This window comes from Lactuca sativa, chromosome 4 (genome assembly GCF_002870075.4).
Source record: "Lactuca sativa cultivar Salinas chromosome 4, Lsat_Salinas_v11, whole genome shotgun sequence".
NCBI classification, from domain to species: Eukaryota; Viridiplantae; Streptophyta; class Magnoliopsida; order Asterales; family Asteraceae; genus Lactuca; species Lactuca sativa.
Window position 1 is genome coordinate 315828862 of NC_056626.2, and position 72089 is coordinate 315900950.

At 36.6% G+C, this 72089-nt stretch overlaps 1 protein-coding gene across 1 annotated transcript; it reads right to left on the reverse strand.

Moving 5' to 3' along the window:
• Positions 1 to 25365: 25365 nt before the first annotated feature.
• LOC111913716 (DUF21 domain-containing protein At4g14240) lies at positions 25366 to 30133 on the reverse strand. Its single transcript, XM_023909423.3, has 13 exons — positions 29733 to 30133; positions 29267 to 29343; positions 29068 to 29151; positions 28849 to 28962; positions 28407 to 28490; positions 28228 to 28299; positions 27919 to 27986; positions 27712 to 27799; positions 27370 to 27443; positions 26877 to 27159; positions 26387 to 26433; positions 26242 to 26317; positions 25366 to 25752 (listed from the first exon to the last, which is right to left on the reverse strand). Exons 1-13 carry the CDS (start codon positions 29971 to 29973, stop codon positions 25642 to 25644), a joined length of 1419 nt encoding a protein of 472 aa, XP_023765191.1. The 5' UTR covers positions 29974 to 30133; the 3' UTR covers positions 25366 to 25641.
• Positions 30134 to 72089: the final 41956 nt, after the last annotated feature.

The following is a 72089-nucleotide window of genomic DNA, read 5'->3' on the forward strand; positions in this document are numbered from 1 at the left end:
CAGGGCGATTGGATAACATGATTAATACGGACGACGCCTCCGGGATCGTTAGTATAGCTATAAACTGGTCGTTTGTGTAATGCGTGTTTGTAGCAAATAATCATGCTCAAAAATAATCCAACGTCGCCTGGGACTGACACTACACGCTATGCAATGGTTTCAATGTAACTTCATGGAATTCAAGAAATCAGGAAAACATCGGGTTTTCCTAGGGTTTTCAATACATACGGTTTCGAAATGCATACAATTTTAATGAACAATTTTTACAAGTATAGAAACAAACAAGCATACCTATGGATCTTCACAAACATTTTCAAAAGCTTTCCTTTTCAGAAAATATCGGATTTTCTGGTGGTTTTTCAAACGACACGAAACATTGTTTTTCTTCAAATACTACTTATGAACTCACCAACATTTCATATGTTGACGTTTTTCAAAATACTTGTATTCTCAGGAAACCCTTGAATCAAAGGAAATCATATTCAGTGATGGCTTGTTGTTCGTTTACGTACGAGTCGAACAATTTATTTTTGGGAATGTAATATTTAAACAGTGTATGTCATGTAAACGCTACTGGTTGTACTATATTAATGAATGGTGACGAATGTTGTTATGTTTCATATATATTCAATGTTATGGTATACAATTGAGTCACGACAGCCCCCGGACGTTTCCGCCGTCTGGTTCGGGGGTGTGACAGAAGGCTGCAGTCAAATGACTCAAATACAGCAAAGTACTTGGCATTTGGAGAAATTGGAATATCCCAGTATCCATCAGCAGGGGGTTCATCATATGTGAGGTGCGGGGAGTAGTCTTCATCCAAAAGCCTGCGGTGCGGATTGACCCATGAGTTAATCAAAGACTCGTCTATCATAGTGTCGAATCCGCATGCTCTCCAGATAATTCCAGCAAGCTTGGCCGCCTTCCATTCATGCTTTCTTTGGGCTGTGGCAGGGGAGTCTGTGGAGCTTGCGGATGACATGTTCTCCTCAATATTTTTGAAGTGAGTAGGAGTCTCAGGCTTTTTGAGAGTGTCTTTTGGAGTAGAAGAGCGGGGAGATGGAGTATGTTGTGATTGTTGCGGTGAGGGCTACGGTGTTGGAATTTTTTTAGTGGAGAGAGAGGGACTCTGACAGATAGATGTGTCAGAGTGGACTTATTCTTCTTCTTCACTTCCCCCTCTTGAGGAATGCATCACCGGTGCTTCCTCAAGCCATTTCTTAAGTCCATCCACCTTGGCATAGACTTCTTGAAATTGAGATCTGATAGTGTCGGCTAATTGGGAATTGTTTGGAGTGGAGGAGTTGAAGAGCAGCTTGTGTATGTCTTTGGTAAGCTGGAGGATCTCAAGGCCATTGAAATTGGAGGTAAGGGATTTCTGCATTCGGTTGATGGTTGCATGAAGAACAGAGATAGTGGACTCATAAGCACTATGAGTCTCATCTATCACTTTCTGAGATTGTGCTGCTTGATCCGTGATGGTTGCTTGAAGTTCCTTTTTGATTGCGGTCACCTCATTAATGAGGCGTTCCGCAGTAGCCATGAAGTCCTTATGGTCAGCCCTGTGGTTGTTGTTAAGGGACCAGATCCCCATCTCTAGTTTGAGAGAAATGCGCTCAGCAGCCATACGCTCCATTGTCTGCAGTCGTTCAATTCTCTTAATCAATGACTGTGTTCCTGGAGCGTCTTCTGATTGAGGTTGAGTTCGATTGCGGGCTCTTCGTCTTGTGATGGGTTGACTATAGGAGTGGGAGATGGAACAGGTGTTGGAGTAAGAGGAACTCTAGAGGTAACTGCGGCTGCGCCTGAAGCTTGAGCTTTCAACATAGTTTCTGCCATCTGATCCATCCAGTTTTGAACCTTTTGGATTGTGGCTACGGTATGGGCATTGCTGATGGCATTTGCTCAATACCTAGCTACGGACTGGATCTCTTGTTCTTTTTGTTGCTGCTGCTTGATCTATTGCTCCTTGCGGGCTTGGAAGGCCCTCTTGAATGCAACATATCTGCCTCGGTTACTGGATTGTAGTGTAACCAGGAGTCATTTGAGTTATTGCCGTCAAATCCTTCAAATCGCACCGAAGTGTACTTCGGGTCCACGTATCCTTGCACATTTGTGCTCATCATGCCTAAACCACATGTAAAAGATGAAAGTAGAGTAGGATTTCCTGGGCTTCCTCGGTCTCCTTAACCCGTGGTCAAGTCTGGCCTCGGCCCAGTTCTGGCATGGGCGAATGAAGTGCCCTGCGGGTGGGAAGGTGTTTGTAGTGTTTGGGTAATAGAAGAAGGATGGAGCACAACTCCTCTGGGGAAAAGACATGCAATCGGGAAGCCCTGGAGACCATAGGGCGTGAACTAGTGTCATCCTCTTGGGAGTTTATTGGGGGGAATCTCCACCTTCAGATGATGATGATGATGAAACAAGTTCACATGATGAGCTTGAGTGGTATTCGATTGTGGTATTGAATGGATGTGCGGCCATCCCAAGGACTACCGGAGCCTTTTGAGAGGCTACAGTATCTGTCCGGTCACGCATATGGCTAGAGGTTTCAGTTGTTTTTCTTTTCTTGAGGATAGATATTGGTTGTCTATCTTCCTCAGAATCACTGTTCGATACAGTTGTGGCTTTGCTTTTGCATTTCTTGGAGGGTGCGGTTCGTTTTGGAACATGCTTCTTAGGTGTGCTTTGTTTCTTCTTGGATGCCAACGACTTTCTTCTTTGAGAATGGTTGGATAGTGTAGTGGCAGAGGGGACTGCGGTACCCTCAGGGATAATGGATGCGGAAGGAAAAGGCGGGGTAGAAGGGTATGGGGCCATACCCTCCGTAGCCTCAATGTGGTCTGAGACATCAGCAGTCTCAAGACCAAGAAAAGTTAGAATGTGGGTGGGAAGCCAGCGGATCGGTCCAAATAAAGTTTGATCAGAAGAAGGTTCGTACCTTTTTAGATCCTTAGTGACAAAGAAGTTGATGTCACTGCCCATGTTAATGCCAGCATCCGCATGCAAATTTGAGATGCATAGTGACCAGAACCGAGCAAATGTGAGCTCTGTTGGGTTCTCCCTTGGGTGTTCTTTGGGGATATATTGAAGGAAATCGTCCCAAAGAATCTACCCATAGTTGACATCGTGGCCTGTGAAGCTGCTCCACACCAATTCTAGCAGCATCAATCCCATGTTGTCGATGCCTCCGGTTCTGCCGGATAGACAGCGGATGACGAAGTTGCACACAAACTGCCAAACCGCAGGCAGTTGGTTCTTCTTAAACTCACCAATCCCTCGGATTGGTTTCTGATACCCCATCTGGTAGACTGCGGTTGTGATGTCAGACCTTGACGGTGAGAAAATCTTGATAGAGGGATGAATCAGAAGATTAATGGTGGACAAGAACTTCTCTTTGGTCAAGATGACCAAAGAATCATTGATGAGGTTGAGATGCACTTCCTGGGGATTCTCCAATGGACGATATGCAGAAAAAGCACATTTGAAGAGTGTTGAAATAGGTACGACGTTTGTAATGAAGAGTGTTGATCATCAGCTTGGTTGGGGCATTGTATAAGGGGTGATCTTCAAAGATTGCTCTGAAATTGCTTGATGCTATTGTTGGAGAGTTAGAACCAGTTGGATTCATAGAACCTGAAGCCTTGGATTGCTTCTTAGATGCACCTGATTTCGCCATTAAGAGAAGGAAAATGGAGTTCTTGAGTGTTATGGGGGTTTTGAAGGTTGAAAGAGAAAAATCGATAATCAGAAAGCATAAAGGATTATTGCAGAAGAAGATGGGTTTATAAAGGGGGGTGAAAAGGTTTTAACCCTATGTAAATAGGTAGAAGAGGGTAAAATATCGATTGGGTTTTTTTTGGGCGGAATCTATGATTTAAGGATTTTGGGAGATTCCCAAAAAGGGTTTTGCATTTATTGTAAGATTAGATGCATGTCAATACGTCAGGTAAACGTGGGGGTGATGAGAGAGAAAGTTGTAATGGATGGGGCGTGGTAGGGAGAGGAAAGGACAAGTTTAGGACGAGTTTATTGGAAAATCATTCTTTTTTGTCATCATCACTAAAATAGGTATGATATTGGGTTTATACAGAAAGGGAATGTGAGTTTCTAAAGGGAATTTTTTATTTTATTTAGTGAAGGATCATTAAATAGAACAAAAAGATTCGAGAGTTGATGAAACCGTTGGGAAATTATCATGATGGTCGAGGATGGAAACGTCATTGCGGTTGAGAATCTTCATAGCGGATGAAAAAGTATTGCGGTTGAGAGTCATCATCTCGGATGAACAAAGGAAAGACTGTAGTGAGGAACTGTGAGGAAAACACTTCTACAAAAAATTAGTAATAACAAACCATTAGGACCTATGAGAGATACGTATGACATATGGTTTCGGTACCTAGATTGCGGTACCAAACCATCTATCATATGTAATTCTCAGTTAGAACCGCAACGGAGACCAAGAATGGTCTGCGGTAGCTAATAATTCAAAAAGAATAGCGGGTCTGGATTCATCATTCCCAACATTTGTAAGAATGCATTGAGTTTTGTAGAGTCAAGTGCTTTTGTAAAAACGTTAGCAATCTCTTCATGAGTAGGAACAAAGATGAGTTCAATATTACCTTTCAGAATATGATCTTTGATGAAATGATACCGTAACTCAATATGTTTTGTCTTGGAGTGCTGAATAGGATTATGAGAGATCACTATAGCACTTTCAGAGTCACAGTAAATTGGTATCCGCAACATTCTGTACCCGTAGTCTTGCAATTGTGTCTTCATCCAAAGGACTTGGGAACAGCAGCTGGCTGCGGCCACATACTCGACTTCTGCAGTAGATAGAGATACACAAGTTTGTTTTCTTGAGGACCAGCTAACAAGTATTCCTCCTAAAAATTGGCATCCACCAGATGTACTTTTTCGATCGAGTTTGCATCCAGCATGATCTGCATCTGTGAAGGCTTGAAGGCTGAAGTCATTGCCTGGGGGATACCATAGACCCATAGATTTGCTTCCTTTAAGATACCAAATAATTTGTTTGGCTGTGGTCATGTGTGACACTTTTGGATCAGCCTGGTATCTTGCACAGACACCTTTTGCGAAGACAATGTCAGGTCTGCTTGCGGTGAGGTACGTCAGCAAACCAATGATACCTCTATAAGTCTTGTGATCCACAGATTCACCGGAGGGATCAGCAAAGATCTTATAACCGAAGGCCATAGGGACCTTAGCAGATGAATATTTGTCCATTGAATATTTCTTCAGAAGTTCAGTAGTGTATTTCTCTTGATGAATAAATATTCCTTGCTGAATTTGTTTGACTTGGAGACCTAGAAAGAAGTTAATCTCTCTATTCATGCTCATTTTGAACTTGTTGGTCATCAGCTTAGCAAATTCATCGACCATGCCTTGATCAGTCAAACCGAAGATGATGTCATCCACATATATTTGTACCATCATAAGATGATCACCATTTGCTTTTCTGAATAGTGTGGGATTAATCACTCCTCTCTTGTACCCGAAAGAGACGAGGAATTCAGAGAGTGTCTCATCCCAAGCTCTTGGGGATTGCTTCAGACCGTAGACTGCTTTTTCAAGCTGGTAGCAGTGATCTGGGAATTCAACATTTTTCAAATCCTATAGGTTGTTGAAGAGATAAACCTCTTCTTTTAGTTCCCAATTGAGAAAGGAACTTTTAACGTCCATCTGGTGTACCTTGACGTTTTTGTGGGCTGCGTATGCTAGGAAGATCCGGATGGATTCCATGCGTGCTACCGGAGCATACGTTTCATCATAGTCAATGCCTTCCAATTGACTATAGCCCTTGGCAACAAGCCTTAACTTGTTTCTAATTACCGCACCAGATTCATCCAGTTTGTTTTTGAACAGCCATCTAGTGCCAACAATTGAGTGACCACGTGGCTTCGGAACGAGCTGCCATACATTGTTTCTTTGAAATTCTTCAAGCTCTTCTTGCATTGTGGCTATCCAGTCTGGTTCAAGCAGTGCTTCTTGATGGGTTTTAGCCATAAGAAGTTTCCTATGTGCGCATGCAAAACCCTAATGCTTGGATCTAGGCTTTCTAATAAACATGCTATGAATCCAAGACTTCTAATTACTAATTAGGTTTAAACAACAACATTGAAACAGATCTAGAATCATACCTTTGAGTTCCTTGTTGATCTTGAGGTCTTGGAGCTTCTAGAGTCACAAATGTCACTCCTCTAATGGCTTACAAACACCAATAGCAAGAAGAATGATTTAGGAGAGAGGAGAGGGAGGAATTTCGACAAGGGTTCTCTTACTTAATCAGAAGTGTCGAATTCCCTATGCTATAGGGTCTATTTATACTTGTAGACACCTTAAGGGTTACAACCTAAACCCTAATTGGATAATCTTCTCTTAAGGCTATCCAAATCCATTCCATAGATAAGCCTTTGGACGATTTTGGCTATCCTAATACTCTTAGAATTCGTCCAAAGCATATCCTAATGGATTTATAGTCTAAAGCTTAACTATCAAACAATTGACAGTTTATACCCCTTTATTTAATTAATCTCTTTAAGTCACCAAATTAATTCTAATTAATTCTATGACTTATATTAATCAAATAACAAATATATTATTCATTATATTATTCTCATAATATATTAATAATATTTACTCTCTCTTAATAAATCATCCTATCAAGTTGCTATGGTGAAGGCAACCCAAAAGGACCATGCACAACCGGGTCAATCACTTGTCTAATATAGTTGTAGCCTTAGACACTATTCCAACAGTCTCCCACTTGGATAAGTCTAGTAACTATATTTACAAGTACAATTCGGTTTGCAATCGTAGCTCTCAAAGACGCTGTCAACTCTGATCTAATCAATCTTGTCCTTTAGATAAGGGAACGTACAGTCCTCTGTTAGATATCATGCTGACAATCCTATGGAATGGTTAGTCAAGCATTTAGGTTTCTCGATCTCTGATTTATTTGACATAGAACTTAATCGAACACATCAATTCAGTTCTGACCGGGCCCGGCACATAAGTCAAATGAAATCATCGAGCGGCTGAGATATTGCTTTTACCTTCTTAGATAAAAGTTACAGATAAACTTCGACTTATATGCGTTTACTTATTCATTTACCAACTATACACAACAATACGTTTTATAACACCAAGTTACTGATGCGTTTTCGTATTATCGATGTACAATCAATTAACAAATAATAAACCATATATCTAGGTTTTAAGACTATATGATATTATCGTCTTGCGATCATCTTTTATATCGTATTCCATAAGGTGATTCCAGCAAGCGCGGGTTTATTCCAATGCTCAAAACTAGTTCATAAGCACTCATGAACGTTGCAGCAATCCTTTGCAATGTCTAACACCATTTAGACATTCTACACACCAATTCATGACAATCTTCATTCATATCTACACCCAACATATGAACGATTGTGGACCATTTGAATAATTCGATTATTCCTAATAAACTCAATTATTCTGGAAGTCAAAACATGCAAAGTGAAACAATAGGTAAATAATTAACATAATACAGTAACATTACTCATAAATAAAACTTCATTATTTAATCATCAAATGTCAATTACATTTATCTATTACACGTTTCTAATACTATCTAATCTATGCTAATATCATCCTTCAGCCCAATACTCCTAGCATGCTGCAAGTGCTTAACCCTACTCAGTCCCTTCGTAAGCGGATCTGCTGGGTTATCTTCTGATGATATCCTCTTTACTACAAGTTGTCCTTCTTCTACACGATGTCTGATGAAGTGATATTTTCTGTCGATATGTCTTGATCTACCATGATCCCTCGGTTCCTTGGTCAAGGCAACCGCTCCTTCGTTATCACAGAAAATCTCCATGGGCTCCTTTATGGCAGGTACGACTCCAAGATCACCGATGAAGTTCTTTAGCCATATTGCCTCCTTCGACGCTTCACTCGCTGCTATGTACTCTGATTCGCACATTGAATCAGCTACGGTTTCCTGCTTGGAACTCTTCCATGTCACTGCTCCTCCATTTAGGGTAAAGACCCAGCCCGACTGCGAACGGTAGTTGTCCCTATCGGTCTGAAAACTGGCGTCACTATACCCTCGCACCTTCAAGTCATCACTCCCTCCGAGGACTAAGAACCATTCCTTCGTCCTCCGAAGGTACTTAAGGATGTTTTTCACCGCAATCCAATGTGCTTTGCCAGGATTCCCTTGATATCTGCTAACCATGCTCAAAGCGAAGGCTACATCAGGGCGAGTACAAGTCATAGCGTACATGATTGAGCCAACTGCGGAAGCGTATGGTACTCGGCTCATTTCTGCTATCTCAGCTTCGGTACTCGGACTTTGAGTCTTACTCAATTTGGCATTACTTTGTATCGGTAGTTCTCCCTTCTTTGAGTTTTCCATACTAAAACGTTTTAGTACCTTCTCTAAGTAAGTATTCTGACTAAGTCCAATTAGTCTCTTACTTCTTTCTCTTACTATCCTTATTCCCAAAATGTAAGAAGCCTCTCCGAGGTCCTTCATGGCGAAGCACTTCCCGAGCCAGGACTTAACTTCCTGCAGAGTCGGGATGTCATTTCCTATGAGTAATATGTCATCGACATATAGAACGAGGAAGCTTACTATACTCCCACTGGCTTTGACATATACACAAGATTCGTCTTCGCTTCGTACAAATCCAAACTCTTTGACTTTCTCATCGAAGCAAAGATTCCATCTGCGAGACGCTTGCTTAAGTCCATAAATGGACTTCTCAAGCTTACACACTCTATCCGGAGGCTTCGGATCCACAAACCCCTCTGGCTGAGCCATGTAAACATCCTCAGCTAACTTTCCGTTAAGGAAAGCGGTCTTGACATCCATTTGCCAAATCTCATAATCATGAAATGCAGAAATTGCTAGCATCACTCTAATAGATTTAATCTTCGCAACTGGTGAGAAGGTCTCATCATAGTCAACTCCGGGAGTTTGAGTAAAGCCCTTCGCGACCAATCGCGCTTTATGTGTGTGTACGTTCCCATCCACGTCGGTCTTCTTCTTGAAGATCCATTTGCACCCAACGGTCTTACGTCCGGGCACATAATCAACCAAATTCCAAACTTGGTTGTCATACATGGACTGCATCTCGCTGTCCATCGCCTCCTTCCATTTTAAAGACACTGGGCCTGCCATGGATTCCTTATAGCTATTAGGTTCGTCTAGATTTATTAGTGTACCATCACTAATGTACGTGTCCCCTTCGGTAGTAATATGAAAACCATAAAACTGGGGTTGAACTCTAACTCTTTCGGAACGTTTAAGAGGTAAGGACTCGTCAAACAGTTCAACCGGAGTTTCCTCCTTGGGTTGAGTGCCAGCGGTAGAGGTTCCTTCATCAATCGACTCTTGAATCTCTTCAAGCTCGATCTGCCTCCCACTGTCTCCTTGGCTTATGAGTTCTCGCTCTCGGAAAACACCTCTCCTTGCAACAAAGACAACATTGTCCTTCGGTCTATAGAAGAGATATCCAAAGAATTTCTGCGGGTAGCTGATGAAAATACATCGCTTACTATGAGGTTCGAGCTTCTCGTGAGTATCTCATCTTACGAAAGCCTCGCAACCCCAAACCTTGATATGTGCTAACGAGGGAGCCTTCCCTGTCCACATTTCGTGAGGTGTTTTGGCAACCTTCTTAGTAGGGACTCGGTTAAGGATATGGGCGGCAATCTCTAAGGCATACCCCCAGAATGAGATAGGTAGTGAAGCACGACTCATCATAGAGCGGACCATGTCTAACAAGGTTCGATTATGCCTTTATGCCACACCATTCAACTGCGGTGTCCTAGGTGGCGTAAATTGTGAAACTATTCCACACTCCTTGAGATAGTCATGGAATTCAAGACTTAGGTACTCTCCTCCTCGATCGGATCGAAGCATCTTGATTTTCCTGCCCAATTGATTCTCCACTTCATTCTTGAACTCTTTGAACTTTTCAAACGTTTCTGACTTTTGCTTGATTAAATAGATATACCCATATCTACTATAGTCATCGGTAAAAGTCACATAGAAGCGGTTTCCATCCTTCGTGGTTGATTTAAAGGGTCCACATACATCGGTATGTATGAGGTCCAATAAACCCTCACCCCTTTCACATGTACTAGTCAAGGGTGACTTGGTCATCTTTCCAAGTAAACAAGACTCGCAAGTGTCATCTTCCCTAAGGTCGAATGACTCTAACACTCCATCCTTTTGGAGTTGGGCTATGCGCTTCTTGTTGACATGTCCAAGACGACAATGCCACAAGGATGCTTTATCCATACTATTGGAAGAATCCATGCATAAAACATCATTTCCTAGGTTGTCTACAATCATAACAGTTTCATAAATTCCATTACATGGTATTGCTTCAAAATATAAGACACCATTTAGATAAGCACAAATAGAACCATTCTCATTATTAAAAGAAAATCTAAATCCTTGTCTAAACAAACCATGAAATGAAATGATGTTTCTTGCCATTTCTGGCGAATAGCAACAATTATTCAAATCTAAACATAAACCATTCCTAAGCACTAGAGAATACACTCCAATCTAGGTCACAGGAGACGATCTTCTGTTCCCCATGATTAGATTTATTCTTCCATGCTCCACATCCCTATTTCTTCTTAGTCCCTGCAATTCAGAACAAATGTGGTAACCACATCCGGTATAAGGACCCAAGAAATAGCGTGAGATGAATCATTAGATTTAATTTTGTATATACCTGCAAAAGACGGCTTGATCTTTCCTTCCCTGATGGTTTGCAGTAGTCTGTGCAGCTTCTCTTCCAGTGCCCTATTTTGTGGCAATGGTGGCACTCTGCCTGCTTTGGGTTAGGGTTAGGCTTAGCGGGATCAACTTTGGTCCCACTAGAAGAGGAACCATCTCGGGACTTTCCCTTGCGGTGGCTCTTAGACGGAGCCTTCCTCTTCTTGCCTGTTCCTTGCCCAATGGCCAAAACAGGAGCAGCGGGTGGATTGGGAGTGGGTGCAACAGACTTGTCCTTGAGGTTGCTCTTAGAAACCCTAAGGAGACCTTGGAGCTTACTTAGGGTGACCTCTTCCTTGTTCATGTGGTAGGTCATCCTAAATTGGTTGTAACACGAAGGCAAGGAGTGAAGCACCATGTCGATTGCCAAGTCTTCCCAAAAGTCAACATTCAACTTGCGAAGACGATCGACATACCTTTGCATCTTTTGCAGGTGCACGGTTAGAGATTCTACATGACCCATGTTGGTGGAGATCATGTTAGTGAAGATCTCGTAACGTTCCTGCCTCGCATTTTGATGGTATCTCTCCAATAAGTCTTGGTGCATTTCGTACGGATACATGTCCTCGTAGGACTTTTGGAATTCAGCGTTCATTGTGGCTATCATGATGCAATGAACCTTCGTTGCATCATGTTCATGAGTCTCAAAAGCAGTCATTTCAGCCAGGGTAGCGATTTTTGGGTTGATCTTCTCGAGCTTCTCATCGAGGACATACTCCTTGTCCTCGTAGCGAGCAATCGTGTCAATGTATCTTATCCATTCGCTAAAGTTCGTCCCATCGAAAGTTACCTTTTGGCAAAGGCTCATCAATGTAAACGAGCTAGCAGCAGCATTGTTCACGTTCGACATCTACAAATACTAAGGATAAAGATAGATTAGAATTCGAATCCCTAATTATCACCCAATAAGAAAATTAGGGCTAGGATCCAACAACATTATTTACATATTAGAAAAGGGATGCCATAATCCAACATGCAAACAATTTGAAGGTAAGTGAATGACGATTCACTAATTCTCCACCATTAAAACATAACCTTAGGTTCTAAATGTATTGAGAATTCCTAGGTTTTGATAAGATTCATTGAACTTTTCAATGGCATGTTTAAATCTCGATATGCCCCTCTCGTTTGTGACTGGGATACCGAGGATCACAAAGTGGGTGTGAATAACCATGAAAATTCACACGGTGCCTTCATTGTAACAATCACCTATTCGATGTGCCGGTGAACCACACATGCTCCATCAAACTATGATAAACAATGAATCACCCTTTGCCACCTTTGCTTAGAACCAATTAGTGTGCCGGTAAACCACACACGCTCCACTAACTTCTTAGCAAGGGTGCAAAGTGTAATTTCATGGGATTGCATCAATTTCACTTTTTCCTAAAGTAACTAGGATTGGGAATTTTAAAAAAATGTTTAGTTACTTTATATAGATTCATTATACTTATTAATGAGGAGAGGATTGCCCTATTAAGCGGTGGGTGTGAGTGTACACCCATTAAGCGCCATTTTATAGGTAGCAACCTTATACCCACCTTATTGACCGGCTTCGTGAATGAGGCTTACTAACGGTAAGACTAGCATATTAATTATACATATATATATATATATAAATATATATATATATATATATATATATATATATATATATATATATATATATATTTATTAAACTTGTAATAATATAATAGTATAGGGTGTATTTTAAACATTTCAAAAATACTAGGTTTTTAATCTCCAATTTAAAATTTTTGAAATTTAATACCATTTAAATTAAAATTTTAAATATTAAAACTATTGATTTAATAATTATGACAAATTAAACTATTAATTTAAATTATTAAATCATAAGGGATTATCTAAATCATGAGGATAATTACCATTTAAACAATTAACTTATCTTAATCCCTTTTATCCCTCTAAATTTTGAAAATAACGGGATGGGATAATTCAACATCTTTAATTACCATATTTAACCATTAAAAGATAATTACAAGATATGGGATTATCCAAATCCCTAAAATTTAGGATCTTATCTTGGGGAAGGAGGCAAATCTCGAAATCTAAGGGTTTGCAAACCCTAGATTTCGAAATCTTTGATTAAAAGGAAAGGATTCAAAAACTCTTTCAAGATTTTTGCAAATTAGTGTTAGGAAACCCTAATCTCGAAATCTATGGCCTCCTAGGGTTTATTGGATAAAAACCCTAATTTGTCAAGTTCATACAATTAAATAATACTAATTGAAAAAAACATAACCAAAGGCTCCGATACCACTGATGGGTTTTATGCAAACAATCCTATGTGTGCATGCAACCCTAATCTTGGATCTATGTTTTTACTATTAGATACACAACATTATGAACACATAGATAAAACCCTAATGTAGCATGCTATTTTCGAAATTCATATATAAGGTTAGATCACATACCTCTTGTTGTTATATTGTAATAACAACTTAAATATTCAAACCCTTAGTCTTGAAAGCAAGCACCACAAGTGTAGTGCCTCTAATGGCTCACAAACACCACAAGCAATTGGAGAGGCTATAGAGAGAGAAAGGAGGAGGTAGAAATCGTTCTTAGATGCTCTAGGGATCAAGTGAACGAAATCCTAAGGCCTTAGGGGTCTTTATATAGGGTTGGGATTAGGGTTTCAGTCCTTATCCTTATCCAGTTACTTGCCCACCAAGCAACCATAAGATAAGCCTTGAAAACCCTTATCTCTTGGACCTTGCATGATTTTAAGGATATCCTTATCCTTGAATTCGTCCATCCTTTAACAAGGATAACCATTGCCCTATTTTGCAACTATCACATAATTACAATTCAGCCCCTCTAGTTTAATTAATTACACTTGATCACAAAATTAATTCCTAATTAATTATTGACCAATATTAATTAAACAAATATGATTTCTCCTTTAATATATTATTCTTATAACATATTAATAAATCATAATAACCTCTTTCTCTATTTACTTCTCCAGTAAGGTTGCTTTGGTGAAGGCAACCCAAAAGGACCATGCGCAACCGGGTCAAGTACTTACCAAATATGGTTACGGGCTTAGACACTAATCCAACAGGAATATCTTGGATATTAGAGGAATCTGCGGTTGGAGATGGCAGTTCCCCCTAGATTTGAGAACATCCTGTTGAATCACCTTGATCTATTGGAACAAAATTTTCTTGAGTAGCCGGGAGAGGTTCCCCCTGGATTGTGGACGGGAGTTCCTTTGAAACCTGAGAAGGTTTCCCTTTGACTGCAGATGGGAGAGTGACAATCCTTGGATCGGTTCTAGTGTCAATATTCTATATGAGTTCGTCATCCGAATCTGAAGATGTGTTTGATGGTAATGCTTCTCTGCGGGTAGGAATTTGAACAACATCAAGATTTGGAGTAGAGCTTTCCCCCTTAACCGGAGAGGTGGAAGTATTGAGAGATACTACTTCAGATAGAGATGGTCCAGAAACATCATCATGTTGTTGTTGAGCTGCTGGTGACACAAGAACTTCGGATAGTTTCGCCGTTTCAACATGATCGAAAAGGTCGTCATAATTAACTTCAATTAGATTTAAGGGTCCTGAAGAGGCAGGAATGTCACATTCCATGATCGCGGTGGTTTCTGAGGACGGAGGGGTGTCGCGGATGTGAGAATCATCAAATTTCACATCAAAGCTTTCAATGATCAGCCTTGTGCGTCTGATGAGCACTCGATAAGCAACCTTGTTAGTGGAATAACCAAGGAAGATGCCTTCGTCAGACTTTGGTGCAAACTTGTTAAGTTGGTATCTGATTTTGATCACAAAGCATCTACATCCAAAAATATGAAAGAAGCGAACATTTGGTTTGCGGTTGTTGAGACCCTCATATGGTGTTTTATTGAGGCGTTTGCACACGATACTTCGGTTTTGAACAAAGCATGCGGTTGCTACTGCTTCAGCCCATAAGTAGAGAGGAAGTTGGGCGAAGTTAAGCATGGATCTGGCTGCTTCTACTAGTGTGCGGTTCCTTCATTCTACTACACCATTTTGTTACGGTGTATAGGGTGTCGAGAAGTTGTGAGAGATGCCTTTGGAAACCAGGAAACTATTGAGAAGATGATTAGTGAGCTCAGTTCCATTATCACTGCGGATGCGTCCTCACTGGAAGCTTGATCTGAAGTTTGATTTCTTTGATGAAATTGATGAAGATCTGCGGAGTCTCTGATTTGAGTCTAAGAAAGAAGACCCATGTGAAGCGTGTATAGTCATCAACAATAACCAGTAAATACTTTTTGTGGTGAAGACTGGCTATGGTTGAGGGACCGTAGAGATCAATGTGTAACAGCTCCAGAGGTTCAGAAATAGAAGAGTCCATTATTAGAGGGTGACTTGCTTTTGATTGTTTTCCGCATTCACAAGCTGGACAGAGAGTATCGTTGCTGAATTTGAGAATAGGGAGACCGTGGACTAGTTCTCCAGTGACCAAGTTGTTGATGTACCGGAAGTTGAGATGAGCGAGCTTCCGGTTCCATAGCCAGCTAACTCCGGGTACAACTTTGGACAGAAAACACAACTGCGGAATGCCAATGATTAGAGAGACATCCAAATGATACATGGTACCTTCGGATCTAGATTTGATCAGACATGAACTCCTATCACTTGTCATTACGTAACAAAACTGATCATCAAATTCCACTCGATGTCCTGCTTTACATAGTTGGCCAACACTAATGAGATTGTGTTTAAGACTTTCTACATAAGCAACCTTCTGATTGGAAAAGTTCCCCGTAGTGAGAACACCATAACCTCAGATGACACTGTTTGCATTGTTGCCAAACGTGACATTTCCACCATTGCATATAGGCCTGAAATCTCGAAGGTACTCTAACCTTCCGGTCATGTGCAAGGAGCAGGCACTGTCAATTAACCATTCTTCTGCTTGTTCCTCCTTGCACAAAGCCTGAGAATTATACGATTAGTTTAGGCATCCAAAAAATTTTGGAGCCAGGGACAATTGATGTATTTCCGAATGATGCATAGTCCGAGGTTGCATGGACATGTCTCTTGTCAACTTTTAGACCTAGTCCTAGGTGTTTGTTCAAATTTGGATTGTTGTGAGTTTTTAAAAAATATGAGGTTTCTAACTTCGATTTGATTTGACATTAGATAAAATCTTTTGACAACTACACTGACATTTACAAAAAGAGATTTTGTCATTGAAACTGATACTTTGCTTGGTCGGCGTTTTATAGAATGAATTGGACTTGATACCGGTCCGAGGTGGGTAACTTCTGACATGCGTGTTGTTTGGTTTCTGAAAAGTTTGTTTTGAACGAGGTTTAGCACTTGTAAATCTTTGAGTCCCTTTAGGTGGATTTGGTAAAATACCCTTCCATTTGTTGAAAGTTTGACGTGATTTTAAAAGTGTTGGAGTGGGTAAAATTCCTTTCCAATTAGGGTCATTTGAGGAATAGACCTGAAAAACGTAGTTTCTAAAAGACTTGACACCTTTTTGGGTTGTGTCAGAAGTAGTATGAATGACTTTTGAAACGGGACTTTCCATTTTGTTTGTTTTCATGAAGGAAGAGTTTTTTGAAATGTAGTTTGTGAAAACAAATTTTTCTGGACTCTTAGATTTTGGAATTCTGACATGTTTCTTATTTTTCGAAACTTTGTCTGTTTGTGCCTCGAGATCTAATTTCTTCTTTGAAAGCCTTTTTTGCCAAAGATTTTGGTGAACCGCAATCATTGTTATTCAACTGCGGTTTCCTAGAATTTTTTGAATGATTTTGAAAACGTGGGCTTGAATCATCAGAACTTGAGGATTCTGGAAATTGAGAGCCTTGACCTACTTTAAAATTTTCTATGGGTAACTCATGAAATATTGGCTGAAGAATTGCGTTTCCTTTAACTGATGACTGCGGTAGAGATGACTTGACTACCGCAGAGTAGGTCTTAGATGGAACTTCGATGGGACACTTGTGGGACATTTGAATACAGTAGGAGACATTGTGGTCTGAGGACAGAGATGGAAAGTCTTTTGAGACTTCGGGGCCCTCAACAACAATCTCTTCATCAATTACGGATGAATTTTGAGAATTTGGATAAATGGTGCCACAGGTAGGAATTTGATCACATGTGTGACCCGAAACCTCAGGCACAATTTCCTCAATGACACAATTATTGCTTAAATTGTGCAGTCTACCGAAATGAGTTTTGATATCTTCGGGAAAAGTCTTGTCATTGACAGGGAAATCAAATTCTTTATCAGGAGGGACATACAATCTGTCTTTGTTGAACCGGGGTGAGGAATCCATTGCGATAGGATATCCATTTGACCAACCCCAATTATATGTATTGTCCACAGTTCCATTGTTTACCAGATTTTCAATAGCCTCACTTTTATTAAACAATTTTTCAATTATGAAATTTAAGCGTACAATTTCACTCCGAGCTAAATCTCTCTGGTTCAAAGCTATCTCTAATTGGGTTTCGCTTAACATTCTAGCATCTTTTTCTAACTCTAGATCCTTCTCTAACATAGCCATTTTAAGTCTTTTGTTGTCCAGTCGTCCTCTCACATGGAACATCTCTTGGGACACAATGTTCTTCTCATCAAAGGCTTTGTTATAGTCTGTAAGGACGGCAACACAAGTAACATTAAGATCATCTATGTAGGGTTGAAAGTCATGCATACTATAATTTAAAGTTTGGATCATGAGTTTTACCTGTTCGACGATGCTTAGAGTCCCATTCTTTTCCATGTAGCAGTAGTTTTTGTTCAACATTGTAGACCCATCAACATCCGCAGTGGCCAGAATGCAGATTTTCCCTTTTCCTTTAACACTGCTGATGGTCTCTTCTTCGTCTCCGGATGAGCAAACTTGATGGTCTCTTTTGATGTGGGCCACATATGCCCTTGCCTTTTCCTTTTCTTCCAGCTCTTGAGCCATTCTAAGGTAGAATGCTCTGTCTTCGACTACATTGGCCTTAAAATCTTTTGCGAAGTGATTTTCTATGTTGCATTTGTGACAAATTACAACATCAGTCTTGTCTTCTGATTGAGTACCGGAGTCAGTGGTCTGGGAAGATTGCGGTACTTCCTTAGGTTGATTGTTCTAAGATTGCGGTGGTGGATGAGAAATTTTGGGATATCGAGAATGGCTGTACTGAGAACTGAAGTTACTGTTGAATGGAGGTTTGTTAAACTGTTAATTCTTGCGGAAGGAAGGAGGTGGTATACGGCTGAACTGTTGGCTAACTAGAGCAATAGCCTTCTGAAATTCTTCTTCATCATCATACTCAGAATCTGCTTCGTATGACTATGGTGGAGTGTCATACGATGAGGAGTAGGATGACTATGGTCGAGCTTGTGCTATGAGAGCAAGTGGTCCTCCGAAGTTAGCACGGTTCCTGAGTACGGTGGATTCTTCTGCTTGAAGCTCTCCATAGAGTTTGTAGAGTGACAAAGAGTGAATCTTTCTATCGCCTTGGACTATCATCTTAGCCGTATTCCAATGCCTTCCTAAACCATTAAGGAACTGGAGATTGGTTTCATGGTTACTGCGGATGGTACCCGCATTGGATAACTTGGTGACTATAAGGCTGAACCTTTTGAAGGAGTCTTCCAAACTCTCACCAGTATGAGCTTTGAAGTTGTTGAAATCGTTGAGTACGGTTGTGAGCTTCTTGTCTTGTGCTTGTTCAGATCCTTCGTACAAGTTCTTGAAAACATCCCAGATCTCTTTTGCTGATTTGCAGTTTATGATAATATCGAAGTTGTAAGGAGCAACTCCACAGGAAATTTCATAGAAAGCAACAGCATCATTTTCCATTTTATCGAGATCATCTTTGGTGGGATGGCTCATGGCTGGTTTACCTCCTCCTAGCCTGGTTGCAGCGCCGTCAGTTTGGACTGGTGTAAGGACTGGAACATGTGGCCCTTCTTCTACGGATCGCCATACATCTCTTCCCAGTCTTCTTAAGTACCTCTCCATTCTTTGTGACCAGTGATGATATTCATTTTCTACCAGTATTGGAGCTCGGTTAGAACCACCAACACTGTTGGTGACATTCAGAGATAACGATTGTGCCATTTGAGATTGTTTTTTTTTAAGAAATGAGCTTTAGTGGTATAGAAGGCCTTTTGAAAAATCAAAGTTCCGATATTCAAAAAGCAACCACTTTGGCTCTAATACCAATTGTTGAGAGAAAAACTTGGAGACACACTTTGAACAAACATTAGAACAAGTATATTGCGGATAGTTAATCTCAAGGATCTAAAAGCTCAACAATAATATAGTTAGATAGTTAGATAGTTAGTTGCGGAAAGTAAAGAAATATAAATGACAACAATTGTTATATCAAGAATACACTTAAGCTTATTCGTAACAACGAATGCGTTCACTCTGAATTAATAAGGAAGATCAAACTTAGTGATTAAGTCTTAACGACTTGCTCCGGAGAGAGGTTATAGTCTGATATGTTCCAGTAACAATTTAGAGTAAGAAGAGTAGAAAGATAGAGAAATGAAGAAGATAACTTAGAAATATATATTCAGAATAATTTACAAGTCATCAGTGATCAAGAGATAAGATTAGAGTTTTATAATACAAGAGAATAAGTCTCTATTTATAGAGACTCTGAACTATTCTACACTACAACTCTATAAGTAGCCATGCAAGGCATACTGGATAATAGAGTGTATTACATAAAAGACAATAAGTAATCAAGATAAGTAGACTGCAGTAGCAAAAGTCGGATTGCAGTTGCAGATGAAGAACTGACTCCGGGTGTTGGATTGGCTGCGGGTGCTAAATCGTTGCGGGTGGGGAGATGGTTGCGGTAGCTAAGTTCAAGAGGGTCACTTTTATGATTCAACATAACTATACTCCTACTAGCTCTGACATAAACACAAGACTCATCTTCGCTTCTTGAAAAGCCAAACTCTTTGACTTTCTCATCGAAACAAAGATTCCATCTGCGAGGTGCTTGTTTCAATCCGTAGATGGATTTCTCAACCTTACACACTCTATTCTAGTGTTCTGTACTGACAGAACCCTCTGGCTGACTTATGTAAACATCCTCAGCCAACTTCCCATTAAGGAAAGTGGTTTTGACATCCATTTTCCATATTTCATGGTCATGAAATGCAGCAATGGCTAACATAACCCTAATAGATTCAATCTTTTCTACTGGTGAAAAGGTCTCATCATATTCAACTTCCTGAGTTTGAGAAAAACCCTTTGCTACCAGTCGCGCCTTATAAGTGTGTACATTACCATCCATGTCGGTCTTCTTCTTGAAGATCTACTTGCACCCGACTGTCTTACGATCTGGTACATTGTCAACCAAGTTCCAAACTTGGTTGTCATACATGGACTATATCTTGCTATCCATAGCCTCTTTCCATTTAGCAGCCTTAGGGTCTACCATGGCTTCTGTGTAGTTGTTAGGTTCATCCAGATTTACCAGTGTACTATCATTGATAAGAGTGTCACCTTCCGCAGTAATATGGAAACCATAGTAGTGCTCAGGTGCATTCCTAACTCGTGTGGAACGCCTTAGAGGTACAGACTCGTCAGTCGGATCAACATGAGTTTCGTCCTCAGGTTGATTTCTAGTATTTGAGGTTCCTTCACCACTTGACTCTTGAATTTCCTCAAGGTAAATTTGCCTCCCACTGTTTCCTTGGCTCATGAACTCTCTTTCACGAAAGAACCCTCTCCATGCTATAAAGACCACATTTTCACTCGGTCTGTAGAAGAGGTAACCAAAGGCTTTCTGTGGGTAGCCAATGAAAATACACCTCTCACTTCGAGGTTCAAGCTTATCATGAGTCTCGCGTCTCACAAAATCCTCGCAACCCCAAATCTTGATGTGGTCCTAGTTGGGAACTTTCCCAGTCCATATCTCATGAGGTGTTTTGGCAACCTTCTTTGTATGGACTAGATTAAGGATATAGGCGGCAGTCTCTAAGGCATACCCCTAAAAAGAGATTGGTAGCGAAGCTAGACTCATCATGGAGCGAACCATGTCCAACAAGGTCCGATTACGCCTCTCAGCCACACCATTCAACTGTGGTGTCCTGGGAGGTGTCAATTGTGAGAAAATCGCACACTCCTTAAGATAGTTGAGGAACGTTGTGCTAAGATACTCACCACCTTGATCGAATTGAAGCATCTTAATGTTCCGGCCCAATTGATTTTCTACTTCCTGTTTAAACTCTTTAAACCTATCAAAAGTTTCTGACTTATGCTTGATTAAGTAGACATAACAATATCTACTATAATCATCAGTAAAAGTCAGGTAGTAGCGATTAGCATCCCTTGTGGCGGTTTTGAAGGGTCCACATACATCAGTATATATAAGGTCCAACAAACCCTTACCCCTTTCACAAGAACCAGTGAAGGGTGATTTTTTCATTTTTCCAAGCAAACAAGATTCACAACTATCATCTGACTGTAGATCAAATGACTCCAAAACTCCATCCTTTTGGAGTTGGCTTATGCGTTTCTTGTTTACATGTCCAAGACGACAATGCCACAATGATGCTTTATCCAAGCTAGTAGAAGAATCAATACACAACACATTATTTCCTAGGTTATCTACAACCGACAAAGTTTCATACACACCATCACAAGGTAATGCTTTAAAATAAAGAACATTATTAAAGAATGCATTAATACTACCAATTTCATTATCAAAAGAAAAGGTAAACCCTTGTTTGTACAAACTATGAAAGGAAATAATATTCCTCGCCATTTCAGACGAGTAAACACATTTATTCAAATCTAACTTTAACCCACTATCTAGCAACAAAGTATAAACTCCAATCTTGATAACAGGTGTAACCTTCTTGTTCCCCATGATTAAGTTTATCTTTCCGTGCTCCACATCTTCACTTCTTCTTAGGCCCTGCAAATCACAACATATGTGAATACCACAACATGTATCAAGAACCCAAGAATTAGAATATGGTGAGTTATTAGACAATATAGTGTAAATAACTGCATGGGATGGTTTCATTTTCCCATCCATGACATCCTGCAAGTACTTTGGGCAGTTTCGCTTCCAGTGCCCCTTGTTCTGGCAATAGAAGCAATCAGTATCCTTAGGGATGGAAGAAGGAGTAGCAGAACCACCTTTGGTTCCACTTGATGAGGATCCGTCAAGAGACTTTCCCTTGGTACCCTTCGAACGGGTCTTCCTCTTCTTCCCGTTGCCTTGCCCGATAGCCAAAACAGGGGTAGCTGTAGGAGTAGAAGTAGTAACAACCGACTTACCTTTAAGACCACTTTTGGTGGTCATCAAGAGTCCTTGAAGCTTGCTGAGTGTAACTTCCTCCTTGTTCATGTGGTATGTCATGCGGAATTTACCATAACACGAAGGTAAGGAGTGCAAAATGATGTCAATTGCCAACTCCTCAGGGAAGTTTACATTCAATTTCTGCAAGCGGCACATATACCTTTGCATTTTCTACATGTGGCCCGTGATGAGTTCACCATCCTTCATTTGGGTTGTTATCTTGGAGGAGATGATTTCATATCGCTCTTGACGAGCACTGTGATGGTAGCGGTCTATGAAATCCTGGTGCATCTCAAAAGGATAGTAGTCCTCATAGGACTTTTGGAGCTCGGTTGTCATAGTGGCCATCATGATGCATGCCACTTTTGTAGCATCTCTTTCATGTGCTTCCTCCACAGGAGTTGCAGCAGGCTCAAGATCCTTAGGCTCCTTGTCAAGGACATATTCCTTGTCCTCGTAACGAGTGACCGTCCTGATAATCAAGATCCAATCCATAAAGTTGGAACCATCGAAGATGACTCTCCCACAAAGGTTCATAAGAGAGAAGGAGCTAGTAGGGTTACAACCTGAAGCATTGTTGGAAGACATCTGAAAAGAAGAAAGACAAGTTTAGATTAGATATATAGAGTCCTTATTAAGACACCCAAATGTAATATTAAGGCTAGGACCCAACACAATATGTTATAACTTAGATGAGGGATGCTGTAATCTAAGCTATAATATATTTGAAGGTAGGTGAATGACGATTAACTAATTTCCACCATGAAAACGAAATGAATTATTAGGTTTAATTGGGTTTGAAACTCCAAGATTCTTTTGAGATTCGTTGAACTTTTCAATGGTATGTTTCAATCTCAAGTGTGCCCTTCAAGTTTTGTGATTGGGATGCCGAGGATCACAAAACAAGGTGTGAATAACCATGCAAAGTCACTTGGTACCCTTAATATTATCACCTAATCGATGTGCCGGTTAACCACACACGATCCACCGATCTATGATAAACATTAAGTCACCCTTTGTTATCCCTACTAGTCCAAGTTAGTGTGCCGGTTAACCACACACGCTCCACCAACGACTTGGTAAGGTACAAAGTGTGAATTTCATGGGTTAGCACCATATTCAAATTTTCCTAAAGTAACTAAGATTAGGAATTACTAAAACATTTTGTTACTTTATAATAATCATTATACTTTTAATGAGAATTAAAGTCATTGTCCTACCTGTTCGGCTAACGACCCTCCACCGATCAAGGAAGCGGTGGGTGAGAATGGATACCCATTAAGCTACCATTTTATAGGCAATAACTTTATTACCCCCCCCCCCCTTATAGGTCGGCTTCGTGAATGATGCCTACTAACTATAAAACGACTTTATCTTATACATATATATAAATATTAACCATTAATCTTATAATACTATAAGGGTTGAATTTTAGCTTTTAAAATCCTAGGGGTTGGAATTTAAAGTGTGTGTGTCTTTACAAATTCCAAAACTTGAGGGCAAGTTCTGAAACTCTTCAAAACTTTTCATTTCATAACTTATGAGTTAGGGGTTCATAAAAGTGAAGACTCTTTGTTTTTATGTAACTTATGTGTTTAAATGTTCATTAAAAGAGGTGACCTTTGGAAATCCATAACTTGAGGACAAATTATGGATTCCATTAAAACACATAATTGATCAAGAATTAATCATTAAACAATTTAGCAAGTAATTCCTATGATCTAACAATAACTCATAAGAACATGAAACCCTAAAACCTTAGATCTATGTTTTACTAAGAATACATGTAACTTTGATTTTTCCAAGGTTCATAACCTATCTAGCATGGCATGGGGAACATTAAACATAATGGCTAGAAGAGTTACATACCTTTCAATTAGTGAGTTGATTCCTTGGAGTTTGAGAGCCTAGCACCAATAATGTGACTGTCTCAAATGGAAATTACAAATCACCACAAACTTGAAAAAACCTTATGAGAGTGTATGCTTGCTTATGGAAATCGGCCACCACTTCTAACACACACAACTAGTGTAATTTCAAGCATCACAGGCTCCTTTATATAATGTGGACGATTAGGGTTACATCCATGTAAACCCTAATACCCATGACTCTTCCTTTCCGAGGATCCATGGGTTAAAAGCTCCATGGACTATCCATGGACTACCATGCATGCCAAGCCCATTCCAAATGAGTATTAGCCCATACTTATATAAATACAAGAGCCCATATTTAATTAGTCACCTTTTTTATCACCAAATTAATTCTAAATTAATTTATGATCAATACTAATTAAATAATATGATTTCATATTAATATATTATAACTTATAATATATTAAAAAATCATATACATACATTTTTCAAAAGGTTTAACCATAAATAGTTTGGCTGAAGTGCAACCCAAATGGACCATGCCGGGTCGGGTCAAGTATATACCAAATAAAGTTATGGACTTAGACACCTTATCCAACAACATTAACATCAAAAAAGAGCCATTGGACATTGAAGATGATCAACCTTTAAGTCAACCAATCGCAAGAAACATAGCAAAGAAAGCGGCTTCTAGTTTGAGTTGAAGAAATTCGTAGTCTAGTGTTATCAATCATTTTGGGGAAAATGTTGATCGACATGTCTAACTACAAGACAACAAGGCTGGAATAGGGATGAGCAAAGGAACCGACCAGGCTAGAACCGGCCCGAACCGGACCCGACCCGAGAAACGAATTCGGTCGAGATTAAGAACCTAATTGGACCGTCGGTTCTACCGGTTCCCGGTTCTTGCTGTGTCTTCAATAATGGAACCGATCCTCAAGAAATAGCAATATACAGTTTCGGTTTTTCCAGGTTTTGCCGGTTCCTATCGGTTCCCGGTTCCAAAAATCCACAAGAATATCGTCCCGGTCCCGGCCCAATCGGTTCTATCCGATTCCGGTACCAGTTCCGGCCGGTTCCTCGGTCCAGATGCTCATCCCTAGGATAGAATAATGATTTTGGGGGAATAAGAAATTGTAGAAATGCAATTAGAATAACAAATGAATGCCTTGGAGGTTTGAAATTTAAAACAAAATGCTATGCTTGCAATGACATGACACTCCCACACATTTGCGATAGTGGTAAGTATACTAAATTGCCTTAGTGAACCAATTTGAAGAAATCTTTGTGTGTGTATATATATATATATATATATATATATATATATATATATATATATATATATATATATATAAGCTTGTTATTAAGAATATAAAAATTAAAAAAGAAAATAACTATTTGTATGGAGGCCATGCAACGCCACATAGTTTTAAGATGTGTCCAATCTGCCACATAGGATGCCAATTTAGCCTGTGTGCCTAGATCCGGAACAAATGATACAATGAACAAGATAGCAACAAGTTTAGTGCCAAAGAATAGACACACGCACGCAAAAACAAACAACAGATATTTGATTAGGCAACAGTAATGTTAACCCTGTAAAGAAATACGTCCACACACACTAACACACAAGAACTGTCTTTTAAGTGGATTTGAGGAATTGGCCATTTTATGTCTCCTTTCGAAGCAAAGGCTCCACGAGAGCCCTTTGCAACTTTGATGAAGTTGAATCACCCTCGTCGAGCTTCTTTGGAGTTTGCCCTTTCTTATTTTGGGCTCCCTGATGTATTTAACAAGAACAATATCATCAAATTCGAGTATAACTAAAAGCGAGAATATTAATACATAAGAATGTATGTATAGAAAAAGATTAGGGCTTAATTTAAGAAATAGCAATGTACATCCACTTATTTGTTTATTGTAGCATTCTACTTTAATTTCATTCTATTACAAGATCGTACTTCTAATTTGTCACATTTAGGCATTGTACTCTGAAAAATACTCCCAACTATATCACTTTACTTAAAAAAAAGTTATTGGAAGATTATGCTTTGCAAAATAGACCCAATTATCAATTTTTCAAAGATGGATGCTGCAATGGAAAAAATGAACTTAAGGTGCATTTTGAAGAAATGGAACTATAATTCTATAATAAACTAATGACAAATCAATGAAAGAAGGTTGTTATAACTTGCAAATAACTCTTACTATTATTATTTTTATTGACAATCTATAATTTTATATTATACCAAAGAAAATGATTTCTTACGGAAATAGTAGATGATCTCCGAAATGAGGGAGCACGTGCTACATAGGAAGCAGCTGCAGCTGCTACTACACGTATCCTGTGGAAAGCAAATATTAGTTGTTTTTTTTTTCATATAAAACACAATAACTTTATAAATCGAATGTACCTTTTATGCACATCAACGAATTCATCAGTCTCATCTACAATCTCCTCCTGCATTGATTGAAAAAAATATCATGTATTTAAAATTTAAAAAGCAGGTAGATCATGATACTTTCGGCCGCATTGAAGAGGGTCTAATTTTAATGTAGGCTAAATGCAAGAAATAGTAAATTATTTCCATTACAACATCATAGTTTCAACTTTTTTCTTATCATGGCATTGTACTTTGAAAAACCTACCCAACTCTAGCATTCTACATTTCATTTTTTCCTTATTAGTACATTAGTAGAAACTGCATCATACTTTGCTGGCATTGCTATAATCGTTGTAATAGGAAGAAATGAAAGTAATATCTAATTAAGCAATCTTACCTTCTCTTACGAATTAAGAAGTTGATTTACCAAAAAAAACAAATGAAAGTACGTTGTGATTTTTTGCATTTAACCCTTCTAAAATTTGTTTTAGAAACAGACTACACAAGGAACCAAACGTACCTGAAGAAGTTCCTCAAATACATCTTCTAAAGTGATTATACCAATCACTTCACCTTCTTCAATGTCCTCAGTTAAATAAGGTACTACACTTGTTGTAGCATCCTCTTGCTTAGCAAAAACTCGTGGTTCCACATCAATTGTTACATTATCATTCTTTTTTGATTTTTCTTCAAGTGTCGGATGCTTTTGGTTATTCCCTTTAGGTTTGACTACAGCTGCCATATGACTGCTTCCCTTTTGGAACTCATTCAATATGTCATATAGTGGCATGTCAGCTGGAACCCTGTGAAAAAAGAATATAGTGATTCATTGTTTGATAAAAATATATAATGGTATAACGGGGTGTAGTTTCAAAGTACAATACTAAAATACAAAGGAATGAAAGCAAGATGCTATGATACATAAATAACTGAATGTGTAATGTTATTTCATGCATTTGGCCGGTGTTTTTTTCTAAGATCAAAGAGGGAAAACGAAAGAGAAAACAGCAAACCTTGGAATTCTTCTAATGGAAACCGCACTTACTGGAGTCTCAGTTTCTGCTCGAATAGTAAGAAGACTTTTAACCTACATGCATCTCAACAAGGATGGAATTAGGAGATGCACCCAAGTTTCATTTATTTCTAATAACAACATTATACTTTTATATTTTCCATGCTTATAAAAACATATACTTTCAAAAGCCCATCCAGTATAGCATTGTTTTTATTAGGACATTAAGACTGTGTAAATTCTATCAAAACCTAGCAGTGAAAGTTGCTTTGTATAGAAATGACATTGTTGTAGTTTGATAGATTTTCTAACCCATAATTAAACTAGAGTGGCAATTACTTACCAATAGAAGTCCAATAACATTTCTTGGGTTTCCAGAGTATACAGGAACTCTGCTATGACCTCGTGCAAGAATCTTTCCCATTGTTTCCCTGACATATTGAAAAGAAAAAATAATCAGACCATAAGTGCAAGCTTAATAATTGTCAAAAGAAGACCAAATGATAACTGATAAGAAACAAATATAATCGTGTACATGAACAATACTCACCAATCTAAGTTTGAATTCACATCCAAGGAAAAAGTTGACTCGATTGGTGTCATAGCCTCCTCTGCAGTCTGATCAGACAAATCAGTGATTACTTTGAGAAATTCTCCATCATTGATGAGAAAGTGAAGAAAAAGAAAAACCAAATGCATGGACATTCACATGAAGGATAACAGTATAACATTGAACAACAATCGAATGTCATGTTATAAAAGAATATAAGTAAGTCATAATCCAGATAGCGTATTTTGTACAAAACAACAATCAACAATCAAACTAAGTTATAAATTGTAAGTTTATTTTATTTGATACCTTTTCGGTTAAATCAAGTGCTCCATTGATAATTGTGGTCTCATCATGAGTTAGTTCACCTCCTTTACCTGCCTACAAATCAGGATATTTATACACAAAGTTTCATAAAAAATAAAAATTAAAAAAAAATAATAGTAAAAAAAAATTATATGCTACATGCTTAAAAGATTAGAAATAACCTCTTGGCCATGGATGGAAACAAGGGCTTTCAACTGGGCTCTTCTAAACAAAGCATCATTATGTCCCAATAACAAATCAAGAATCTGGAATCACAAAACACTTTAAAACATAAGCTTTAATATTTTAATAAAACTAGAATGTATCTTATTATGGTCCAGCATGTGCCTTAACCAAGGCTACCACATGTATATATATTCTAGAAGGGCAAAACAGGAAATATGAGAAAAGCAGTTTTTTAGAGGAGAGAGGTTAGTTACATGACATTATGGAAAAATATTTTTTAGAGAGAGGGAGGATTCCTGGTTATTCTTTGTTACAACATTCTACTTCCAATTTACTTCTTATGAAAGCATAGAGGCACCCAAATCAGATAGATTTTTCAAACTACAATTTTTTTAATGAAGATATTAGTAACCCTAAATCTCCCATAATAAAATTTACCTTGCTTATAGGGTAAGCAATAGGATAGCAAATTATCATCAAAAAACGCACAAGCCAGATAAAACTAGAACCTATAGCCAGTCCATATCTGGTACACACTGCTTGTGGAATCACCTGTCATGCCAATGACAAATAAATGGTACAAAAAGTCATGCATATAAATGATTCATGAAAAACAAAAAAAATAAAAAGACATTCTTATATTGAAACAAAAGTTACCTCTCCAAAAAACAGCACAAAAGTTACCGAAAGAACTATCGCAACAACTTGATTGAAAATCTTGTCCAAATATATTGGCAGCGCCTGATCGACGTACATCAAAAATGATGTTGTGAAAAATAGAGTGCTAGTTAATACCAAACTTTAAGAAAAAAATTATGCATATTTTATACTAATCATTTAAATGTGGTATGACTACCTCCATGGAAGCTGCATTGCATAAAAGCAACGTTACAAGAAGTTGGTGCTGTTTCTGAACAACTGGAAAAATGATAGCTGAAGAAAATAATGTCGCATAAAGCCAAGATGAGAGGTCAATGAATACCATTGTCATGTGAGGAGACAGGTTTTACATTTTTTGGCAATCCAAAAGAAAAGATCATCAATGCTTTTTTTTCTAAAAAAAAATGTAGATGCTTCTCTTCTCGACTAAAGTCCTTGACTTGAAATTGAAAATGGTCAGATACCTCAAATCATATTTGAATACAACCATAGAGATTTCAAAATCTTCTTTTACAATTCAAATTGAATCCGTATACAAATTGGATCCCCAAATAGAATTGTAAACTCAAAAAAAGCGTCAAGAAATTGGAACAAGGAAACCATAAATTCAAAAAAAGCGTCAAGAAGTTGAAGACTTAAGTGCTAAGTAATAGATCAAAAACCTGCTTGTTTTTTCTCGACCGGAGTGCCACTGCGCTGGAGGATTTCGAGCTCGACGAGACCAAGAGACATCAATCCTAAGGTAAGGCCGGACATGATCCCGGCAAATATGACTAGAAAACACGAGATGCCAACGTAAACGTAGAACATCGCAGATCCGAATTCAATCTCTGCTCCTAACATCGAATTGCTCCTGGCATTTGTCACCATTCGTATCACATGTACTGCGTTTATGGCATGCATCCTGTATAGATTGCAGGTTGTTTAATCTCTGTGATTACCTTATGGTGTATACAGAAAATTAGGGATATGATCTTGGGAATCAAGGTACAGGAAACAATGGCGACTTGCAAACTCTTTCTAGACAAATATTCAACGCATGTAATATTTAAATATATCTTGCTCTCTATAGTCAACAGCTCTTGTATTTTAAAATAAAGAATGGCGACTTACAGATACGAGGTATAACGCAAGTAATATTTAAATACGAGGTAGCTGATTGATCCGATTTGTTTAAAATTTTTAATTTATATCGATTTTATTTTAATGGTTTTCTATATGCACCTCCTTTAATTCTTCTTTTTATCCCTCTTGTTTTCAGTCTTTTTGTTGTTCTTTTTATTTTATTATTATTTTATTTTGTTTTTTTATGTTATTATTAAGGTAAACGAATAATAAAATAAATAAAAATTTATTAAATAAACCATCTTAATACTACTGTTTTGTTAACTTTTTCTTTTGTATTTTTTTTTGTTTTTTTGTCTTTTTTTTATTATTATTTTTGTTTTGTTATTGTTAAAGTTAACAAATAATTAAACAAATAAAACATTATTAAATAAACCATCTTAGTATTATTTGTTTGTTATTTTTTTTTGTCTTTTTGTTGTTTTTTATTATTTTATATTTTTTTTTGTTTTTGTCATTAATAAAGTAAATAAATAATTAAACAAATAAAATATTATTAAATATACGATCTTAATACTATTCTTTTCGTCAATTTAAGAGTTTGATCATATGGACGATATCAACCACGAATTAAATTTATTTTGCAATTAATAGACACTTAGAAATTAATGATGTACAAATATTAAAACAAAATTATGAATTTAAATTTCACCCTCAAAAAATAAACAATTTCTAAAGATTCATTACAAGGTTATTATTAAACATATAATGTTATTGTTAAATAAATTAAATATTAAACATTAAAGAAATTAAAATTTTACTTTCAATCGAGCGTGATATAAAATAAGCATAGAATGTTATTATTAAACAAATTAAAATATTACATTTTATGAATTATTTGATACGGTAAGTCTTTTAGTATGACGATTATTGAATGGTCTATATGGTGGAATGTAAGCATTCACTCAAGCGTGATACAATGTCTGTCATCTAGTAGAGCGTGATGATTTGTGCGAATTCCACAGCCAAGAAATCTTAGCCATTGGATGACCCTCGTGTAAATCAACCTTAACATAATGGAAACCAATACGGAGGGCAGTATTTATAACTAAATGATTTAGGAAATCTTGTGAACCACCCCAAAGTGGGAAGATGTTGATAATTTGTTTTTGCTTACGAAATGACAATAACATCATACTTATTAGCAATTAGAATACCTGTGTCAGGCATAATCATTAAATATTTATGAATAACTGGTGTTCCATAGAAATTCAATGCTTCACTAATGACATTTAAGTCATTTTCAAAAACCATTATGTAATCATTAATGTGCATCAATAACTCTCTATATAAGTCGTCAGAATTTGATACCAATAGTCGTCACTAAACCCAAGAGCAAGAACGATTGCTTGAAATCCATAGTGTCATTAATGCATGGTTGAAGTGGGATCTTTGATACATTTGTTCGTGTTCCAGTTGAACATTGAATATTCTCCAAACAAATACGTGTTGTGCCTCTTCGGTTCCAATTGTTGGTTTAAATCAAACATATTAGACCCCATATAATTTGGTGTATATGTAGAAAAACAGTCTGTGAGGATCTTGAGTTAGCAGAACCGGAGGTTTTGCTTGTAATGATTTTATACTCGCTCGTGGACGTCCATAAGTATTTGTACAAACAGAAGGCTCAGAAGCCAAAGTAGGTGATGACTTCCATATATTCATCATTTTTTGAAGATAATTAGCCTTCAGATCGTTTAACCGATTATTCTAGCTTTTCTTTAAAAGGTTTCCTTCACCATCAGAAATTAATTCATCATATCGAGTGATTGGTACAACTTTCACTACATCAAGTCTCCTCCAAAAAAATCAATTGACTCCAAAGATATTTTTCGTCCTCTATATTCACCATTTTTAATAGTTAAGGTACAAAAATCATAAGTATTATAATAATTTCCGACCAATTCAAAGGGACAATTTTTTTGTGTCCCCATATTTCTGGCAGATATATTTGTACCTCTATCGAAACAACTCCGGTCACAAACTAAAATGATTTTTGAAACATAGCCACTTTTTGTTTTCGATCTCTTTGTAATGACTACGTATCCGAGAATTCGTGTCACATTGTCAACCCACTCGTTTAGATTTCTACTAGTACTTAACACCTAATAAATAAAATACATAGTTGGTCCGTTTGAAGATTATCTTAATGTATTAATATATTCAAACTATCTAGAAAAAAAACAAATTTGATTAGTTTGAAAATTCACCATATGATTCAATCATTGTAGATATATATAATGATTTAGACAAAGATATGAGATATGGAATTTTCAATTGATTTGAATCGATGGATCGATTGTATTATATATATATATATATATATATATATATATATATATATATATATATATATATATATATATATAATTAAACAAAAAATTAAATCAATTTCTTTATTATTAAAGATAAAGTTAAAGAGACATCAAATCAAATAAATAAATAAATAAATAAATAAATAATAATAATAATAATAATAATAATAATAATATATTTACTAAAAATAATAAAAACAAAAAAAAAATAATAAATAAAAAACACGAGGGTGGTCCAAACGAAAAAAATAATATTATATATTTATTAAAAATATAAAAAAATAAGAAATAAATATAAGTTTATTTATATCATTTATGTTTAATTAGGGTTGTAAACAAACTGAATGTTCGAAATACCGTTCAGAGGGAAGTTCGTTTATTTAATAAATGAATGAACATGAACAAAAAATTTCGTTCGTTTAGTTAAACGAACGAACATGAACAATGGTTTCATTCGTTCACTTATGTTCATAAACGTTCATTTATGTTGTTCGTGTACATAATTCGTTTAAGTTTATTTATATTCACTTATGTTCAATTTCTTTATTACATTAATATATTATATGTGCTTTTATGTTCATTTATGTTCGTTCGTTTAGCATGTTCGCGAACATAAACGAATGAACATGAAACAATGTAATTTTTTAAACGAACAAACATGAACAAAAAACATCATTTGTTTATCCATTCATGCTCGTTCAATTGTTCTACTAACTTAAATAAGCGGATATGAATAAGCCCTTGTTCGTGTTCATTCAGCTTGTTTAAAATGAAAAATACAGCCTCATCTTGATAGGTCGTATGCAATTACTCCATTTTTTGTGTTAGTATATATATATATATATATATATATATATATATATATATATATATATATATATATATATATATATATATGTGTGTGTGTGTGTGTGTGTGCATGTATGTATGTGTGCATATATATATATATATATATATATATATATATATATATATATATATATATATATATGTATATGCTTAGGTTATTGTATTCAAAGTAATTATTGTGTTATTGTATACATAAATGTGAGTCGCTTATTTTAAGAAAATGATTAATATATATTATTGAATTAAATATAATTGAAAATATCGTCTAATTTAATTACAAGGGTATTTGAGTCAACTAATATAGATTTAATAAAGGAAAATTGCATATTTCAAGGGATTATAGATTTTATTAATTTTAAAAATCCGATTTTATGAATTATAATTTTTTTAATTCGGAGATTCTGACAGAATATGTTTATGAATATATTAAAAAATAAAAATATTCTTGAACCATAAATAATAAAAATATTCTTTAACCTATTTGTAGATCATGACTTTAAAAACTTCTTGTAGAATAACAAATTTTTGAACAATCAATTGAAGAAAAAAACAAAAAAATATATTATTTCTTATAGAATACGGATAACAATTGTTAAGAATTACATTTATTGTTAAAAAATAAAACTAAAAAAACTTTCAAAACGGGAAAAAAAAACATCAAAATCTAACAACGACACTAATACATTCTAAAAGAATAATGTTGCTTAGAATCACTTTCAATTTTATGGTCCGTTCTTCAAGCATCAACTTTTGTGAAACAACATCAAATTGTAGTTTAAATTCTAACAGAATTAGAATTCATGACTCCATTCCAACATAATTAGATTTCATGATTCCATTCCAACATAAAACTTGCAGTCCCTGCTTATCAAATATACAAAAACTTGCAGTCCCTGCTTTTTCTTTGCTCCTTTACCAGTTCCAAGTTCCAACCTCCAGATCCTTTTCTGATAATCACAAAGAAATATCAAACTAATAATCCAACGTAAAATTAAAATTAATACAAGAGGCATCACAAAAGGTCCATCAATCTGTTGCTTTTTGCGTCCTTTTATGAGGTTCCCATGTCATAAAATGGTAATAAATTTTGGTTACTATCGGATTTAATGAAAATGAACACAAGAAGATAGTGTATATATGAATCTTGGACCTTGAAGTTAAGATTCAATGTCGTAAAAGATTTTAGCAAATAAATTATCATGATAAAATATTCAGATGAAGATCTAAGTAAATATAAGTTCATATTTATCAGAATCAGTATTTATGCAACATATGATCTAAAAAACAGATTTGTTTCAAGAAAATAGTTTGATACCCTTCAGTGAAAGATAACCCTTGTCATTTTCTTCTTTTAGAGGTCAATAAGCTAACAACCAAAATTGTAAACGGATAAATTATCAATCGATTGAAAGAGAGAGAATAGAGATTACCTCTCAAAGCTCGGAGAAGCTGACGACATAGAAAGTAACGGCAACTGCTGCTACTATTCCGAGCACCGGGAGCCCTAATGGATTTCTGCCTCCTTCAATTTTTGCCGCCTGGCTCCACTGGATTTCTTTTTCTTCGAAAGTTCACAACGAGAGAGAGGAAGTTCCATTAGTGGTTGGTCGGTAGTAAGAGGGATGGGGAGCTACTAATCCCGACATGCCCTTCGTGGGTTTTTCTCCTTCGTCACTAACATCTGCAAGGTTGAAGGAAGAAGGATCAACGGTAGTGTTCGACCAAGAAACGATTGGGGGAAATTCAATGTAGATTGGGGAGGTTCGTGGGTTTTCTCAATAAAGATAAAGGGAAGAAATCAAAGGCAGAAATCGAAGGAGGAGATTGGGTATCAACAACGATTAATAGCCGGTGATTGGATGATCGGTGTGAAGGGGTCTTCAACCGGAGACGACCACCTCACAAATGGATGACGGCTATATATAAGAAAAGAAATTAGGTTAAAAATTGAATGCTAGCATGATTACAGGACTATTTGGGGAAGCTATTTATCAAATTACTATAATACCCTTGTTTATTTATTTAATTATTTAAATTATTATTTAATTATGATTGGCCCACATTTATGCATACAATAACACAATAATTACTTTAAATACCTAAACCTGGCTGTCTCTCTCTCTCTCTCTCTCTGTATATATATATATATATATATATATATATATATATATATATATATATATATATATATATATATATATATTATGCCTATATATTATAAATTAAATTTGGGTAATCTCAACATAAGTTGCATCTTTGCAGCTTGACACCAAGTTAACACAATGAACCATTGGGTGTAATGTCTTCATTTCGAATCTTGTTGTGGATGTTTTTGTTTTATTTTAACAGATGGGGTCTCATTATACATTTTTTTTAAACAACAAACTATCTTACTTATAAACTAATCCTAAACACCACCTATGTCTCTAAGTGAGACTTGAGCCCATGACCTCGCATTTGAGAGAGTCACTCCTTACCGCTAGGCTAAAGGCCCTTTGGTTCATCATACATTTATGCCCTACTGAAAGTTACACCATTGTCGTGATCTATACAAAGGGTTGCTTGTTTCTTTTCCTCTTAACTTTTAAGATGTCCCATATCAGCTTATACAACAAACATGCAGGTTTAATAGGTGGCACATGAGTTTTTCACATGTGAGCAGATTATAGAGTCGGTGGTTGAGATCACCACCAAGTTTAGAAAGAGATAGAGACAGAGTAATATTTTGTCATCAATATGCAAAATCCAAGGATATGAGGATGACTCGCTACCATGACATGTTGAAGGAGGAGATCCTAGAGCACGTGAGTATCTCGAGTCATAAGACTCTTCCTAGTTTGGTAGAGGTAGCTAGGGAGAGAGAGCTAGAGTTGGAGACCCAACAACGAAAGAGAAGGCACGATCAGGTTCATGTATCTACAGCAATAGCCAAGAAGGCTTAGGTGGCGGGCTTTTAGGCAACAAATTGAGAGACCAATAGGTTGTACGGGGAGTGTGGTCAGATTCATCGGGGTATTTGTCACACGCCTATGTATGGATGTTTCAGGTACGAGCAGAAGCATCATTTTCATTGGGATTGTAAACGGGGAAAGTTGAAGGTATTTTCTTTTGTAGTCAGCCAGGCCATATTAAGGCATATTGACCTCTATGAATAAATTACGTGGTTTTAGATGTGGCACCATTAGATTGGCAGTTTCCAGATGGAAGGTATGGTACGACTGGATCTCCCAAATCGTGGGTTTAAGTTACCAGTTCTCCAGTTCAGTTAGGTGTAGTGTTCACTGCTGTCAACAGAATCTCTTCTGCCTTGCTTTTTTTGTTGTCTCAGTTGTAATCTTGGGCGATCTATTGAAAGTTATTGTTTTGATCAATTTCTCTTTTGTTTTGAAGATTATGTATATCTCTATTGTTGATGTTGTAAGGTTGTAATTGTGTGTTGGAACTCTTTGGATTTTGTCATTATGAATTGTAGTTATTTTGAAGCTTTTGAAGTTTTGCTGAAGGATTCAGATTCCTTTATGATTGCCAATGTCCGTAATGATTGTTAGGAGCCATGTGGTGGAGTTATTGGATTGAATTAGGAATTTTGAATGGTTATGAAAGTGTCAGAGTTTAGCCAATTCCATGTGGGGGAGAATTGCTTCTTCAGATGGAAATATTTGGAGAATGGTTCATATCAGAGTTTAACATTCGAGGATAGCAGGTAACAAGTTCAGATGGTTTTCAAGAATGAAGAGCATGCAAAAAGTTTTATTATTTAGTTAATTATGATTTGTGAAGCATGATCTTAGGACTCCAGGTTATCTTGTCTGAAGGTTTGAAGCATTGTTGGCGGCATAGATTTTGGGTTAGTAGCTAGGTTCATTTCGAGGGTTATGTGAGGGTCTATTTTCCTATTTTTGTCTGATGAATGTTCTAGGATTTGAAGCACGACCCGAACACCTGACATGGTCTAGAAAACTAGGATTTGTTGGGTTTTAGTTCAAAAATAGTTTCATAAACTAGAAAAATATGGCGACGGAAAACTTTAATTTTTGAAATAACATAAACATTTTATACCCAACAAGGATCTTCTTGCAAGTTATAGAAAGATTAAAACACCAACCAAAGAAGAGGTGAAGAAATAACAACCTTTGTAGTTCTTTGGGTCCTCTTGGGAGGCTTGGAAGTTGATGAAGAATGTGGAACCTTTGAGACACCAACAATGACTCAACCTGATATAGATGCTAGTCCAAAACTCTTAAACCCTTAAGCTTTAAGTTCACAACCAATATGAACTTTAAGAAGGCTTGAATATGCAAGTAACTTCAAGTTTCCAACCAAAACTAGAGAGAATGATGGAGAAGAAACAACTTTTAGCCTTTCATCAAAGAAAAGAGTGAGCACCCTTAGCCAAATGCAAGCCTTTTATTTATATGCAAAAAGTAAAGGTATTAACCATTAGTCCTTAGCACTTTAAGCAAACTTGTCCCCATTGTGATAAGCATGTCTCCCATGCCTTTAAAGCATGATTAAACAAGTCATACACTTATTCTTTTTATGCAAATCTCGAAAACTACATAAAGCAGAAGAGTTTGTTTACATTTTATAAACTCAAAGTTTATAAGATATAAACTTTGTCTTTTCCTAAAAGACAAAAAGCTTAACTAGTCCAAAATGTTGTAAATGACTTAATAAATCATAACATATGATATATATTATGTTAATTGCTAATGAAAATTATTATTTCCATGAAATAAATAATTTCCAATTTAATTATAAGAGTTTTATTGAATATTTCTTAAAATCAATTTCTAATAAATAATCAATTGTATCAAGTTGTTTTTAGTGTGAACCATTAGTATCATATGTTATTTAGCAATATCACTTTAATATGACTCTTGAGCATAGTAGATATTTCAATCTCCCACTTGATCAAGACTCAAATTTGTGACAACCCGAAATTCTTTCCGTTATTGTAACCCGTTCCGTTAATAAACTCGTCGTTTTCAAATTCGTTTCCGTTACATTATTAAATTAAGTTATAAATTTGAGATTTCTTTTATGATTTAATGGGTGTCCTAGCGCGTTTAGAACTCATATGATCACCCCATATTAGTAACCGGAAAATTTTTAGAATCGACCATATCGGGTTATGGCAACTTAATCGGGTGCGACCAAAAGCCACGTCTAACGTCGGTATCGGGTAAAATTCCACCGTGTCCCGAACTTGGAACATATTTAAAGTGGATTAAGCTTCCATTTGAAGCTTTTGCACTCTCTCACTACTCTCTCTCTCTCTAACCTCCCTCCTCAATCCAAACTTAAGGTCCAAAATCATCAAATTAAAGCTCTATTTCATCAAGGTAACCTTCCTAACTTGTTGTACAACCTTTCTAGCTTCCAAATTCGTGGTCAAACTATGGAATAGGACCATTATCATGAGTTTACGTCCCTAGAACAGTCCTAGGCCATGAACTCATATAAAATGGGTTTTGGAGCCCAAAAACCCTTCCAATCCACCTTTGGAGCTTAGATATGGCAAGATGCCTTAATGGAACGGACTTAGAACACCTTAAACTTAACTTTTGGGGAGTAAACTTGAGTTTACTGCCCAAGAACATGCTTGGGCCGTAAACTCATCTTCATGGGGAGTAAACTCAAATTTGAGTGTTTAAATGCCACTTAAACACACCAATAGCTTTGGATTAAATTCTAGAACCAACCACAATCGATTTAGGGGCCTTAAGCATGATGAAAACCATCCCTTTGAGAGTTTACAGCCGTAAACCTTCCAAGAATGGGTTCCTGGGCCGTAAACTCATATACACTAGTCAAATGAAGCCCTAAATCCATTCTAAGGCTTGTAAAATTTGTTTAAATCACATATGATTGATCTAAGGCCACCAAATCATTAACATAAAAAGGGAATAGGAGCTTACGGCCATAAACTCCTAGTTTAAGGCCGTAAACTCCCTTTGATGGTTCCTTTGGTGGTTTAACTCATTCCTATGCCTTAGATTAAATCATAGCAACCTTCCCCAAGTGTTATTTGACCATTTAGCATCATAAAACCCTCATCCATGAGTTCATGGCCGTGAACTCATGTGGAGTTAGTCTAGGGGCCGAAAACTCCATGAGGAGTTTACTCTTGAGGAGTAAACACATTATCCAAAGTCCCACACGTCCGTAGATGTCACCTGGGTCACTCCAAACACTTGATTTGAAGCGTTTTCGCATCTTGGAGTGTATAATCATATCTAATTAGTGAATCAAAGTCTAATTAGATACCTTTGTATATCATTTCATATTACATAGGAGCCTCACACATTATCAAGCCCCAAACCGACACTTAGCATCCAAACCGTCACGTTTTCTCGCCTAGTGAGTTCATACCCTACCCTTTTTCAATGTTTTTCATTGTTTTCAGGGGGAGAATACAAGCAAAGTACAAGGAATACTTGTACTCAAAACTTGTTTTATATGTGTTGTGTTTCATACTACGTATGCTTTTAACACTAACAAACATAACAGATAACCGTTTGAACTTGCAGAACACATTATCATATTATTTGTGAAAAACGTTATAAAATGTTGTATTTTATATTTTCACAAATGGCTTTCCACATTTTATAAGTTAAAAGCATAACCTTTGATCTTTGAACATGAAACTTAGTACACAGTTTTGTCCTCGGTAACACTCCACAGAGATACGCGAGTGGAGGATCATTGTTTGTAACAATATTTTTCTGTATTATTACTGGTAAATTTGTTATTCCTATAAATTGGAGACACGTCCTCGGAGAACACTCCACAGAGATACGTGAGTAGAGGACCGCACCCGTAACCAAAATCTCTTAGATAGGGAGCGTGACTTGAGTGTATAGATCTACATGGGGCTGACTACCCCACACCTGGCTGCTAGCTACAGCCGAACCAAAAGGTTCAAGGGTGACGAAAGTCATAAGGTGATGTGGACTACATATTGCCATATCTAGTCTATCGTATGGTTATGGAACTCACAATTTGGATAACAGAGATTTCCTATTTGGTAATAATGGATTCAGTAACTAGTTTACTTTGTAATTATTAGTTTTATATACGTGTTAAAACTATTACATTTCAGTATACATCTTTTACATTACATTTCGGATTGGTAAACTAACATACACTTTACAAGGATAACCGGGTTTTCAGTATACATCTTTTACAATACATTTTGGATCGGTAATCAACTTTTAGGAAAATATGGGATTTTCCTGGGATAACCATTATACATAACCAGAATCGTGTAACAAAATAGATAAATAAACTTTACATATAAGAAAATATGGGATATTCTTGGGTTTGTAACTTTTTCAGAAACCAAAAGGAAACTTGTACATTTTCAGAAAACAAAACCGCTAATGAACTCACCAGCTTTATGCTGATTTTCATACTGCTTGTATTCTCAGGTCCGCATTAGACAGTTACCCAATGATCCTTTTGGCGAAGGCGGAGTGCGTAGAAGACACGTCTTACTTTTGTCTATATATATACATATGTATCACACCTGTAATACTTTTACTCTAAAATAAATGCAAATTTCAATATGTAATGTAATGGTTGTTTACTTTGCTTACTATGTACATTGGATTTGATACTCAACATGGAGTCCGCCTCGGAAACATTTCCGCCTTGGGTTTCGGGGTTTGACAGATTAGTATCAGAGCCCTTGTTTATAGTGAATAAAGTATACCAAACCTTACATGGTATAAAACTATAAACTCTAAGGGGCCTAAGTGCTCTGAACTAAAAGTATACTTCAAAGTATAAGTATTTTCAAAAGTATACAAGTATACCTAACCGTTGAGATCCGTAACGAATGGGTGTTGTATGTTGCGGTTAAACCTGGGCAGTTATGTAGTCGTGTCTAGGATCAATATAGCCTGGCCAACTATATTCATTCAAGACACGGCCAACATGTGCTTGCGAGTGACTGTGGTGTTCAGCATGCCTAAAACTTACATTAATACCCCAAACATCGAACCATGGTCGTAGCGAATCATGAAATACTATGGGAGTATTTCTCGAGTCAATCCGTTGTAGAAATCCTCATTCAGACGATACTCCTTGAACATTCCTCTAGCGATAAATTGTCAGTTTTGATAACTCTTTCCTGCTTTATCGCTTATACGGAATATTTATAACTGTCATATCTCTTGATTCAATTCGGAAGACTTATCATCCTCTCTTTCCTAATCTTATTAGATCAAGATGCCTCCAAGAAAGAGACCCGACACAAAGACCAATAACCCTCCGCCACCACCTCCTCCTCAAATTGATCTTTTAACGCTTCAGGCAGCTGTTACTGCCGCAGTGACAGCCGCCATGTCACAAATGAACACCGGTGGTTCTGGTGGTTCGGGAGGTGGTACCCAAGCCTAAAATCAAGAAGGCAGTCAGGGACACCGAAAAGAGGGCTCCTATAAAGATTTCATGAACGCAAAACCCACATCCTTTGATGGCATTGGAGGTGTCATTTCCCTCACCCGATGGTTCGAGAAAATCGAATCTATCTTGGAAATCTATGCCTGTTCGGACTCTGACAAAGTAAAGTTTGCCGCTTGCACCTTTATCAATAAGGCGCTGACTTGGTGGAATGGCCGAGTCAAATCATTGACCCTACCTGTAGCCAATGCTATGGGATGGGAAGCCATGAAAGAACTTCTTCTAGCTGAGTACTTCCCTCGGGGCGAAATACAGAAGTTAGAGCACGAGCTCTGGAACCTGAAGATGAAGGGTTCCGATATTGCCGCATACATTCGAGATTTGATGACCTAGCATCACTCTGTCCGGGATTGGTTACCCTGGAGAGTAAGAAGATAGAGAGATTTATTTGGGGGCTGACCCAACCGACAAAAGGAAATGTCTTAGCTGCGTGGCCGGATACATATGATAGCGCCAAAAGTTTAGCCCAGACCCTGATTGACCACTGTGATGATGTTGAGGAAACAACCGCCACCCCTGAACCGACCAAGAGGAGTGGTGATAAGAGGAAGTTTTGGAAAAAGAAGAAAGGTCAACCTTCTCAAGGATCTTCAAAGAAACAACAGACAGTAGCAGTCCATGCTACGATTACCCCCGTTGCTGCTGCTTCTGTTGTGGGATCTACAGCTCAAACACCTACTAGTAGGTCTGCTAGTAACCTTCCCCGATGTGAAAAGTGCAAATACCACCATAACCCCGGCCCCTGTCGTGAGCTGTCATGCACCAATTACGGTAAAAAGGAGCACACGGTCCGATTCTGCAAGGCACCAGCCCAATCCACAAACCAATCTTCTGGAGCAGGTGTTGGTCAAGCCTGCTATAATTGTGGAGAAGTTGGGCATTTCAAGAGGAACTGCCCCAAGAAGGCAAGAGCTGATAATACTGGGAGAGTCCTAGTCGTGGGATGGGAGGAGGCAGTCGCCGATCCCACCGTTGTTTCGGCTACGTTCCTTCTCGACAACTTTTATGCTAGTATTCTTTTCGATTCGGGTGCTGAAAGAAGCTTTGTTATTCATACGTTCAAACATAATCTAAAACCTAATCCCCAATCATTAACCGAAACGTTTACCGTCGAGATGGCTAACGGTGAGAAAGAGAGCGCTAGCGATGTATTCATATTTTGTACTCTTACCCTGAACGATCATTCATTTCCCATCGATCTTGTGCCAGTCTCCATAAAGAGTTTTGACGTTATCATTGGCATGGATTGGTTGAGTCCCAATCATGCTGATATCCTTTGCTATGAAAAAGCCATCCGTCTCAATCTCCCTGTAGGTCAAACTCTCATAATCTATGGCGATAAACTCAGCTCCAATCTTCGCATCATTTCCTGCGTCAAAGCTCAGAAACTCTTGCAAAAGGAATGCCAAGCATTCCTAGCCCATGTAATCAACGAGAAACAGGAAGTTAAAGACCTCGCGAGCATCCCCGAAGTCTGTAACTTTCCTGACGTCTTTCCCGAAGAGCTTCCTGGAATTCCTCCTAAACGTCAAGTTGAGTTTCGCATCGACCTAATTCCTTGAGCTACCCCCGTAGCCAAATCTCCGTATCGCTTAGCTCCAGCGGAAATGTAGGAGTTATCCAGCCAACTCAATGAGTTACTCAGCAAAGGGTTCATCAGACCGAGTTCCTCACCCTGGGGAGCTCCAGTTTTGTTTGTAAAGAAGAAAGTTGGATCCTTCCGAATGTGCATCGACGACCGTGAGCTAAATAAGTTGACCGTCAAGAACCGATATCCCCTTCTGCGAATAGATGACCTTTTCGATCAGCTCCAGGGAGCCAGCTACTTCTCAAAGATAGACCTTCGGTCAAGGTACCATCAGCTTCGAGTTCATGAGAGTGATGTTTCCAAAACAGCTTTTAGGACTCGGTATGGACACTATGAGTTCGTAGTGTTGCCCTTCGGCCTAACCAATGCACCGTCAGTGTTCATGGACCTAATGAACCGGGTGTGTGGTCCCTTCTTAGACAAGTTTGTCATTGTGTTCATTGACAACATACTTGTCTACTCCAGAAGTGAAGAAGATCACAAGCAACACTTGAGAGCAGTGCTGGAAACCCTTAGATTCGAAAAGCTGTACGCGAAGTTTTCCAAGTGTGAATTCTAGATTCGGAAGGTAACTTTCCTAGGTCACGTGGTAAGCGAAGAGGGTATTCATGTGGATCCATATGAGATCAAAGCAATAGAGAATTGGTCGGCACCGAAGACACCCACAAAAATCCATCAATTCTTGGGTCTCGCCGGCTATTATCGGAGATTCATCCAAAAATTTTCCAGAATCACCAAACCTCTAACCACTCGGACACAGAAAGGTGTACCCTTTAGTTTGAGTGAAAAGCAAGAAACTGTGTTCCAAACATTAAAGCAAGCCTTGTGCAGCGTGCCTGTTAGTCCCTACTCGAAGGGACAAAGGACTTCGTTGTTTATTGTGATGCGTCTAACCAGGGCTTAGGCTATGTGCTTATGCAAAGAGGAAAAGTAATTGCTTATGCCTCAAGACAGCTAAAGGCACATGAGGTCAACTATACCATAGACGACTTGGGGTTAGAAGCCGTAGTCTTTGCACTGAAGATTTGGAGACATTATCTCTACGGAACCAAGTGGACGATCTTCACTGACCATAAGAGCCTGTAGCACATCTTCAATCAGAAGGACTTAAACATGAGGCAATGACGATGGGTAGAGCTACTCAGTGAATATGAGTGTGAGATCCGCTACCATCCCAGCAAGGCCAATGTGGTGGCAGATGCCCTTAGCCGAAAAGATAGTTCAAGCCGAAAAGCGAAGACCCTGACGATGACAATCCATTCTCATCTATCCATGCAAATCCGAGAAACCCAATTAGAAGCCATTAAACCTGAGAACATGTCAAGCGAAGCCTTGAGAGGAACGGACAAGAAACTTGAGATCAGAGGTGACGGAGTCTACTGTTTCATGGATCGAATCTGGATTCCAAAATCCGGAGGATTCAGGGAGATTGTTATGGAGGAAGCACACAAAACCAGATACTCTGTTCACCCCGGTTCGGACAAGATGTACCTAGATCTCAAGAAACAATACTGGTGGCCAAACATGAAAGCCGAGATCGCTACATTCGTGAGCAAGTGTCTGACTTGCGCCAAAGTGAAAGTCGAGTACCAGAAACCCTCGGGTCTGCTCCAGCAACCCGAGATACCCGAGTGGAAATGGGAGATGATTACCATGGACTTCATCACCAAGTTACCCAAGTGTCCGAGTGGGTACGGCACCATTTGGGTAATTATCGATCGCTTAACAAAATCCACTCACTTCATTCCGATCAAAGAATCGTTCAAAATGGAAAGACTCGCGCGGATCTACATCCAGGAAGTAGTTCGATTGCACGGTGTACCTGCGTCCATTATCTCTGATCGAGATAGCAGGTTTACCTCAAGGTTTTGGCAGTCCCTTCAGAAAGCTTTTGGAACTAGGCTAGATATGAGCACAGCCTATCATCCACAAACTGATGGACATAGTGAGAGAACTATCCAAACCCTGGAAGACATGCATAGAGCATGTGTCATCGATTTCAGAAAGTCGTGGGACACACATTTGCCTTTGATCGAGTTCTCATACAACAACAGTTACCACACCAGTATCAAGGCTGCTCCGTTCGAGGCCCTCTACGGTCACAAGTGCAGATCCCCTCTGTGCTGGGCCGAGGTAGGAGACACACAATTAGCCAAGAGTCGATTCCCCGACAGTGCTCTCACTGGTCCCGAAATCATCCGCGAAACTACCGAAAAGATCATCCAAATCCGGGAACGATTGAAAGCTTCACGAGATCGCCAAAAGAGTTATGCCGATAATCGACGGAAACCTCTGGAGTTCCAGGTTGGAGACCATGTCCTGTTGAAGGTCTCGCCTTGGAATGGCATGATATGCTTCGGAAAGCATGGGAAACCGAATCCGAGATACATTGGACCCTTCGAGATCCTCGCTAGGATCGGTCCGGTAGCCTATAAACTTCGATTACCCCATGAACTCAACAACATCCATCCAGGCTTCCATGTCTCTAATCTTAAGAAGTGCTTATCCGATGAAACCCTCGTGATTCCCCTAGATGAGATCGAGGTCAAAGAAAACTTGAACTTCGTGGAGGAACCAATCGAAATCATGGATCGAGAGATCAAACGCACGAAACAAAGCCGCATCCCGATAGTGAAGGTTCGCTGGAATGCCAAGCGGGGACCGGAATTCACTTGGGAGCGTGAAGACTCGATGAAACAGAAATATCCGTATCTCTTTTCGAATCCATGATTTGTATCTTAATTCTGAATTTCGGGACGAAATTCCCTCTAACGGGGGGATAATGTGACAACCCGAAATTCTTTCCGTTATTGTAACCCGTTCCGTTAATAAACTCGTTGTTTTCAAATTCGTTTCCGTTACGTTATTAAATTAAGTTATAAATTTGAGATTTATTTTATGATTTAATGGGTGTCCTAGCGCGTTTAGAACTCATATTATCACCCCATATTAGTAACCGGAAAAATTTTAAAATCGACCATATCGGGTTACGACAACTTAATCGGGTGCGACCAAAAGCCACGTCTAACGTTTGTATCGGGTAAAATTACACCGTGTCCCGAACTTGGAACATATTTAAAGTGTATTAAGCTTCCATTTGAAGCTTTGCACTACTCTCTCAATACTCTCTCTCTAACCTATCTCCTCAATCCAAACTTAAGGTCCAAAATCATCAAATTAAAGCTCCATTTCATCAAGGTAACCTTCCTAACTTGTTGTACAACCTTTCTAGCTTCCAAATTCGTGGTCAAACTATGGAATAGGACCATTATCATAAGTTTACGGTCCTAGAACAGTCCTAGGCCGTGAACTCATATAAAATGGGTTTTGGAGCCCAAAAACCCTTCCAATCGACCTTTGGAGCTTAGATATGGCTAGATGGCTTAATGGAACGGACTTAGAACACCTTAAACTTAATTTTTGGGAGTAAACTTGAGTTTACTGCCCAAGAACATGCTTGGGCCATAAAGTCATCTTCATGGGGAGTAAACTCAAATTTGAGTGTTTAAATGCCACTTAAGCACACCAATACCTTTGGATTAAATTATAGAACCAACCACAATCGATTTAGGGGTGTTAAACATGATGAAAACCATCCCTTTGAGAGTTCACGACCGTAAACCCTCCAAGAATGGGTTCCTGTGCCGTAAACTCATATACACTAGTCAAATGAAGCCCTAAATCCATTCTAAGGCTTGTAAAATTCGTTTAAATCACATATGATTGATCTAAGGCCACCAAATCATTAATATAAGAAGTGTATAGGAGCTTACGGCCGTAAACTCCTAGTTTAGGGCCATAAACTCCCTTTGATGGTTCTTTTGGTGGTTTAACTCATTCCTATGCCTTACATTAAATCATAGCAACCGTCCCCAAGTGTTATTTGACCATTTAGCATCATAAAACCCTCATCCATGAGTTCACGGTTGTGAACTCATGTGGAGTTGGTCTAGGGTGTTACAACTCAAATTTTTCAAACAAATTTTTCATTTTTAAAACATAATTATTTCCATTAAAAACAAGACATAATCAGTTCAATTATTCGGTCAATACAATTATTCAAACTCCCAAGATCATAAAACAATCTTCAGTGTGTATCGATCATGCCGGCGCCTTCCCACGGTCCTCACTAGTACCTGAAATACATACACAACAACTGTAAGCATAAATGCTTAGTGAGTTCCCCAGTATACAACTTACGCACATACGCCTTTCCAGGCCCGACCTTCCGGTCCATGAGTCTCAGGGGACTTCCGTCCCTGCTGGGTAAACCTTCCGGCCTTACCCACGCCGACCTTCCGGTCCATCACACATCATATCGCCTTCCGGCCCATAATATAATCGCCTTCCGGCCCATAACATACATAGCACATATAACATATAACATACCACATATAGCATACATATCACATATCATAACCGACCTTCCGGTCACACAGACAAACCCTTCCGGGTACAGTATAGTGAGAAGACTCACCTCGTAAATGCTGAAAACTAGCAACTCCTGAAATCACTCGTGCACAAACCAACGAGCTACAACCCTCCTATAACATTACATAACTCATTAGCACTCATATCATCTAAGTGTGACTATCCCTAAGAAGTCAGACTTAGGTCAACTCTGGTCAACGGTCAACGGTCAACTCGACTGGACTCGGCGAGTACCATGGCGACTCGGCGAGTCTAGTCGTCCTCACCAATTCCTGAATATTCCCTTTCTACTCGTCGAGTATCCCTCTTGACTCGACGAGGTCCTCGTGGAAGAATCGCGGGGCCACCCCGACTCCACTCGCTGAGTCTGATGAACAACTCGGCGAGTCCCAGTAAATCTTCAAGCTACTCGCCGAGTCTGAAGAACAACTCGGCGAGTCCATGCCATGCAGACGAGTAACTGCTTCCTGAGATAAGTCTCGTCCCAAAGTACACATGCATGGGACCTTCTGGACCTCTAAAGGTCCTAATACAAGATTATAGTCGTGGGGTAACAAGGCATTACTTCATCAATTCACTAAATGGGTTCTATAAACCCTAATTTCATGAATACATCAATATAGCAGAGCATACACGAATTCTTACCTGGATGATGTATTCTCTGTATTCCCAATCCTCAGAATGTGACCCCACTGCTGCTCTTTTAGCCAATCCTTCCTCCTCCTTGCACACCCACTCTTCTATAACCAACAATGGCCTAAGATCCTTGCTCCTGCTGCACTAATCGATTTAGGGTTCTTCTCAGAAGGTTAAAATGAACAATGACGGCCAATGGACCCCTTTTATACGTCCCAAACCTGAACGGTTAGGGTTTCTGCTAAACAGCGTCGACTCGCCGAGTCTATATCTGGACTCGTCGAGTCCAGTCGCGGACCCGCGACCAAGTCTGCGATCCTACTCGGCGAGTCTAGGCTCCAACTCGCCGAGTCCCCTCTTAAATCACCCCAAAAACATAATTTTAATAATACCTGAGATTCCGGGCTGTTACATAGGGGCCGAAAACTCCATGAGGAGTTTACTCTTGAAGTGTTTGAAGTGTTTTCGCGTCTTGGAGTGTATAATCATTATCCAAAGTCCCATACGTCCGTAGATGTCACCTAGGTCACTCTAAACACTTAATTTGAAGTGTTTTTGCGTCTTGGAGTGTATAATCATATCTAATTAGTGAATCAAAGTATAATTAGATACCTTTGTATATCATTTCATATTACATAGGAACCTCACACGTTATCAAGCCCCGAACCGACATTTAGCATCCAAACCGTCACGTTTTCTCGCCTGGTGAGTTCATACCCCTACCCTTTTTTAATGTTTTTCACTGTTTTCAAGGGGAGAATACAAGCCAAGTACAAGGAATACTTGTACTCAAAACTTGTTTTATATGTGTTGTGTTTCATACTACATATGCTTTTAACACTGACAAACATAACAGATAACCGTTTGAACTTGCAGAACACATTATCATATTATTTGTGAAAAACATTATAAAATGTTGTATTTTATATTTTCACAAATGGCTTTCCACATTTTATTAGTTAAAAGCATAACATTTGATCTTTGAACATGAAACTTAGTACATAGTTTTGTCCTCGGTAGCACTCCACAGAGATACGCGAGAGGAGGATCATTGTTTGTAACAGTATTTTTCTGTATTATTACTAGTAAATTTGTTATTCCTATAAATTGGAGACACGTCCTCGGAGAGCACTCCACAGAGATACGCGAGTGGAGGACCGCACCCATAACCAAAATCTCTTAGATAGGGAGCGTGACTTGAGTGTATAGATCTATACATGACTGACTACCCCACACCTGGCTGCTAGCTACAACCGAACCGAAAGGTTCAAGGGTGACGAAAGTCATAAGGTGATGTGGACTACATATTGCCATATCTAGTCTATAGTATGGTTATGGAACTCGCAATTTGGATAAAAGAGATTTACTATTTAGTAATAATGGATTCAGTAACTAGTTTACTTTGTAGTTATTAGTTTTATATACGTGTTAAAACTAATACATTTCAGTATACATCTTTTACATTACATTTCGGATTGGTAAACTAACTTACACTTTACAAGGATAACCAGGTTTTCAGTATACATCTTTTACACTACATTTTGGATCGGTAATCAACTTTTAGGAAAATATGGGATTTTCCTGGGAAAACCATTATACATAACCAGAATCGTGTAACAAAATAGATAACTAAAATTTACATATAAGAAAATATGGGATTTTCTTGGGTTTGTAACTTTTTCAGAAACCGAAAGGAAACTTGTACATTTTTAGAAAACAAAACCGCTTATGAACTCACCAGCTTTATGCTGATTTTCAAACCGCATGTATTCTCAGGTCCGCATTAGACAGGTACTCGATGATCCTTTTGGCGAAGGCGGAGTGTGTAGAAGACACGTCTTACTTTTTTCTATATATATATATATATATATATATATATATATATATACATATGTATCACACCTGTAATACTTTTTACTCTAAAATAAATGTAAATTTCAATATGTAATGTAATGGTTGTTTACTTTGCTTACTATGTACCTTGGATTTGATACTTAACGTGGAGTCCGCCCAGGAAACGTTTCTGCCTTGGGTTTCGGGGTGTGACAAAATTAGATTGATATAGATAGTAGTGAATGTCTAGTAACATTTCACTGCCCCTAATACCATACGACTATTTGTTCCATTCTATTAACGCCTATTTCCCAAAAAGCTCAAGGTTGCAATTGGTGTATAAGGTAAGTTTATTAATTATCCATTTGTTATGTTGAACATGAGATACATATCGTAATCCATCTCATTGGTTGTTCAAATTTTGGTAAGGCGCCTTAGATATCTAACTCTCAACACATAAGAGGAACAAATCCCATCTAGACTACATAAGCCTCTTGCATAGTTCACACCATACCTGAAAATGGCTTTAATAACTGCCCGGTTAAGGAACAACATTTAACCATTATCAAAGCATAGTACTCCCTATACTTAAGTCTCACTATGTATCTCAGGTGTTACAAATACAAAGATAGTACCTTTTAATCAAGTATCATTCACGATAGAGATCCATGAAATGATCTTAATGTGGGTCAGGTCAATACTAGTTCTCTGACAAGTACTATGAAACTGTTGGGTTTTAGTATACTACAACATCCTATGGTGCACATACAACCCTAAATATCTTGGATCTATGTTTTTTCTATTATACATGCTAGTATGAAGTTTCCAAGATATTACCCTATACTAGCATACAAATATCATATACTTGGGTAATAAAATAGATAGAATACATACCTTTTTGATGTAACTTGTCTTCATGAAGCTTAAGTGTCTAGTTCCCCAAGTGTGACACCTCAAATGGTTCAAAAAACACCATGAACACTTGGAAGAACCTTGAGAATAAGGATACTTTGGTTGTCTCTAGTGAAAGCGGCCTTGCCCTTTTGTGTACACACACTAGTACCAATTTCACCAACCAAGGACTTCTTTATATAGTGTGGAGATTAGGGTTAAACCCTAATACCCATGGCCTTTCATTTCATCTGATCCATGGGTTAAACACTCCATGGACTATCCATGAAAGCTTATCCCAACCTAAATGAACTTCGCCCATCACATATATATACATATATATATATATATATATATATATATATATATATATATATATCTAAGAGTCCATATTTAATTAGTTCATTTTTGATCACTTAATTAATTACAAATTAATTCTTGATCAATACTAATTAAATAATATGATTATACATTAATATATTAGAACTTATAATATATTAATATAGATCACTAGTATCCTTTTTCCTCATCTTGTCAATCCAAATGTCCCGATGCCATGCAACCCAAATGGACCATGCCGGGTCGAGTCAAGTCTTACCAATTATAGTTATGGACTTAGACATTAATCCAACAGTCTCCCACTTGGATAAGTCTAAAACTATTATTGAGTATGACTTCAAACCCCGACTAGCAATCGTAGCTCTCAAAAGCTTCTGTCGAACTCTAACCTTGCCGATGAACTCTGACCTTTGTCAATGACTTTTCCATTAGATAAGGGATCATATATTCCTCCATTCTAGATATCATATGAACTGAGACATGGATTATAAATCACTCTCTCTGTCGATTTGTTGTTTCCCGATTTTCGATTTATGATGACTGACTGGTTGAACAAATCAAATCAGTCCTGGCTTGGCCAAGAACTTACATGTATCATCATTAAATCATCGAGGGGCCCACAAATATCGCTTTTATACCGAAGGTAAAAGGGATGGATAAACTTCGACTCATATGACTTGTTCTACTACTTGTTGAATCATACACAAATACGTTTTATAACATCGAGTTACCAATGCGTTTTCATGCAATCAATGTATAACCAACTCATAGTGACAACTCATATCTCTAGGTTTGAAGAGTATAAGATATTATCGTCTCATGATCACTCGTGATAAAATTCATGAAGTGATTCAAATGAGCACGGGTTGAATCTAATACTCAGAACTTATGAGCACTCATGAGTGTTGTAGCACCACTTTGTCGAACATCTTAGACCTCTACAAGCCAACCCATGACATTCTTGATTCATATCTACTTCCAACATATGACCGGTAGTGGATGGTTTGAATAACTTAGTCATTCCGGAAGAATAACCTAGTGATTATGGAAGTCAAAACATGCAAAGTGAAACACAAGAATAAATGAATCAAATATGGTATCAAACCCTATGAATATAAATACACCACTTGTATGTATCACCATATTGATTACTCATTATTCATTGTTTCGGTTTTATCAACTTTATACCTGAATTAAAAACACTAGTTGTCCCATGCTCCAAGCATGTACACTATGTTTTTCTAAACAATAGCTTTGTCGTACACCAAGTATGCTATCTATGTTTGTCTATGATCCTTTTCTTTGTGAACTAGATCAACTGAACATAATTTCAATGATTCTTTTTTCACACTCCCAAATCCTTGTCTTAAATGTAAGAATTCAAAATTCCTATTATTTTTCAATATTTGTTTAGATTTTAAACTTATATGCACTGTTCCTCTTGTACTGATTATGCACAAAGCCACAAAGAGTTGGCAACAATCATTACAGAGTATTCTGATGGAGATCAATTCCATGGGAACGATGTCTCAAATTCAAAGCGCATTGATTTGAACATGCTTCTTGCATTAAGTTTCTTTAACCTTACACAGATTGCTTCCACCTATGAAGACAACTCTATATTCCCATTTTGACTACCACTTCTGAACAAGAGTTGCCTCTTTTCAAACTATGTTAATATGGTCCTTCCAATATTAATAGCATACTTCCCACTGTCCTTGAGAAACCAATCTTTGGTAAACCTTAGATTGTCCTCAACAATTGCTTAATCACTATCATATCCAATTCTAGACATTGTTCCCCTTAATGGCCCAAGGCATTTGAAAAATTCAAAAATGATAAATATTATAGCACATGTAATCGATCCTGTACCCAAAGTAAATGGGACACGATTCATGATGTTTCACATAAAGACATGGTTCTAGACTAGTCTTTTGCCATAATAATTTTTTGTTTGCCATATTCTCAAATTTTGACTATGAAAATGGATGTCGTAATCATAATCGAATTTTGAGAACGTAATATATAGAATTTTCTTAAGTTGAACCAAACCAACATAAAATTCATATATATATATATATATATATATATATATATATATATATATATATATATATATATATATATATATATATATATATTCTTGACTAAGATGATTAAAATCTTAATATAAGCCTTTTAGAATTGAAATGAAGTATAATTTCCTCTCCCTTAGTTATAGCAAAACAATTTTTTCAACCCCTGCAACCTCACGAATTGAAACTTTTTTTTTCTATAATTAACATTGCTAACTTGCAATACTTATGATAATTATCATGATCCCACTAACATGATGATTATTATGATAACACTTATGCTCCCACTAGCTTTGACATGTATCCAGAAAACAACTAGACTTCTAGAGGTCAATACTAGATTGCTTTGATAAGACTTTATCAAAATCATACACCTTATCTATGATAGCTCACAGGTGTGTCTAAACAATTTTAGAACTATGAAAAAGGATTCCGAAATGATAGTCACAATTGTTTAGACCTTTGCTATCTGCTTCAAATCTACTTGGTGGAAGTGTTTCCTTACCATCATTTTCATGAATCGGAGAGAAACCTTATGACCCTTAGATTTTATGGTATATGTGTTCCTTTCCATGTGAATTTTTGTCAAAACCATAATCACAAGACAAGATTAGTGACAATTCCAAATTCATACGGACTGAACTTGTGCAATCTTAAATTCTTGCCACCTGGCAACTCAAGGGCCTACCATTGCTTCCAAGTTGATATGCAACCAATTAAGAACTCTAAGAACTCATATGAAAGCCAACTTTAACTGGAATGAGCATAGAAATAGAAATATGTCAACTACATGTTTTTTTATTCTTGATTAGATCTTGAAATTCTTTTTAGGATCTTTAAGACTCCCACTGTCCTCTTGACATATAAGACTATCTTGCCGAATATTCAACAGATAGTGCGGATTCTTTATCAAGACAAACACTTCACACAATTGGCCTAATTTGGTCTTTATTTTATCCAAAATATCACAACTTAACAATTTCAAATGTACAAGAGTAGGACACTTTTACTCTTACGTTTGACAAGTGTTTTAAACCTTTCTTTAAGATATGTCACTCAACTTATAGTCTTGGAATATGAATCTAAGACTTGTTTTGAAATGAAGTATGGCTCATCTTCTTTATTTGACCACTTCAACAATTCAAAGCTCCTCTTCTTAGCTATCAGAATGCACTTAGAGGATGAATTATGATAAGGTCTCTTAATTATTAAGATGATCATATAACATGATACTAAAGTACTCTCCCATCTTTTCAAATTTGAGAAACTTTTATCCTTCTTCCTAATTTGATTCTTCTCATTCGTTATGCCATAAATCAAATTTTTTCCAATGTATCAGAATTACACTTAAGCCTATAAGTATAACCATATTTACTAAACTTTAGTAAATCATGACGAACAGTCTTAACGATTATTTGTGGTGGGCTTAATCAGTGCACACGAATGTGTACTCGATCCCTTAGTCCTTTACTTGACTCGCACATCCATGTGAACAAGTAATTAGTCTTAATTTTCCAATGCTTGAAAGTTCTCATTCATCATACTATACAACTTGCATGATTCCAAGTTTTGGTCCAATTGAAACTTGGGTGATGAGAAACTTTCCTTATTTGGTAAATTTAAACACTACCACAAATGAAAGAATCAAAACAATTTTCCTATATAACTAGCAATGCAATCATATAAACAAATTTTTTTTTACAAATGCCATTGTAAGGATACTTAAAATAAATAAAATCAAAAATTTCCTTTTATTTTAAAAACTTTGTGGAAAAACTTATCCTTACAATCCATATGAAAACCTTGTTGTTATATATTCCTAAGCAATGTGTCATAACTTCTAAGTAACAACTTCAAAATTCTGATGCGATCGAAGTCCATCTTTGCGGTCAGAAGCAGCATATACTTCCTTTAAGCTTTCTCTCTTTTATTTGATTCTTATAACATCACCATGTGACTCAGTCACATTATGTAATAAGATTCTCCAAATAGGAGCTTAACCGAGTTAGACAATGGACTTTACCTAAAGTAGAGTCAAACTTATTGACTTTAACATCCTTAGGTAAATTTGGCAGCTTGGAAACAGTGCCCCTTTCTTAGGCAATTTTAACAAATGGACCCTTTGGTAATGGTACATGGGACGATCACAGACTTAGCTTTTCTCTTTACCATTTGGTCAACCGAGTTGACTATGGCCGATCCCTTTCCATTGGGAAGAGAAAGTTTTTTTTTTGGATTTCTAGTGTCACCATTGTCAATGTCCATAAAGTTTTGGGAAGTCGATCTTCTAATGAAATTTGCTTTACTATCCTTCCAAATCATTGCTGATTCAATAGTACCAAGCAAATAGATAAGATCATTAAGGGTCTTGTCATAGTTTATTTCATAGGAGCCCCAAAGGAACTCACTATGTGACTTAGAAAGTGATTGAACCACCAACTTTCTCAAGACTTTGACACCCAACTCTCACGGATTGTCAATATGTGACTTCATCTCCAAGATGTGATCATAGCTAGACCTTGCTTTGCCAATAGGGCTTGATCGACCTTGAACTTGTGGGTTAGGGAGAATAATTGGAGGAGGTGGAGGAAGTGAAATTCCAAGAGATTTGGGAAGATTATAGATGTTTGAACAAGACATCTTTTGGGAGATATTCAAGTTTAGTTGATTTAAAGTCCTTAATATAACACCCAATATGAAATATTAAGGCTAGGACCCAACAACCTATTTATAACTGGAAGAGGGATGCCGTAATCCAAGTTATAAAATAGTTGAAGGTAGGTAAATTACGATTTACCAATTTCCACCATGAAAATCGAAATATAATTAAGTTTTAATTGGATTTGAAAATCCTAGATCTTTTGAGATACATTGAACTATCAATGGCATGTTTGAATCTCGAGTGTGCCCTCTCAAGTTTGTGACTGGGATGCCGAGGATCACAAACAAGGTGTGAATAACCATGCAAATTGACTTGGTACCCTTAATTTTATCACCTAATCGATGTGCCGGTTAACAACACATGCTCCACCGATCTATGATAAAACTTAAGTCACCCTTTTCCACACATTGTCAGTCCCATATTAGTGTGCCAGTTAACCACACACGCTCCACTAACGACTTAACAAAGGTGCAAAGTGTAATTTCATGGGTTAGCACCATTTCACATTTTCCTAAGTAACTAAGATTGGGAATTTATATATGTTTAGTTACTTAGTATTTATCATTATACTTTTAATGAAGGAATAATTATAGTCCTTATCCTACCCGTTCGGCTAACGACCCTCCACCAGTCAAGGAAGCGGTGGGTGAGAGTGGACACCCATTAAGTTGTCATTTTATAGGCAACAACCTTATACCCCCTTATAGACCGGCTTCGTGAATGAGACCTACTAATGGTAAGACGACTTCCTCTTATACATATATATAAATATTATTAACTTATAATATTATAAAGTATAAGGGTTGAGTTTTATCTTTTAAAATTCTAAGGGCTTAACTTGGAATTAAAGTATTCATTAGAGAAAACTTTTCAAATTCCAAAACTTGAGGGCAAGTTTTGAAAGTATTCAAAACTCTTGGATTTTCATAACTTATGAGTTTTAAGTAAAGCTTTAAAACTTTTAATGAAGAGACTCTTGGACAACCATAATTTGAGTACAAGTTATGGAGCCATAAAAAATATTTATAAGAAAAGACACTTCATTTTTTTTGTAACCTAAGGCACTTTTATGAGTTTAAGATTCATTAATGTGACCTTTTATGTAACTTGAGGACAAGTTACAAAAACACATTTTATGAACTACCTCTAGATTAATTAGGATTGAAAACAACTGAAACACAAATTTTTTTCCATTAATCTAAACTAACTCATAAATCAAGGAAACATAAAACTTTTGGTAATCCATAACTTATGGTGTTAAATGCTTGTTTTATGATGAAACTTTTCATGTTCCATAACTTAATAATAAGTTATGGAATTCTTTAAAACATTACCACCAAATTTTGTAACTCCATAAAAACTTTGAATCCATTTTTTTTAAAACCTTTTTATATCCATAACTTATGGAGGTTTCAAAACACTTTAGATCACAACTTTAAAAAAAACTTTTGAGATCCAAAATTTAAGGACAAAATTTGTAACTCCTTATGACATTTAGATCAAACTTTTAGAACTAATAAAATAATCATATCATTTTATCTTTTACTAAATTTGACCTAATTCAACTCATATAGCAAATGATTCAAATTTTACAAATAATTAGTTTTTCTCAAAAGTACATACTTATCTTAAAATTTGAAAAACGTCATGTTTTTTTCCTTTTTTTCCAACTTTGAAAATAAAAAATTTGCATCAATATAACAGAAAACAACCCATGGCTCTGATACAACTGTTGGGTTTTAGTATACTACAACATCCTGTGGTGCACATACAACCCTAAATACCTTGGATCTATGTTTTCTCTATTATACATGCAAGTATGAAGTTTCCAAGATATTACCCTATACTAGCATACAAATATCATATACTTGGGTAATAAAATTGATAGAATACATACCTTTTTGATGTAATGTGTCTTCATGAAGCTTGAGTGCCTAGTGCCCGAAGTGTGACACCTCAAATGGTTCACATAACACCATGAACACTTGGAATAGCCTTGAGAATAAGGATACTTTGGTTCTCTCTAGAGAAATCGGCCTTGCCCTTTTTTGTACTCACACTAGTACCAATTTCAACAACCAAGGACTTCTTTATATAGTGTGGAGATTAGGGTTAAACCCTAATACCCGTGACCTTTCATTTCATATGATCCATGGGTTAAACACTACATGGACTATCCATGAAAGCTTATCCCAACCTAAATGAACTTGGCCCATCACACTTATATATCTAAGAGTCCATATTAAATTAGTTACTTTTTGATCACTTAATTAATTATAAATTAATTCTTGATCAATACTAATTCAATAATATGATTATATATTAATATATTAGAACTTATAATATATTAATATAGATCACTAGTATCCTTTTTCCTCATCTTGTTAATCCAAATGTCCCGATGCAATGTAACCCAAATGGACCATGTCGTGTCGCGTCAAGTGACATTAATATAACAAAAACTTGGTTACAACCACTTGCCTACATTCATCTAGTGAGAGTCAACCAATCCAATACATATTAGTCTTACTTCATAATTGCTCCCACAATTATAACCAACTATGAACCTTTAGAATAATGACATTATTCATGGATTAAACATGTTAATATAGAACACAACAAGTATTAATGTGATGGCTATATCCCAATATATCATAACATTTTCTAATAGTTATTGTAATCTTCCAATATCCAAATACTAAACCCAAATCAAAATTCCATTTCTAGAATAATAAAGCCTTACAGCTGAAGTGTGACCATTCATACTCAGCTTAAAAGAATGACTTTATTAACAGATCTGTCAAAATTTAATTTGTGTGAATTCTATGAATACTATCATCTCCATAATGAACTTTACTCTAGGTATAGTTAAATATCTTGGAGAATATGATTGATGTTCTTTCGTGACATAGAGTCTCTTAGCTTGATTAAGTATACTCTCAAAGTCACAAAGATTTCTATGTGATCCCCGAATGGTAGAAATCAACATAGTTTTTCAATGATCTCATCCATCCAATCATATTTGAGTTCAACTTTTAAAGTAGTGTATTCATATTTTGTAGAATAATGTGTCATTATATTTTTCTTGGAACTCATTGCAAAAAAACTTACCCTTCATTCCATTATGAAGTCAAAATCCAATTATAATTCATAATTACTTATATATGTTTAGAAATTAACATCTTGTGTAGCTCTTTCCATAAAGATCCTTTCTAAACTGATTGTCTCATATACATTCTCTTAGTTCTTCTAAATTACTCTTAGAATGCTCTCTCAGTCATCTAGTGACTTAACCATGCATTCAATTAGTATCATATAACTTGCTTACAACATGATCAAATACCATGGCCTATGCATAATATGGTGTAAATGATGAATTCATTTGCCAAGAAAATAGAATATAAATCATTTCATTTAGTTCAGACCTATGAATTATGTACTTTTGAGGCTAGCTCAAAATGATGACATATGACAATGCCAAGAATTCTCCAAAAGAAACTTGTTTCTTGATCCCTTTCAAGATATTGCCAATATATGGATGAGGACATGAAACTTTTAACATTCATTTTATCTATCCCTTATAGATTTTACATGTAAAGAATGTATATTTTCCATCCTAAGTCTTTCATTTTAGAAACACTTTCCAAGTCAAGGTGAAAACAACCTTGCTTAGTCTGAATGTGATTTCAAATGATTAAGTATGTCTTACTCATACAAGATTAGAAATTTCGTTATGCTCCCACTAGTTCTTAGTAAACATATATGTTCTATTCATTTTGATATAAAAACATATCTTGTGTTTTTACATAAAATGATGATTGTAATATTGAGATGTTTGCTTTATATCCAAAAGTGGATCTCAAGCTCTACATATTATGTTAGGATAACATGGATTAAGAAAACCTCTAGGCTAATCTATATAGATATCTTCTAGTAGATGTTTATTAAGAAAAATAGTATTTCTTGAAATCTATTTATTATGTCTCATATTAAGAATATGAATTTATAGAAAAGAATATCCTTGTTGATATAATCATAGCTACTTGTGAAAAAGGTTTGATCACAGTCAATGACATGAGTGTAAGAGAATCCTTTTACTATAAGTCTTGCTTTAAATTTATATGGTTATCCATGTAATTTATTCTTTTTAGAAGAATTATTTAATCCTTCTAGCCTTGCTATATGGATAAATTTTAATAAAGCCCATACTTGATTCTCATACATAGATTACATCTCATGTTCATGACTTTAAGTCATTTATCAGATTCGAGATCTGACATAGCATCTAGGTATTTGATGGATTTTTCTAGAAACCATCAATGAGAGATTCCACATTTCTCAAGTCATAGATGATTTCTACTAATAATGCGAACAATTTATGTTTGTGAATAACTGTTATTCAAGTTTAATAATCCTTGTTAAAACTAGTGCCAACTATTACTACCTATGGTTATGGTTATTGAGCTGCTTCAAGTTCCATGTACCTCCCACTTGCTTTGTCATTAGAAGCTTGATTTATACTAACTTAGCTTTCATAGTAATAAGAGAACTTATTCTTGGTGGGTTTGCATATGATGATCTCAGACATATTTAGATTATTATACAAATATTTATTTAGTAGATTTTGGGTTTAGAAGCTTTAGTCCAACATCGGCTTCAAATCCATAAAAGATTTAGTAAGATGAGGATCGAGCCTTTCCATACTAAATCTTATAAAATGTTTAACCTACTTATTAGTTGGCATTTGTATTCAATATAAAATTAATAGAGATTGAAGTATTATCCCAAACATATTAAAGGAGGATATTTCTGCCGATTAGAAAGTAAATCATACCAAGTAAGATTTAATTCATCATTTATTATCATTAAGGCTTTAGATAGTTCTTACCAGTTTGTATCTCAACTTTTAAAACCTTCAACAGAGATTTCACAGTTATATTTTACCACATATGTGACATCCCCAAAATCACGGCCAGAAAAGAACGATTTTTATTTATGCTTTTTAAAATAATTTCAGAGTAAATCCTTTTGATTTAAAAGTGTTGCGGAATTTGTTCCCAAAACAAAACATGATAAAATAATATTTATCAAAGCATTTCATCAAGAGATGCATTTTCATTATATAATCAAAACTCGGGATGTCATGTTCCGATACAGACCATAAAGCATAAACAATAACATTACAAGTCATTCAACAAATATATACATATACATACTTGTAAACAAAACAATTTGCTGATTCAACCATCTTATGCCCTCGCGTCACTACCTGTAATACAAATAAAACTGAGTGGGTTAGGCTTGGGAGCCTGGTGAGCATATAGGGTTTTCAACCCACAATAAATAAGTTATATTTAATTTCACCAACCAATCACTATCCCGATTACCCATTCCCGTTATCCTCACTTTACGTCCCTAAAATAACATCTATCTCAAGGGACCTAATCTAGGATTTTCATCGGGACGGACATCACTGTTAAGGGGTTTCCTCAACAATAGATATCCTAAAGGCAACCATGAGGGGAAAAGAGTACACCGGTGAACACATCGTTCACAACACCTACAGGTTATGAACCTGCTAGCGTTCCACTGGACTGTCTAGAAAGAGTCCGTGGTCGTTATCCATACTCCGCTGAATAACTAGATCAACAACAACAACAACATCGAGGCCTCTCATCTGTTTATTACACACCAACTATCTACCCATGTTCTACCCAACATATTAGTAGATAAAATATATATTCTCATACATAGTTTAAAACTTGTATATCATTTTCATTCAATATATATTCCACATAACAGATGAGGCATACCACATAACACGTATTTCATAGAAAAACAATTCAAATCTATGAGATAGAATAAAGTGAATATCCATTCACGCATACAATCACAAAATATACACATAACAAGTATATCGTATAAAATACTTCATAGTTACTCGTTAGAAGAAAGTAACTACACCCTCACACATATAAACCACAATTTACTTAATACACTCAAACCGCACTTGTATTATTATCGTGTTTATGAAAGGTAGTATACACTCACTTGATCAGAAGACGATCGGACAGCACTACGACTTGCAGAAGTAGTAATCCACAGCAGATCTGGAAAATCTCCACAAAAATCGAACTTCTCGCGGGCAGAGCTTCGGCTCGGGAACCGCACTTCTCGAGATCTTCGGGATCTCGGGACTTGCCTTGGGGCTCGAGAATAATACCGAGCTTCGGGGTATTTCTGGCACGCAAAACGATGCAAAATGGGAGAGAGAAGAGAAGAAATTGGCAAAAGACTCGGCTGCCTTCGGATCCTATTTATAGGAGGCTGGAGCCTTGGAGTACGCGGGGCATACTGGCCTCCGAAGTCGTCACTGCCTGCGTCATCCGAAATGTCGACACTCTTCGGAGTACGCGGGGCGTACGTCGGATCGGACTGGTGACTCCCCCTTCGGATAATGCCGGATTTTTCAATTAAAAATAAATACAATTTATTTATCAAACTTCGGAAATTCATATCTTCTTCATACGAACTCCGTTTTCGACGTTCTTTATATCCACGGAAAGCTAAGACTACGCTCTACAACTTTCGTTTAGACTCCGTCGGCTAATTTTAACTTTATTTTTATTATTTATTTTTAATAGGCCGCGACAGAAAAACTTCGTTATAAATTCATAACTTCTTTGTTTGACTTCCGTTCTCACTTAACTTTTTATCGCTTCGATACCAACAACGAGACCTTCGATCCTCGTTTAGAATGCTTCGGCTAAAAAACCGCTCGATCTCAAATCGAGTATTTCAGGCTGCACACCGCTAAGCCGAAACTTCGATATATCATAACTTCCTCATACGAAGTCAGATTTGGGCGTTCTATATATATTCGGAAACCTCGTTTCAACTACTACAACATTATCCAAAGATATTAAGTTTATTTTACACTTAAATTTTGATGCTTATTTTTATTCTTAATTAATCAAACCACATAATTAAGCAATTAAGCACAAAACGCATACTACTCAAATAATACATTCTTATTATTTCTAAACGGGTTACAAAGGTTAACCTAGACTATTACATTGCTAAAAATGGCAAGCCCGGAAACACAGGCGTTACAACATAATATATAATTAAAACTACTATATTTGTTAAAGTTGACTTGGTATCTTATGCTTAATCTCATACATTGATTAAAAAGGAAGTCAAATAAACTACATTATTTGCCTTCAAATATCCATTTCTTGAAATTGGAATATGTGAACGCGCTTTATATGATAAAGATAATAATGTCAAAGATAAGTTTGACTTAAAAAAAGTTTAAATCAGAAGTGTTTGCATAGAGAACTTAATTTTATTTATAAAAATGTTGATATTTACTTTACAATTCTATTAAGAAATCTAGTCTCATAAATAGAAGTTAATCATTTCAGAATATGAATATTATCGTTATGAAAAACGATTAAGTAAATGATCAAACATTTGAATAAAATAATTTAGACATAAATTTAGACATGCTAAATTAAAACATTCATTGTTCCAAAAAAATATTATTTTACATTAAAAGTAATTTATGTTCTAAGTATAAACAATAAACTACACTCTGAGAGTGTAGTTCCTACTTGATTGTGCTCAGCTTGGTTACTCTTCTGTAAATATTTGCAATCCATTTACAAATATTAGATTAACATTTAGGTACCAAGTACCTAAGTGATATACGAAAAGTATGAGTTCTATCAAGTATATACAATAAGTACTAGTCATTTCCAGACTTTCTTTCCAAATAAGAGGAATAAATCCTCTTCAAGTTTTCATTTTCTTCACAAAAGAAACAAGATCCATCTATGTGGGCTTTAGTAGATTTCTTGGGCCTAAAGGTGTTTAGTCTATAAAACATGAGCATCTTAGATCCCATAAGGTGATTCTTTTAGCCTTGCATTATTCCAATGTTTAAACTAGCTTTAAATAAAATATCATTGTACTTATTGGAATATTGCTTGACCTGTTATATCATCAGATATATGCTTAAATTATCCAAGACTTCCTAGAAATCAAGAATAACTATTCCTAGCTTGATGTTAGAAACATCATTAAGCATTACGGTGATGCCTTTACTAGGTATCATGTTAAGGTTCATTGCTCAAAGCAAATAGACTAGGAGTAGGACCTTTAAGTGTATACAATTTCATATCTCTTACGAGATTATCTCTTAAGACATGAACCCATTAATTGAAATTGTATCTAGTGAATGTTATTGTTTCATATAAGTCATTTAAAAAAATGACAATTCATGATAATGAGAATGAATTATTTAACTAAAAAATTTTAACAAAATTCATTTAGTATTTTCAATATTTAATCTTCAATAATTAATACCCTTTTAGTTTCCAAAAACATTTATTATCAAAGTCTAGGATTCAAGTTGCAAAACAAATAAATGGTTAGGTATCCTTTATCCCATCCATTTGAATTCAAAGCGGTAGATATCGATTATCAGTTATATCTTGCTATATAATTCCTACGTTTATGAGATAACTAATAACAAATTTATTAGACATGTTTGATCCCATATATGCCTCGGAACTCTCTTGTGTAGGTATCATTTATCACAAAATATTTCCGATTAAATCGTCCAATTTGAAAAACTTGTGTAATCGGCCTATAACTAGGTTATAGAAATCACTAATACACCCAGACCATCAAAAGATAAAACTAAGTGGTTAGGTATCCTTTAACCCACTAGTGCATATAAGAGACGTGCGAGTGTTTTTCAAAAGGACTGCATAGATTTGAGGTTTGTAAAAATGGTCCTTATATGTTTTATAATTCTAGTTTAAAACATATGATATCATGGTTATTACATGCATATAATAAACCATGGTATCAATTTTCAAAAGAAAATCACTTTTAAAGGTTCTATAAAAAAAACTAGTTTTTTATATAATTTAACGCAATTCAATTTTAATAACCAATATTATGTTTGAATGCATTTGAACCTTTTATATGTTTAAGAAAACTTCCTTTTATTACTTATATATTTGGAGTTTTGTATAATTTATAAAAATCACCATTTTAAAACTTATATTAGAGTATTTCAAAATTTGCGGTTATTAACGATTTTATAAAACCGGGTTATCTTAAAATAATAACTTGTTATATCTTATGTCCAATTTTGAAAACCAAAACTCCATATGATGTTTATTTTGTCCAAATTATTTTTATCATGTGAAAAACTAATTTATCAACAACACAAAATAATGCATAAAATAAACAACACAGACATGCATAAAAAGATATGTGCATAAACATAACCAAATAATGACATTTTTGTGAGCCAACACAAGAATGCCAAGTCTATTCCTAAAGTGGCATTTAAGGGGACCAAAAATTTTCTTGTAATGTTGTTAAAGAAGCTCCAATTTGAGTAAGCACTCATTGCTTGCAAAAGATTGGAAAAACTTCTTGAACACTTCAATTCAGTAACTATCGCTAAAAGCCATTAGCCCTTTGTGAATAACATTAGTGACACTTTTCAGAAAATGTCACTGAAAATCCTGCACACCTTTTATACTTGAAAATAGATACTTGTCTTCAAAAAGGGTTCCAACTTGATTTCTTGTTACATTTTTGTAGAAACAATTTATTTATAAAAACGAATTTATTATTTTACAAAAATAAACAAGAAAAGCTAATCTGTTTAATCATTACATACCATATGAATAAATAAATTATTACAACAATTTTATAACAAAAATAACCAACACAACAACATAACAACACATTGGTCATTGGCTAGTTTATGCACATCATATACATCAATATACACATCAAACAACCTTTGTTTTTCTAAGATAACTTTAAATGACAAAAGATGCATGAAACTTTTGTCACATAACATAACAAAAAAATTAGTCATAGAAAATATGTATGAACTTATTTTTATACGAAAACAAACTATTCATATTCTCCAAAACCTAAGATTTCCAAACATTAAAAAAAAAAAAAAAAAACTAACCAAACTTGCAAGGTGGCTCTGATACCAATTGTTGGGTTTTAGTTCAAAAATAGTTTCATAAACTACAAAAATATGGCAACAGAAGACTTTAATTTTTTAAATAACATAAACATTTTATACCCAACAAGGATCTTCTTGCAAGTTATAGAAAGATTAAAACACCAACCAAATAAAAGGTGAAGAAATAACAACCTTTGTAGTTTTTGGGTCGTCTTGGGAGGCTTGGAAGTTGATGAAGAATGTGGAACCTTTGAGACACCAACAATGACTCAACCTGATATAGATGCTAGCCCAAAACTCTTAAACCCCTAAGCTTTAAGTTCATAACCAATATGAACTTTAAGAAGGCTTGAATATGCAAGTAACTTCAAGTTTCCAACCAAAACTAGAGAGAATGATTCAGAAGAAACAAATTTTAGCGTTGCATCAAAGAAAAGAGTGAGCACCCTTAGCTAAATGCAATCCTCTTATTTACATGCACAAAGTGAAGGTATTAACCATTAGTCCTTAGCACTATAAGCAAACTTGTCCCCATTGTGATAAGCATGTCTCCCATGCCTTTAAAGCATGATTAAACAAGTTATACACTTATTCTTTTTATGCAAATCTCGAAAACTACATAAAGAAGAAGAGTTTGTTTACATTTTATAAACTCAAAGGTTATAAGATATAAACTTTGTCTTTTCCTAAAATACAAAAAGCTTAAATAGTCCAAAATGTTGTACATGACTTAATAAATCATAACATATGATATATATTATGTTAATTGCTAATGAAAATTATTATTCCATGAAATAAATAATTTACAATTTAATTATAAGAGTTTTATTGAATATTTCTTAAAATTAATTTCTAATAAATAATCAATTGTATCAAGTTTTTGTTAGTGTGACCCATTAATATCATATATGATTTAGCAATATCACTTTAATATGACTTTTGGACATACTAGATCTTTTAGGATTCTGTTTTGTGTCATCCTTGCTTGCTATCCTCGTAGACTTGCTTGTAAGACCTTAGAGGTAGCCCATGGCATTGCAGGGAAAAACCATTGGAGTAGTCCATGGCACTTACTTGTAAGACCTTGGGGGTAGCCCATGACAATGTAAGGAAGGAACATAGGGGTAGCCCATGGAAAGAAGTGTTGTAAGATTACGTCTTGGAAGTAGTGTTCACATCGTTGAAATAAACTGTTGACTGAAATAAGGCGAAGGTGGTGTAATACTATGGTTGACCCGTAGCATTAACATGGATGAGATAGATCTATTAGTCGGTGTTTGTGGGTTATGAGCAGACCCTTTCTTAAACTTCAGGGTTATAAGAGCAGTTTGGATGTATAAGCTAGGTTGGCCTTTATCGATGATCTTTCATGTGGGGCTCGTTGTGCATCCATGTGTGCAGGATTTGGCTTTAATAGTTAGTTGTGGAATTCATTCTTCAATTAATCTATAGTGGAGTAAGGATGGTAAGTATCTGGTTCAAGTCGAACCTACAAATTTCTGGGTCGGCATGGTTGACATACAGGATGGGTTTGTTCTCCAGATTGTTGGGCACAACCTCGAAGCCTTCAAGACTAGGGTAAGAGTTTGCTCCTCTTAAGGTACGTTAGTTGAAATGTTCGGGACGATGTATTGTCTCCATATAAGATCTTTGATTCTTGTTTAGCGTGGTTGAGCTTCGGTGGTTGTATGTATGAAATTCAGGAATGGTTTCAGAGTCCTCGAATTTTAGATAAGGAAGTAGATATCCTCGATGATATTAGGTTGTGTTGTGATGGAAGTTTCCGTCTACTTCGACTTATGTGCTTGGTTTTGGGAAGTCCATGTGTTGGTTGTTTTATCTTTGGCCTTCATGGTGCGTCGACTCATGTTGAATGGAGTGGGCTTTGAAAATCCACGAGTGGGTTCAAAGGGTCTTTAAGTAATTATTTATAAGGATTTATTTCGAGGAAAAAATCTAATTTAAGTGGGGGAGATTTGTAACACCCGTTTCCTAGAATGGATCAGTGGATGGTATTAGGGAGTCATAGGCTTTTTTTTTAGAAAAACCATGAGCCACGATGTGGCACATAAGGTGTCACGATGCGGTATGCAATATGTGGAATGCGCTTTTTTGGAAGGCACCATAATGTGTCAATATAGTGTCCACGATGTGGCACATAAGGTGTCCCAAACCCATGAATTTTGAGGGTTTTCTCCATATTTAAGCATCTTAAGATCAAGTTAGGGAATCCTATTTAGCCTCCAACCCTGCCATTTCAAAACCCTAGCCATTTAAGTGTTCTTGTTGTTCTTGCACATTTGAAGACTCCTTTCTCACATTTTTATGTGTATCTTGAAGATCAAGTTTCTTGTAAAGTGTTTTGGTCAAGAGCTTAAGTGTAGATCTAGCAAAAGGATGCGTCATTTCTGGAGCATTGTGAGTAAGAAGCTTCCATCTTGATCTCTAAATTTTTAGATCTTTTATCATTTATGTCCCTTTTTGGTCCTTATGATCTTGTGCTTGGAGTTGAGTGAACTACATCACCACTTGACTTATTTTATCATCTCGTGATCTTGTTGGATTGGGAAAGTTTACATCTTGATCTTGTTTTTGAAAGCATGCATGTTTTCGAAAGGGTTTTATGCTTTTAAGGACTTAGAGTTGTAGATCTAGATTTGGAATGGCGTCCTAATGGATAAAGTTGGAATATTTATACATGAATTTAGTAGACAAAATTGCAAGAATGGTCCCTGTGGTATGGTAGAAATTTCCACTTTGGGCCAAAAAGGTTTGGACTAGCACTCATGGTCCAAAGGTTTTCATATTGTTGCGAATTTGATCCATTTTAGATTGATTATTTTATAAAATGATGATTTTTCCCTTTGTAGTTTATTTATTTCAAGTTTTTTATTATATATAAAAAAAGAAAAGGAAAAGAAAATACTCTCTCGCTCTCTCTCTCTCTCTCTCACACACACACATACACACAATGACACAAAAAAACTAGCAACCTAACCTATCTTCTTCCTCTAAATTCGACCTGCGTCACAAGCTACCATATCTGATTTGTGGCCTATAAATGCAAGAATTTGATTGCAAAAAACTTGGGGTTTCCCATATATATATATATATATATATATATATATATATATATATATATATATATATATATATATATATATATATATATATATATATATATATATATATATATATATATAGGAAGATGATCATTTTTGATGAAGGAAATCGAATACCCAATGCAAATCTAGATCGATTTCTACATTTGGGTTGGTTTCTGAACCTCGCTGCAGTCAAATTGACTATGTTGGGGGAGAGCCACCAGCAAAAACTCTAGAATGGAATTCAACGACTTGAGAGGCTCAAAAGAGTGATGATGGTTGGAGAGCCACCGACAAAAACTCTAGATTGGAATTCAAATCCTCCCAATTCTCCATCCTCTTTTTTCATATCATTGTATCTCCAACAAGGCTCCTAATCGTGAAGACTCTAAGCATGTTTTGTGTGTTTTTTGAACCGAAAACTGATTTCAAAAAAATCGTGAAACCTTAACCCTGTAAATCGGTTTATGTGTTTTGTGTTCATCCTAGAAAATTGATTTCACTGTGCATGTGTGTGTTTTATGAGTGTGGTTTTGCATGGTTTTTGTTTATAGGATGAATTTTAGACAGAGATAAAGTGGTAGAAAATGTTTAGGTGGAGATGGAGGTGGCATGTTATGGTGCTGGAGGACGATGGTCGAATGGTGCTTCTGGCGGAAGATGTTCTTGATTATCATGAAGATGTTCTTGAGTGTTCTTGATTTCATAAATATGCTCTTGGATAGATAAACCTAAATATACAAAGAGAGAGAGAGAGAGAGAGAGAGAGAGAGAGGGAGAGAGAGAAGTATTCTCTTTTTAATTTTTCTTTTAATTGTAAAAGTGTTTAAATCAATTAAAAATTGAAGAAATAAAATATAAAGGCAAAATCATCATTACAAAAAATTTAAAGTAAACTGGACCAAAGTGGCAAGCAAATGAAAAAATTTGGAACATGAGTGCTAGTCCAAACCTTTTTGGCCCAAAGTGGCAATTTACACCTAACCGCATGGACCATTGTTGAAATTGTGTTAAGCTAGTAAAAAGAGCTAGATCTAAAGTTTTAGTCCTAGATCTAAAGAAATTAAGCACTTAATAGATATTTTGGCATTCTACCAGAATCTATGACGTGACCTAGGGTTTGCCACGATGTGGTGGTGCTCGAAATCATGACTATTTTGTCTTGGCATTTTCATGACATAGCCAAGGAGGGCCCACGACGTGGTGTTGACTTTGTGGACCTTTGACCATTAACTTTTGACCAATTTGACGTAAGGTCAAACATGGAGGTTTTGGCTTGCTGAGTAAAGATTGTTCTGACTTGATGATATTCGGTTTACAAGTTTGAGTAGTGCAAGGTGTAAGACTGTTACTTTGCATCTTTAGTCCTTCAGTTCATATGAGGTTCTCACTGTGCCACATATCCCATTCCATGTCCTTTGTATGGTAGGATAAAAGTACTGTTAGAGTACGAGTATGCTAGTTGGCTAAGATAACTTCTTTATATGTGCAGTTTAGGACACCGGGGGTCATGATATGCTACAATGGAAACGTCTTTCCTATTGATCGTATGGTAATGATAGGAGTTATGTTTGGATAGGGTAACTGGAGTATGTCAGTTACACGGATTATGTATGACTGATCAGCAATGGAGATGACTAAGAAGTGGTCAAGGGTAGGGTAACAAGGGAATGCTAATTGCTAAGAGAGTATACTATGTTAGTTTATGATATGAATGTATTATATATGGTTATGTGGTAGTGATAAGTTGGGTTCATTGTAGTCTAAGTTTGATAGCCTACAAACTCTTGGTCTAATGCTTGATTGTGATGTTCTTGTCTTATTGTTCGCTCTCAGGTGGATCACTTGTTCGACTATCTATCTGATCCCTGACTACATGGGACCTTGTTCATTGTAAGGAAAGACCATAGGGGTAGCCCATGGTACTTGCTTGTAAGACAATCAGGGTAGCCTATGGCGTTGTAGGGAAACACCATGGGGATAGCTCATGACACATGCTTATAAGACCTTAGGGGTATCCCATGGCACTGCCAGGGAAAGACGATGGGCATAGCCCATGACATTTGATTATAAGACCATAGGGGTAGCCCATGGCATCACATGGGAAGATGTATCGCCCGTAGATCAGGGCTAGTCGATTTAGAGACGTTAAGCGTCAAAAATGACTTTTTGATGGAAGATTATTTTGAAAGAATAATCTTAACTAAGTTGTAGTATATGTTACAAGGATTCCGTACATATAAAGAACGCCGAAGTCCGAGTTATAATGAAGAAGTTATGACCTGTCAAAGTTTCGCGACAGAACCGGCACGACACAGCGCGACGTAAAAAGTGAATTTACGTTAGAGTGATATTTAGCCTTATCAATCTAAATGAAAGTCGTAGAATACATTAAACCATGAGCGTGGATAAAAAGAACGCCTAAATCTGACTTCGTATGAGGAAGTTATGATTTTTCGAAGTTTCGACTTAGCGGTATGCAGCCCGAATGCTCGATTTGAGACCGAGCGGTTTTTAGCCGAAACAATCTAAATGAGAATTGAATATCTCATTAATTGTAGCAAAACGATAAAAAAATAGGCGAAAACGGACGTCGGATGAAGAAGTTATGATTTTATAACAGAGTTTTCTTGTCTCGGCCTACTAAAAATAAATAATAAAAATGAAATCAAAATTAGCCGACGGAGTCTAAA

Bases quoted from the DNA above. Each gene is read 5' to 3' on its own strand.
- LOC111913716 (XM_023909423.3), bottom strand. From the start codon at position 29,973: ATGCATGCCATAAACGCAGTACATGTGATACGAATGGTGACAAATGCC. The intron at 27,444-27,711 runs GTAAGTAATTGC...AGATGCATGTAG, and splicing joins ATGTTATTGGACTTCTATTG to GTTAAAAGTCTTCTTACTAT. The intron at 27,160-27,369 runs GTTTGCTGTTTT...CTTTTTTCACAG, and splicing joins TCCATTAGAAGAATTCCAAG to GGTTCCAGCTGACATGCCAC.